The sequence below is a fragment of the Mustela nigripes genome, chromosome 4 (assembly GCF_022355385.1).
Source record: "Mustela nigripes isolate SB6536 chromosome 4, MUSNIG.SB6536, whole genome shotgun sequence".
NCBI lineage: Eukaryota > Metazoa > Chordata > Mammalia > Carnivora > Mustelidae > Mustela > Mustela nigripes.
In genome coordinates, this window is record NC_081560.1 from 120,305,844 (window position 1) to 120,377,932 (window position 72,089).

Consider the following 72,089-nt stretch of genomic DNA (forward strand, 5'->3'; position numbering starts at 1 on the left):
GAGTAGAGATAAATTGCTAAAAAAAAAAAAACCCCAAAAACAAAAAACAAACAAACAAAAACCAGAAATGAGACCTAAAGTGGCTTTGCATTTTCATTGACCAGTTTCGGCATTGGTAAATCTGAGACCAGGGAAGGGGGACGCATGCAGTCCCAACTTCCACTTACTCCCTAATATTTTCAAAGTCTGTATTGGAATCACAAAATACTGGGTTTAAGGCACTCCAAAGGACAAGGACTGATCACCTGTCCACAGGGTTTCCTTCAATAACACAGATGTCCAAGAGCGTTTGTTGTTTTTGTCTTCCAGGAAGTGGTTCAATTTCAAGGGGCTCAGCCAAGGAGACACAAGGTTTGGTTGGTTCTTCCCTGAGAAGGCATCTGGCAGGATGTCGCTTGGATGTCGCTTGTTCTCTTGCCTTTTGTCTGCAAGTTTCAGCCTCCTCACCCTGGAGAAACTCTTTTTCTACATGTGTTTGTTTGCTGACTTGCCAAATCTAAGGCCTGCCATCTCCAATAAAGCACAATAGAGGAAGGGAACAGGAAACGCTTTCTTCAAGAAGAAAGAAGGGTGTCTGTTTTAAGAGGAAAAAGTAACAATCATTTGAAGGACCTTGATGTGGAGAGCCCTTCCTCTCTCGAGGAGCCAACTGCAGTCAGAGACCCTCCGTCTCTGCCCACCTCAGCAATGTTCCTTCCCTGATGCTCCCCATCTTGTGACCTGGGGTGGGAGAAGGAGAAACCAATCAAGCAGGGACACTTCTTCCTATCAAGGGAGGAGTTAGGAAGGGATTTCCATCAAAAAGTAATTCTGCACATTTATAAATGTGCAAAGAGTATCAAGAAAACTGTAGATACTTCATTACCTAGTAAGGCAGATACAATACAAATTCAAAGGAGGATCATTTGAGGAATCTTGTACCTTTTCGATGGTGGTGCTTAGGTGTGTTCATGATTTCACGTTCAAACAATCTGAATGGAAAATACGTGAACTTGGAATGCATTCACAGGCTATTTTATCAAAGGGAAACATACTCTACACGTGTCCCTGCATCTTGCTCTTTTTGTGTCTTCCACACCATTCCACGTGTACATGGAGAGGTGCCTCGTTCCCTTAATGACTGCATTAAGTGTATAGGACTTTGGGATGGCTGTACCATAATTTATTTGGAGTCATCATGGAGACATTTTAATGGTTTCCAGTGTTTTTACTTGAACACATACTGTGCCACAAGCAAGGAATTTTGTGTACTTGTGCTGGTATAGTTGCAAGGATAAATAATGACTAATTTGGGGGGCGCCTGGGTGGCTCAGTTGGTTCAGTGTCTGTCTTCGGCTCAGGTCATGATCTCAGGGTCCTGGAATTGAGTCCTACCTCGGGCTCCCTGCTCAGTGCGGAGCCTGCTTCTCCCTCTCCTCCTGACTTGTTCTCTATCTCTCTCTCAAATGAATAAAATCTTTTAAAAAAGTAATGACTAATTTTTGAAGGGAAATCTGAAATAAAGCATGCTTTTGTAGCTACTCACAAAGAGTGGCTTGGGCAAAATGTCAGGAGGTCTGCTTATCGCTGATCTAGTCATGATTAAACTCTGACTAAGTTGTATCAAAGGAGGAAGAGGGAAATACAGGCTTATCCTAACAATTTCACAGTAATCTCTGGTATTCAGTGAAAGGTAGACTTGCTCTAATTCCTTTGAATTTAAAATAATTATTAAATAAAATCCCAAGCAAGTCTTTTCCCCATCCTTTTTCTTTTCTTGTTTTACTGTAAGAGTTTAATTTTCATATTTTGTTTAACCTGAACTTTATTGGTAGGAGTGAGAATGGGGATGTATTGTTTAATAGAAAAACCACAAATATGCAGCCTCAATAGGATTATTCATAATTCAGGCCAAACTCCTTTATGGATTTTCCCATGGTCAATCAAATCATACTAATTAAATCATGAGATTAGTAATGTAATTATGCAATGACAAATTTTATTAGTTTAAGTACTTTAAGGTTTATTTATGTATTTATTTAAGTAATTTCTGCACCCAACATGGAGCTCAAACTCACGACCCTGAGATCAAAAGTCACGGGTTCCACTGACTGAGCCAGCCAGAAGCCCCAAGTTTCAGGATTTCTAATTGCATCATCCAATTAGCAGTTAGGGCCACTTTTGAAAACTTTGGGTAAAATCATTAACTTTTCCTTCATTTTTAAACTAACTATATTATCTAACTTTATCATGCTACCAACTTTTTTTAAATAGTTTTTTTCAACACTGATTTGAGAGAGAGTGAGCACAGCAGGCAGAGTGGCTGGCAGAGAGAGAAAGAGAATCAGACTCTCTGCTGAGCAGGGAGGCCCATGTGGGGTTTGATCCCAGGACCCCAGGATCATGGCCAGAGCCAAAGACGGATGCTTAATCAACTAAGCCACCCAGGTGCCCCTTAAAATAGTTTTGTAGAGAAATGGACAGTGTTACCATTTGGCTTATAAAATATGTTCCCCTGAGTTCTGGATTACAATTTTCATTACTTTGAAAATACTAATCTGAGTATAGTACCAACACCTAAAATAAATGTATTATCTATCTCTACACTGCAGAAAGTGTATATAATTTAAGCATTTCCTGACTGTGCAAATGTTTGTGCACATGGGCCTTTATGTTTGTCCTAACGACAACTGCTTAGAAGTAGTCAATTATATCAAAACTATGAGATGACATTACAGGTGATGATAGAGAATTTTATCTCAAAAAACATGCATCGAGTCTGCATTGCTTGATGGGCACTATGCTGACAGTTTAAAATATATACACAGCACTCTCTCTAGCCTCCAGGAGCTAACAGTTTAGCAAGGGAGAGAACAAACAATTTGGGCTGAGAAGTGGTTCAGGACAGTGGTTAGAAACACAGTCTCTGGAGTCAAATGAAGCTGGATAGAATCAGGGATTCCTTGGTTTCCAGCTGTATGGTATTGGACAAAGAAGATCTATCGCTTCCGTGATGATATGGAGAGAATTCCAACTTCAGAGTGTAGGTGTGAGGATAATGCATGCATTTTAAGAATATTTAACATTATGTCTAGCTCATAGTAAGCACTCTAATTTTAAGTCTCTACTATGAGACAATAAAACCTATATATTATAGGGGCACCTGGATTAGTATTTAGCATCTGCCTTCAGCTCAGGTCATGATCCCAGGGTCCTGCTATCGAGTCCTGCACTGGGCTCCCTGCTCAGTGGGAAGCCTACTTCTCCCTCTCCCACTCCCCCTGCTTATTTTCCCATACTTTCCCTTCCCTCTCCTACTCCCCCTGCTGTCTCTGTGTCAAATAAATAAATAAAATCTTTTATAAATATATATATTTTATTATAGGATACTGTATTATATATGTTATATATAGTAATAACTGAAATTTATATGCTAGATATATTCATACCTGAAATAGGTTTAAAAATAATTAAGTTAGCCTGTGGGTACTCATAAAAAGCTTCAGGAACACAGTGGTATATCAACCATCTTCTTAAGGTCTTTTTATTTCAAAGAAGAGAAACCATTTAAACCAGAGAAGGTAAAAAAGAGACATGGGTTGGAATGACACAGCTCATTAAAGAAAAAAAAAAAAAAGTTCTGTTTGGAAACCATCCTGCAGACTGGCTTCATTAGCTTGCTGATATTTTCTGCTCTACTGTAATTTTGTCCATGCCTATGGCTGGTCATGGTGATATGACTTCCATCCCTACTGTAAATGACCTTTCAGCTCAGGTCAGCGCAGCAAAAGGCTTTGCCTCTCAGAGACTCTGAGACAGATTCCTGCACTAGGTTCTGACTGGCTTAGCTTTGATCAGGGATCCTCCTCTGGTCCAGTTGGCTAACTCAGCTGCCCTGATTTTTTGTTTGTTTGTTTGTTTTTTAAGATTTTATTTATTTATTTATAGTGTGAATGATGTGGGATTCAATCCAAGGGCCCTGGGGTCATGACCTGAGCCGAAGGCAGACGCTTCCCTGACTGAGCCACCGAGGCACCCCTTGCTATAGTGATGTTAAAACTTAATACTGCCAACTACATGCAGCCCACCTTGGATAGACACACTGGGAGTTCAGCAAGGAGGAGTGTGTAGGATCAGGTGCCACAGGCCACGTCGACCACATGTCAGTCCTAAGGGATGAAAAGGAGTTCACAAAGTAGAAAAAGATAGACACTGGAGACAGAAGAAGCCATATGAGCCAAAATGTGAAGCTATGAAAATAAAAATGTGACCATGTTAAGGGCCAATAATTCACCACAGTTAGAGTGTTGATATTGAATAAAGCTTTTCTGATCCTGTATTTTGTTATCCTGGAAAAAAATAAAATAAAAACTCTCCATTTTCAACAACAGTTGCCAGATTAGGTGGCGATGAGAGTTGCAGACAAGGTGCTCGAGACACAATTTGTCTCAAAAGATTACTAGTTTCTCCACAACAGACAGGGCTTTTTAGTTGTTGTTGTTTTATTTTGTTAAAACAAACAAAATGGGTTTGGAGGGGTTTGGGGTTTGGAGGGGTTGCCAAAAAAAGTTATAAAATAAGGAGAACATGACTTTATTTCTAGCCAGACTTGGTCGTATTTGGTGGAGCTGGAATTCAAGAAAGTCTGCCTCATACAATTCTCTTTGTAACTTAAGTACTTAATACACAGTTTTCATAAATGGATTTTTTTTTTTTTTGCCCACGAATTATAATTAAATAACATGACACAGTCTCTTGATATTAGTGGGTGTCAAATTACATTGGAAGGTCAGTAGCAAGCAACCACCTCAATTGTAAACTATTAAACAAATTCCGTAATAAGAAGTAAAATCAGCTGAAGACATGGCTGGCCACAATCAGGCCGTAATATATTTCACAATATTGTGCACTAACTTTATCCTCATGAGAAGAAGTTACTTTTAGAAAGACTTGTTTAAATATTTCATAAGCCATGACTCTCAGGTTTAAATTAAATGCAGGCAATGATACTTAGTTTTGACTACACCAAATAAAAAGGCTTTTACACAACAAAGGAAACTGATGAAACTAAAAGGCGATATACTGAATGGGAGAAGATGTTTGCAAATGTCATATCCAACAAGAGACTAGTATCCAAAATATACAAAGAAGTTATACAAATCACATTAAAAAAATCCACACAAGTAATCTAATTAAAAATGGACAGAGGACCTGAATAGACATTTTTCCCCAAAGACAACATCCAGATGCCCAACAGACACATGGAAAGCTGCTCAGCATCACTCATCATTGGGGAAACACAAATAAAACCACAATTAAGATGCCACCTCACACCTGTCAGAATAGCTAGTATCAAAAAGACAATAAATAGCTAGTGTTGGTGAAAATGTGGAAAAATGGGAGTCCCCATGCACTGTTGGTGGGAATGCAAGCTGGTGCAGCCACTAGAAAAGTGTGGAGGTTCCTCAAAAAGTTCAAAATAAAATAGCATCCAATCCTGTAATTCAACTGCTGAGTATTTGCCCCAAGAAAATGAGAACACTAATTTAAAGATCACGCACCCCTCTCTGTACTACAGCTTTATTTATGATAGGTAAATATGGAAGCAAGTCAAGTGGCAATCAAGACAGGAATGGACAAAGTAGCGGAGGATATGCACAAAAGAAGATTACTGAGCCATCAAAAAGAATGAAATCTTGCCATTTGCAGCAACAAGGATGGACTTCAAGAGCAGGATACTAAATAAAATGAGTCAGACTGAGAAAGACAAAATACCACATGATTTCACTTACATGTGGAATCTAAAAAACAAAACCAACCAACAAACAAAAACCAGACTCTTAAATACAGAGAACAAATTGATGGTTGCCAGAGGGGAAGTAGGAATGGGGGGGGAGACGGGTGAAATAGGTGATGTGGAGAGGACAAAGGGACAAACTTCTGGCTACAAAATAAGTCAGTCATGGAGATGAAAGTATAGCACAGGGAATATAGTAAAATTGTAATTACGATGTATGGTAACTACATTTATCATGGTGAGCACTGAGGAATAGTCCTAGAATAAACATTGTACACCTAAAACTAATAGACCACTGTGTTAACTATAGTCCCATAATAAATATATATATTTTTAAAAAGTCAGCACTGTTGCAGAAAAGGGGACATTTACAAACAGCTAGCTGGAATTATGTTCCTGAAAGGAAATTTGGCACATGTTTTAAAAATATGAAAACTGATGTATCAACTTATAGAAATTTCCTTTAAGAACAGAATCATGGACACATACAAAAATCTGTCCACAGTGACACTGGCAAAACTTACCAGTGAACTCAATATCATGTAAGAGAATGGTTTGGGTGATTTATAATCGGTCCTTAAAATATTCTACAGTCATTAATGTTACCTGGAGAAATAATCCTAATTCTCCCATGTTAGAACCTTGGAGGGGGGACAAAGCATATTTCGGAACATACACAGTATGATCTGAGTTACTTGTGATACCACCAAAGAGCTAAGTGTAGAGGACCATTTCTGGAAGTCAGGATTATGAGAACTATTTAATCTCTTTTTATTATTTCCCATTCTTGTACACAATCAGGTAAGGATTCCCATTAGTAGTAATACTAAAGGTAGGACAGACACTTGGGTTTTCCTTGTGAACTATTCTACACATTAAGCAGAGAGATTGGCAGAGCTCATTCTGATTAGAAAAGTTACACATAGGGTGAAGCTGCAGTCTCCACTTCCCAAAAACTACAGAAAAGAAAAATATACCCTTCCTTTGCTAACTAAATTCTTTTGCATTCAAGGAATACTGACCAGGAGAACCGAATCTGGTACAGGGAAGATCCACAACAAGTATGTGTTGAAGGAAGGAACAGTGGAAGGAAAAACAGGATTATCTGTGCAAATTTCAGTAAAATTACCACAAAACATACTTAAGAAGTACTTTAAAATATTCAGAAGAAGGAATAGGGAGTAGGCAAAATAAAACATTACTAAACAGTATAGCTGGTCAACTTCCCCCCCTTATTCTGTATCGTGATGAAATGTTAGATGCAGTACATCAATCATGCGCAAATGGCCACGTCAGGACACGGTCTTTGGACATCGTTGTTGCCAAGAATAAGCTCACCTTCCTCCTTGTGACAATACAGTTGACACTCCCAGAAAGTGTGGCCTCTAGTCTCACAGAAAGGGGGACTGAACTGTCTAGCTCATCTAAACAGAAAGCTAGAGACAAGGAAGACAATGGGCATTCTTTACGCAGGGAGCTGGGCACATTTCCCAATTTGATCACCATCTTCCCCTTTTTTTTTAATATTTAATTTTTTAAATTTCCTTTCAGTGCATAAACAATGAATTCTGGTATACTGAAAAGAAACTAAAAAAATAACCATCTTTCCTTCTTGATCGAGGAGCAGCAGGGGCAGGTACCTCCTGACATGCAGGTGGCTCTTGGAGAAAACTTGAAAACAAACAGAAAGCTAGAACTTCTGCTTTTCTAAGACCAAGTTCCCTTTTTGGCAAAATTCAGAAACCGGGCAATTATTTTCTTATATTAAATGCTTCATTTAACAATGTTCTCCTCGTCGCTCATACCACCACTTGCCTTAAGGAGCCCTACGCCTGGTTTCCTGCACCCCTTTTCTTTCCCTTACTCTTTCTATCAGGCTCTTTCTTTTGTTTTGTTTTTAAATTCTAATTATCTAATCTTTTGCAGCTGCATCCTCCTGCACCTGCCCATTTAGACCCCATGGATGAAGCGGTTAGCTATTTGCCAAACCAGCTTCCCCTTCCTTCTAGGCACACTCCCAGACTCTTTTGCAGTGGGTACGGTCACATGATGGGTTTTGGCCAAGGGCGGGGTGTGTGTGTGTGTGTGTGTGTGTGTGTGTGGGTGTGTGGTGGGTGTGTGGTGGGTGTGTGGTGGGTGTGTGGTGGGTGTGTGGTGGGTGTGTGGTGGGTGTGTGGTGGGTGTGTGGTGGGTGTGTGTGTGTGTGTGTGTGTGTGTCTAGAGACCTAGCCCTGGCTTCTCCCCTACCTGCACATCTCCGGGAGAATAAGGACAGACCCACAATTAAGGAACTGACCCTCTCCTGGACTGGGTTTCTAAATAGCGACATCAGATTCCTCCTACCCCACCTGCCACTTCAAGGAGCAAGACGTAAACTTGCCTTGTGATAAGACTTTGTGATTTAGGGTTTTGTTTTACTTAAATGAACACCTCAAGCTTTACTTTTCACCATCCTTCCCTTTGTTCTCTTTCCAGATCCCCCCCCCCCCCTGCGTGTGCTGCATCAGAATCCCACCCTGGGTCGGATACACAGTAAGGGTACAGAATTGTGGGGTGCACATGAATCCACCTTGTTAGCGTTTGTTCGAAAATGTGAAAGCATGCCCCGCTGGGCTTGACAGGCAATAGGAATTCAGGAATGATTCCACTTTCCTTTTAGTGATTGGAATCTTGGCAAATAAAACCACGTGCCTTCTGAGCAATGCACCTGGCAGGAGGGACAAGGGTGACAACAGTTTCAGAGCATACGTCAGGTACCCGGGACTATTTAAATGAGACGGATCTATTTCTTCATTCCATAGCTGCGTTTATTGTTCCCATGTTATGGTTGAGGAAACCAAGGCAAAGCAAGCTTGAGATGTTTGCTGGAGGTCATGGACCAACCAAGTGACAGAGCTGGACCGGAAACTGGGAAGTCTGCCCTGAAGTCCAGGCTCCTAACTACCCCCAGCAGGGCTGGTTAGTCAACCCTTTAAAGCCTCTGCACCCCTGAGTTACTGAATAGTTACATTAAACACAGGATGAAGATTTATCTGGGGACTTGGGAAAATGCAGCACCTCAGGTTTCTGAATTGAGAAATGTCTTTTTGTGAAATTCCATTAAAAAATCTGTAAAGAACTTATCAAACTCAACACCCAAAGAACCAATAATCCAATCAAGAAATGAGCAGAGGTCATGAACAGACATTTCTGCAAAGAAGACATCCAGATAGCCAACAGACACATAAAAAAGTGCTCCACATCACTCAGCATCAGGGAGGAATCCAAATCAAAACCACAGTGAGATACCACCTCACACCAGTCAGAATGGCTAAAATTAACCAATCAGGAAACAACAGATATTGGCGAGGATTCAGAGAAAGGGGAACCCTCCTACAATGTTGTTGGGGATGCAAGCTAGGTCACTCTGGAAAACAGCAAGGAGTTTTCTCAAAAAGTTGAAAATAGAGCTACCCTACAACCCAGCAATCACACTACTGGGTATTTACCCTACAGATACAAATGTAGTGATCGGAAGGGGCACGTGCACCTGAATGTTTATAGCAGCAATGTCCACAATAGCCAAACTATGGAAAGAATCTAGATGTCCATCAACACATGAATGGATAAAGAAGATGTGATATATATATATATATACAATGGAATACTATGCAGCCATCAAAGATATGAAATCTTGCCATTTGCGAAGATATGGATGGAACTAGAGGGTATTATGCTAAGCGAAGTAAGTCAATCACACAAAGACAATTATCATATGATCTCTCTGATATGAGGAATTTGAGAGACAAGGCCATCAGGGGAAGGAAGGGAAAAAAATGAAACAAGATGGGACCAGGGAGGGAGACAAACCATAACAGACTCTTAATCTCAGGAAACAAACTGAGGGTTTCTGAGGGGTTGGGGGTAGGGATAGGGTAACTACGTGAGGGACATTGGGGAAGGTATGTGCTATGGTGAGTGCTGTGAATTGTGTAAGACTGATGATTCACGGACCTGTACCCCTGAAGCAAATAACATACTATATGTTAATAAATTTTAAAAATTTAAAAAAACAAATTAAAAAAAATGTATTTGAGTATAATGCTCTGGTCTTGACCAAAACAGAGATTAGATTAATAAAACTGTGAAAATAAAGCATTTTAAGTGAAAAATAGTTTTTTTTCTTTTTAAAAAAGATTTTATTTATTTATTTGACAGAGAGACACAGATCACAAGTAGGCAGAGAGGCAGGCAGGGTGGGGGGGTGGGGAGCAGGCTTCCCGCTGGGCAGGGAGCCTGAAGCAGGGCTCAATCCCAGGACCCTGAGATCATGACCTGAGCCAAAGGCAGAGGCTTAACCCTCTGAGCCACTCAGGTGTACTGTATCCTCGATTTCTTGAGAAGAGAGTTTAAAGAGCCAATTATCAGGAAAGTTTAAAGTCATGGTGAGATTTGTATGCTATTTCCCTCATATAAGAGGATGCTCTCTGTACTATATACTGTGAACTACAACAAAATCCTTGGATTTAAGGCCAGTTACCAAGTCGCCTGTATACAAGGTATACTGTGAGTCTCAAATGTTTTTGCATTCTGATTACTGTCACCTTGAAGTCCAGCCTTCCAAAGCCTAAACCCTGCCTGTGGGTAGAGACAACTACATTAATGATTACCATTTGCTGTTTTGTTAACAAGTGAGGACTGAATGGTTTCAACTCCCAGAAGAAGAAACTAATTCTATCATGGATTCATCCAAAAGAGCCAAAACAGTAGTCACACACACAAGAAAGATACCGAAATTCACGGTTTAAGAGACAGCCTGGAGGTGGGACCTGGGGTCAGGGTTGAATTTATAACTGGTTTTAGGTCATACGATAGTGCCTGGCTCAACATTAGGGCTCACTAAGTGTCATTCTGCTACAGCTGGGCAGAGACTCCAAGGTGGAGGAGTTCTCCATGTGTCCTTGTGTGGGAACTCTAGCGGTCAGTCTACTTGTGAATTCAGGACGCTGTAGTCACATTGCAATGGTGATGGGTCTCGTGCCATCAGGAAGGGATTTTCAGTGTTGGTATAGATTTGAGAAGTCATGGTATTGAATTTCAGTGCTGTATATACTCCTGACTACATTTCAAAAGGGATACTAATTTTTTTTTAAGTATTTATTTGAGAGAGAGACAGAGAGAGACAGAGAGAGAGAGAATGAGCCAGGGGGAAGGGCAGAGGGAGAAGCAGACTCCCCACTGAGCAGTGAGTTCTATGTGGGACTCGATCTGAGGACCCTGAGATCATGACCCGAGCTGAAGGCAGACACCCAACCGACTGAGCCTCCCAGGCATGCCCGGGAGCTTTCTTATAGCTTTCTTATGTAAATAGTTCCTACAGTCAACTCACCATCTGAAACACCTGGGCTACCTTAATAATTCAGATGACTGGCCTTTTAAGATGTACTGAATCAAAATCTCCCAGTACTGGGTCTATCCACCTGGATTTTCCCAAGCTCTTCAACTGACTGATGCTGCACATCTAATTTTAGAACCTGCTGCTACACGTCCTTTAATCAAAATGCTTCAGTCCCAACAGGATAGCCATACTGCGGTTGTGTAGAAAGAAATCCCACTCCAGTACTTGAGCGTGGGTAAATCTAGAACTCCAGGTGGTTCTTTCAGTGATTCTAGCAATATGCATAACTGCTCAGCATACCAACACAGCAAGGACACAAGGAGAGGCTTGTGTCAACAGCATCCCTACAGTGGACAAGTAGCAGATGGGATGCTTATGGCCCCAAAGCCCACTTTATGTCAGTGGTGATAAAAAGGGTAACTTTAGGGGTGCCTGGGTGGCTCAGTGGGTTGTGCCTCTGCCTTCAGCACAGGTCTTGATCCCAGGGTCCTGGAATGGAGCCCCACATCGGGGTCTTTGCTTGGCAAGGAGCCTGCTTCTCCCGCTCTCTCTGCCTGTCTCTCTGCCTACTTCTGCCTACTTGTAAGTTCTCTCTCGGTCAAAAAAAAAAAAAAGATTATTTATTTAAGAAAAAGTAACTTTAATTTTTTTTCTGGGTGTTAAACTTTATACCTTTGCAGATACTCCTTCGAGAAAACTTATTTTATCAAATTTCATACTCGGATGAGAGAAACGGAAACAGACAAAACACTTCACGGGAGTCACCCACCTTCTCTCCTAAGACCAACTTCTGTCTCAACATCTCAGCTTCTCAAGGGACGTCTTCCCAAAATTATACCACTGAGTCAGGTGGTTCATATGCTCTCTTAAGTTCTTCTTCATAGCTCTTATTCCAGTACTAATAAATTATCTTGGTGTTAATAAAATAGAGATCTTCCCCAGCCAACTATGAGCCTCATCAGTACAAAAATCTTGTTCATCTTCCTACCCATAGCACTCCGTTCTGGGCTTATGGTATACTATTTGCTCACTAAGTACTTGCTGAATGAATCAGTCAAGTTCCCTGCTATTTTCCCTTTAAGGGATATGCCATTATTCATAATATACATGACTATGCCAAAAGGTTCAGTAATTACATGATTTTTTTCTATAACAGGACTGTTTAAATGCATTCAATAAGAATTTTATTAATTACCTAATTACAAAGATTAGGTAACAAAATTAACTGATACATAAAATTTAGACAAAAATTACTTCATGATGGTTATTTAGGTAATTACAGAAATACAAATTCAAATCAAAAACAGGAATAATCACAGCACATTACAACAGATATTAAAAATAATTTTTTTATTTAAAATAGTCTCATTCATTTTGCTATTTGTCCTATATAAGGACTAGATGGCTTTAAGACCTTGATGGATGACTCAACTTTCCAGTTCATAAGGAGAAATTTTACTTTCAGTTGCAGGTCACATTCATTGATAAAGGAACCACAGAGAATTCTCTAGCCTCCTTTGTTGCACAGGTTGACCATAAAACAGGTATTTTCTTTATTAGAGACTATCCCTTTCCAGAAGGGAGGTGGAATATTTTCAACATGTGTACTAAAACTTGGGCTACAGCCCCAACTAGCTCCAGTTCTGTGGATGCCAATAATGAGTGGTTCCCAAATTTTGTCTTCATAGTGGGATCCCCTGAGGAGCTTCAAGAACTACAAATGCCTGTGACCCATCCCCAGGGATTATGACTGGTCAGTCTAGGGTGTGGTATCAGTTTTTAAACCAACTGTCAAAGTTCCAGTGGGAACAAGTTTGGGAGCCACCACTCTTAGCTTGTCTACTTCAGGCAAAGTAGAACTATTAATGTTCACACCTTAATCTTGAAATGGATTTGTGGAATACCTTGTTGACTCTGAAACTGGAATTTACATCTGGACTTTCCTGGGCTTGGTTGCAAAGGATTACAGTGAGGGGGATGCTTAGGGCATTTCTTAAGCTGGGAGTCTTTCATAACCGTGTGTCAAGACCTGCGATGGAGACTAATTCCAATAGAAGTTTTGACAGTAAGAGGACTACCAAACGGGAAACTTGAGAAATGGGAAGAATAATATACAAATATTTTTAATCCATCCCATCTCTCATCCCCCAAAACATAGCTGAATTGAGCAAGACAAATTATAACTCTTAGCTGAAAGGCAGGGTTTAAAATCAATTTAACATGATCATGATTTATTAGCTGAAGAGAACCATTATAGAAAGATCTAGTGAAGTACCAGTTAAAGGACTTTGCAATGGAGAAATTTATGGTCTGAGAGGGAGTGCGTACACTAAGATGGTTATTAATACTGCTGTATGCTGACTTCACAAAATTTTCTTCCCAGAGCATAGAATTAATAAGTTAGTAGTTTCTAAACCACAGAGATTTCAAAAAGACAATAGGGGGAAAAAAAAAAATCAACGACATTAAGAGCTGTTTTTTTTTTTTTTTAAATAAACAAAATTGGCAAACTTTTAGTTTGACTCGCTAAGAAACCAATAAACAGGGGTGCCTGGGTGGCTCCGTGGGTTAAAGCTTCTGACTTTGGCTCAGATCATGATCCTAGGTCCTGGGATTAAGCCCCATATCAGGCTCTCTGCTCAGCGGAGACCCTGCTTCCCCCTCTCTCTCTGCCTGCCTCTCTGCCTACTGGAGATCTCTGTCAAATAAATAAATAAAAATCTTTAAAATTAAAAAAAATTTGAGGCGCCTGGGTGGCTCAGTGGGTTAAGCCGCTGCCTTCGGCTCAGGTCATGATCTCAGGGTCGTGGGATGGAGTCCTGTATCGGGCTCTCTGCTCAGCAGGGAGCCTCCTTCTCTCTCTCTCTCTCTCTCTCTCTGTCTGCCTCTCCATCTGCCTATGATATCTCTCTGTCAAATAAATAAATAAAATCTTTTTAAAAATATTAAAAAAAAAAAGAAACCAAAAAACAAGGGGCACTCAAAATAAAAAATGAAAGAGGCAACATTACAACTGATACCACAGAAATACAAAGATTCACAAGAGACTGCTATGGGAAAATGTGTTCAACATCATTCATCACAGAAATGCAATTCAAAACCATAATGAGATACCATCTCACACCTGTCAGAATGGCTATTATCAGAAGACAAGAAACAACAAGTGTTGAGGATGTGGAAAAAAAGGAACCCTCATGCATAGTTGGTAGGAATGCAAAATGGTGCAGTGACTCTGGGAAACAGTATGGAGGCTCCTCAACAAATTAAAAACAGAATTACCATTTGATCCATCAGTTCCACTAACAGGGATTTATCCAAAGAAGATGAAAACACTGACTCAAAAACATCTATGTACTCCATGGTCATAGCAGATTTATAATAAGCCAAGCTGTGGAAGCAAACTAAGTGTTCGTCTGTGGTTGAAAAGATAAAGAAAATACACATACATACTATGGAGTATTATTCAGTCATAAAAAAGGATGAAGCCTTGTCATTTGTGGAGATTTAAATGAACCTAGAAGGCATAATGCCAAGTGAAATAAGTCAATGAAGGACAACTGCCAGATGATCTCATTTATATCTAGATTCTTAAAAGCAACAAAACAAAACAAAAGCACTCATGGATTCCAGGAACGAATTAATGGTTCTGGGGGAGGGTGTGACTATAATCAAAATTGAGCGGTGTATTTGAAAGTTCCTAAGACAACTGTTCTTCAAAGTTCTCCTCATGAGAATAAAAACGATATAGGGCAACTATACGTGGTGATGGAGGCAAACCAGACCCATGGTGACCATCTCGCAATCTATGCAAATAGACATAATGTTGGGCACCTGAAACTAATGTTATGTCCATTACACCACAATTAGAAAAATAAAATGGGCAAGGAGCAGGTGGGAAGGGAAAACTTGAGTCAGCTTGAGGCTTTAGAATTTGTAATTATGGTGGCCACTGACTGATTCTATTAAATGTTTCTTTGGTGAGAACAGGCTTTTTTTTCAACTAGGTTAATCTGGATTAACCCCCTACCCCTAAGTGTTTCTTAAACCAAACGAAAGCAGCGACAGTCTATAGGTGTCCCCTAATAGCAAAGATACCAAATGTTGTTTTAAAACATTTTTAAAAGCAAGCCACAAAACTAGAACTCAGGGATTTTCATCAGACTTTTAAAACAGGAAGTTCAAACCCACCTTCAGGCCAGAGCCCCAACCCCCAATAAAGAGTCTTTAAAACACACAAGTTGTTCCTAATGCCCAAGTTTTTTGGCTGGCCAAAGTTCAGAGTAAGTTCTGAGTTCAGAGTAAGATTTGTATGTTGACATCTTGTCCTGGTGACAAGGTACCAAGCTCAGGATGAGCCAGTGAGAGTGAGAAACAAGTGGACACTTTCATTCCAGCTCAGTCGGATGCAAAAGGAAAAGAGCTAGGACTTAACCCCAGTCAGAGTCTAATGTTACCACCGATTATTGCAAACAGCTCGTTTGGAAAAACTGCCCACAGCTTGAAGTCACTTCCTAACAGCTAACAGAGTGCTCTAGCTCACTTTCCACTCCTCCAAACCAAACCCCAGCCTTCTGGGGCGGTTCATGGGGCCCGACCCAAGTTCACAGACGGGGAGAACAGCCCACGTGCGGCTAATGACTTACCCGATTTCCTGCAGGAAGGTGGAGAGACATCTAGGAGGCCAGAGGCTGGTTCTGTGGATTCTGGGTCTGAGAGCACCGGGGGGAGAAGAGGGAGAGGCGTCAAAAAGCCTGGGCTGCTAGGCCTGACCTCAACTCTCCCTTCTCAAGTCCTGAGTTTTCCCTGCTAAGATTTCACCCCCACCTCATTTAAACACTTCTTGATCATGCCTCAAGCCAAATCAGGTTGTAGCCAATCAGAGCGGAAAGTGAGAACAGAAGGGTTCTGGGAGTTGCTCTGCTCTCCCAGACTCTGCTGAAGGGAGTGCCCCCGCCCCGCCCCCGCTTCTGGGAAAGGCAGGGGTGCCCTCTGTCTCGACAAAAAGAAGCTCCCTCCCAGAAATTCAGGTGTGAGCACAAATTTCTAGGCTGATGCCCCGTCCCTCAGTCCCCTCTGCAGCAACTCCACAAAAAAACAAAAAACAAACAAACAAAAAAACAGAAACAAAACACCAAAACCAGTGGTATTATGCCTAAAGGGACATTTAATAGCCATTGAACTTTTGAAAACCTTGTGGTCCAACAAAAAATGGCTAAGATCAGTTCTAATGGCACATATTTAAACATCTCCTGTGCCCATAAGGCCTTCTACGTCTATTTCTTTTAAAAAAGGAAGAAGCAGATAGAGATTCCATTACGTGAAAGCCTTGTTCAGCGGCTGCCCTGGGAGGCACAGAGCGCGTGGAGAAAGGAAGAGGAACAGTAAACCACCTGCTTAAGCTGCTCTCCCGCGTCTTCTGAGTCTTTGGACTCTCAATAATTGAACCTTGATCTCCTCTGAGGCAAAGAAAACACACACAGGTGTTCTAACGTCTAATTATTTCATTCCCAGTGAAAGACACAGGTGCCCAAATCTTAAGGAGTGCGGTCCTTCATTTAAAACACTAAATCTTCGGGGGGGGGGGGGGGGGTGGTGGTGTGTGTGTGTGTGTGTGTGTTTTCGCGTGTTTTCCTTTTACACAAAACACCAACTGCCCTGTGAATCCAAAGTGATGTCTGTGCTCCCTTCTCTGACTGTTCTGATTTGAAAGCCTTTCATGTTCTGTAGGACTCTGGTTCTCAGTGGAAGCTAGAGATTGGATCTTGTGGGCTATTTGAAACACCACCAATGTGCTTGTCCCATGCTCAGGGAATGTGATGTAATTGGCTTGGGGTGACTCCTGGGCACGGGAGGTTTTAAATCTCCTCAGGCAATTCCAATATGCTGCATAGTTTATGACTATTCTAGGAAATGGAATTTGATACTGGTTTCTTTTTCCAGGGCTGACCTTTCCTATCCCTGATCTAGCATTCATGAGTATTTGGTTGGTCCTGCTTTTCAGTGAGAGTACACAGTTGGAGGAAATTATCAACTCAGTCTGCCAGTTGAATGTGTTATATTGATTTATTGCATTTACTTTGATTATAGACTGCGCTTGGGGCTTACATAATGGAAATACTGCAGGATATATATTTACCCTAGAGTGCAGAAGATTCCAGAACATTATCTGGCAGCTGCTTATCCAGTTATGCAAACAAATTTTCCAAACTGGAATGTTAAGTGTACCCAGAGAACTATACCTGCTTCTCATGCTGAATCTAAATGTTAAAAAGTGAAAAACCCCAATGAATATACAATGAGCATACAGCGTGCCTCTATCCTGAGAACAAGCAGTGACTTAAAATCAAATCTTTAAGAATAATGATGCAAAGTATAGTGAAACTATATTAATCCAGGTTTTACTGATTACAACTTTGTAGTTTTGAGTGTTCTAGATGTTTCTCATTGTATTTGAAGTGACTGTAGTTTCTGGGATTTCTTCTTTCTTTCTTTTTTAAGATTTTATTTATCTTTTTTTTTTTTTAAGATTTGAAGTAATCTCCCCATGCAATGTGGGGCTCAAAACTACAGCCCCAAGATAGAGCCAGCTGACCAAGCCAACCAGGCACCCCTAGTTTATGGGACTTCTTCAAACAAGAAAAATTTAGACTAAAATCACTGTTTTCAAATAATCTTTTATGGAAATGAAAATTCTGGGGTGAGCTAATTTTTTAGAGTAGTTTTGGGATAAATACCATTTAATAATAAAAACAAAAATAAAAGAAAGAAAATTTAAGAGGCAACAATAATATTCCAACAGAACATAGGATTCCCTTGTTCTCCTCAGATCTATAGGCAAACATTTTACCAACCGTTCCTATAGATAAAAATTCTCTTTCTGACAAGGATACATTTTTATATAGAACTGACCTTCCAGGGATTAAACTTTTTATTGATATGCTTCATTTTATTTCTTAATACTTACATTTTAGTTTAAAAGAGACTGCTCTTGAAAAATAAGGAGGAAAGCAGATTTTTAAAACAATGTTCCCTAGCAAAACCCTCCCAGTTCCTAAAAATAAGTGAGGATTTGTTGGATTTTAAAATCTGCTAATTTTTGGAATTTGTTACTTATTTTCTTCCACCTTTTCTCTTCTTTCAAAGGTGATACAGGACTATATTTCTGTTGTAAAAAAAAAAATTGAAAAACAAATACATTAAAAATCTTGGGTGGCTCTGTTAGTTGAGCAACTAACTGCCTTCAGCTCAGGTCACAATCCTGGAGTGCCTGGATTGAGTCCCTCATCTGGCTCGCTGCTCAGCGAGGGGTCTGCTTCTCCCTCTGACCTTCCCCTCTCATGCTCTCTCTCTCTAAAATAAATAGATAAAATCTTTCTTCATTATTTCCTACCCCTCTCTCAAACTCCTTCTCTTGCTTAGTGGGAATTATTAAGTGTTTCTATCCTTGTACAAATGGGACAGTCTGATATTAATTGGCTTTGAATTCTTTTTTCATCCACTGAATATATCTTGGAGCATATTTGAAATGAAATATATGGATGTTTGTCATGTCCTTCGATGGAAGTTTCATGCTATTCTAAAGCACCTATGTTCCTAGGTTATTAGTCATTTTCCTCTTGGTTGACAATAGGCTTCCAGTATTGCATTCTTCCAAGCAGTGAAATGACACTCATTCTTGTATAGCCCTTTGTTTGTTCACACAAGTTTTGCTTCAATGAGTCTTTGGCATTTGGAAGATATTGCTAATTGCCTTCCCACAGCCTCCGCCATATTATATCCCTACAACAGTGTTTGCATGGGGACTCAAGTCCTTGCATCTTTCCTACGGGTAGAAACTACCACATTCTAATTTTTAACAAACAAATGGGTGAAAATAGCTCACATATTGTTTTAATTTGCTCACTGTTTATTAATGTAGTTAACTTTATTTGGAATATTTATTACTCACTCATATTCCTTTTCTGTCTTGGTTACAGAACTGAGCTCTCTAATCTCTTTTATGGCTGATGGTCACCATACCAACATCTTAATTAAGACCAATTTCCTTGGCAGAAGTTTCAAATTTCTACCAGGAACAAATGTATTGCCATTTTACTAGAGCATCAAATTATCTGATAATATTTATCTTGACCTCACAATCCTATTAACAATGTAAGTATTCCTCCAAGGGGGGTTACCTGCATCTGAATTACCTTGGTCCTTACATATAATGTAAACTCAGAGGAAATAAAATGTCCATTTTTAATAAATCTCATGGAAAATCCTTATGAACAGTGAATTCATAAGGAATTAATTAGATATGCTTTGGATTTTTATTTATTTTTTTAAAAAGCAAAGTGAAGAAAATGTTGGATTAAAGAAAACATAAATTCTTAAATTTCCATGGGAAAAAGAAGGCAGCAATATTAAATTTAATGACATTTATAAGATCTCTCTCCTAGTGGCATACAAGGGGGACACAAATGTTTACTTAAAATGTTATAATAGCTTGCTTCCTGTGAGAGCTGATCAACTCTTTGCTATTTGTTCCCATAATTAATAGAAACATTCTAATCTCACAGACAATCTTTAAAAAAAAAAAAAAAAGTTGTCTGTGCGGCATGGTAATTGCTAGCAGGATTTCCATCTATGGAAAGAGGTCCTGGGAATGAAGGAAGGGACGCCGCGACCTGAATCCAAGCCTGTGATGGTGGGGGTGGGGTGGCTTACGCTGGCCAAGAGGAGAAGAGGGATCTGGGGGACATCTGCCCAGCAGGGATGTCAGTGAGGAACACAAGCTAGAAGGGGAGAGGATGGCGGGGGGAGGTGGATGGTGAAGCAGGAAAGACCAAAACACATCATTCAAAACTAAACAAAGCAAAAGCTGGAAGCGGGGAAAGAAACAGTAAGGAAAACACATCGAACATTTCTTTTCATTGATGGTACATGGATAGTTTCCAGATAAATAACTGCCTAGTTTGAGCCTTTTATTTTGATTGATCTCTGTGACTTTTAATGAACATCTTAGAAACTTCTGACAGCAATTTGCATTCCTGTCCCATTTCTTACCCGACAGTTTTGTACAAACCATTGCCAACTGTTATTAATTATAGATATTTTCACTTGATTGATTATTCTAGAAATGAAACCCAGGAAACCAAAAAAGGAGGAGAAAGCATTTGAAACAAGAATGGCCTCCAATAAGTGATTTATTGTCAGTGCTGTCAGAATCTCGGGGCATCTTCATTTCTTAGCCCTTATTACCTTAATATGGATTTTCCAATGACCCAGATATAAGATGATAAAAGCCCTGATTGTGTTAGAAAATATATGCCAGGGGCGCTCAGTCCATTGAACATCCAACTCTTATATCAGCTCAGGTTGTGATCTCAGGATCCTGAGATGGAGCCCTGGGTCAGGCTCCTTGCTCAGTGGGGAGTCTGCCAGAGATTCTCTCTCTCTCCCTCTCCCTGTGCCCCTCCCTCTGCTCCTCCTCTTTCTTTCTCTTTCTCTCTCAAATAAATAAATAAAATCTAAAAAAAAAAAAAAAAAAAAGAAGTATGCTAACTGATTGCACTGAATGAAAGGTCATTAAACCAACCATAAAGCATTATATGAACTGTAGGAGGCTTTCATTGATATAATCAGGTTTTTTTGTTTTTAAATAACTGACACTGATATTTTAATACAAACGTAGGGATACTTGCATCTATTGTCATCTTTAAGCCTTTCTGATCTCATTCCAAGATAGGAGCAACAACTCCTGGACAGGAGATAGAATGCAAGAAATAGGTGCTACAATGTTGCCAATGAAAACTAAAGGAGAAAGAAACAAAAAAGTTTTATTTATCCAGTTTGCTTGATGGAAATCACAATGTTTTTCCCCAAAGAGGTCTCGTAGGTCAGGCCACGCATTTGCATACAAACTGAAGCCATATCACAGATTCCAACTTCATGCATTGACTGTTTCACAGTTAAAAGAGTATCTCCCAAACCTTTATTGATTCTGTTGCCCTAGTTTGAATCTCAATGATGTAAGTATGTTTAGTGATAACCTTGAACTTCTAATTATAGACTCTAGTCTTGATTGTTATTTGGCCTTCATTATTAGGTTTATAAAATAAAAGCTGCCAAATTGCCTTCAAATGCTTCTAAGTTAAAAGCATTTTAATGGGTGCTGCATATTCTCAGACTTAAAGGCTAAACCAGCACTAGCTCTTCTAAAAATTGTTAATTCCCACTATAATTTTTACTTTATAAAATCTCCTGCTAACTCCTATATTGCTGTGAAAGATAATTCTCTTGATCTAAAACCAAAGAGAGGGTTTATGTAAAACTCTTTGTTCTGTAATAAAGGAGATATGAAGAATAACCATAATGAACTCTTTGGGGTCCATTCAATTTCATTAAAGAAGAATAAAAATCAGAACTTAGAGAAATGTCCTAGAGTGCTCATGTACACTGAAAATCCTCGGTAGTATAGCAGAAAGAGCTCGGGCTTTATTGTTACAGATCTAGGTTCAAATCTGAGCTCTACACATGGTTCCTTTTGCCTCCTCTTAGGAGGAGGGTAGAAACCCACCTTGCAAGTTTGTTTTATGGAATGTGTAAAAATGAGATAACATATATGAAAACAGTGAGCATGATCCTTGCTAATGGCTAATGTTTATCAAGCCTTAATGCAGGTACTATACTAAGGGTTTGCAATGGAATTAGCTCTTCCATAGAAGCTACAATGTATGTATTATAATGATTATGCTAGTTTTGTGTAACTTCCTCAAGATCAGACAACTAACTAGTCAATGGTAGATAGAAGCTGCTGGAGTTGAGACTTTGCTCATCTGAGCAAGTATTTGATGGTAAACTCTTACCTGGTAAAGGCTTACCAGGACTCTAATTCAGGCTCTATCACAGACTAGCCCTGGACCCTAAGCAAGTTATTTTAGCTCCTTATCATTTTCCCCATCCTTACCTCAGGAATAATAGTATCTATCGAACAAGAAAGTCACAAAGTTTAGCTAACCTGGACCCTGACCCTGCTTATGAAACCTCTATTATAGTTCCAGAACACAGTAAGCGCTCAACAAAAGTTAGCTGGATATAATATGTGATTTCTTGAAACACGTCAACCTAAAAAGAAATATCAATCCTTTTGCTTATAGTTCTGTGATATTGTAATTTTTTTTTCTGGAATCAACTTCAAAATGTTGCCAATGCTCCAAGTCAACTAATATACCCTGTTTGAAAATATTCACCTTGACTCTCTGTACTTTCCTTCCAACTATTTCATTTCAGAAAGTTTGAAAGAATAGCACAATGGATATCTTCAACTAGATTCATAATTGTAAATATTTCACCCGTTGATGTCTTGCCTTCCTAGGTATGTTTTGCTGAAACATTTTAAAGTAAATCACAGACATTATGCTACTTCATCCCACAAAGACTTCAGCAGGTATCCCTCAGTGAGAGCAGGTTCCTACGCACCCAGGATAGCGAAACCAACGCATTTCACCTAGGTAAGAAAATACTACCTAATATGCAGTCTATAGTCAGATTTCCTCAGCTGCCCCTCAAATACCCTTTATCGCCTTTACTTTTAAGCCTAGATCTAACAACAACAACAACAACAAAAACAAACAAACAAAACAAAACAAAACAACAACAACAACAAAAAACATTTCACTTGGTTGTCATGTCTCTGTCATCTCTTTGATGAAGAGGCTGCTCTAACTTTATTTTTCCCCTCGAATTAATGTGATCATTACTTGTGATGATTTAGGATTCAATGTTTTCAGCAAGTTTACTACATGGCTTCCAATCATGCCGTATCAGAAAGGTCCCTAAGAGGAGTCTGTCCCCTTGCTGGTGAGACGAGGTTTGAATACCTGCATATTGCAATGTACCACGAGGCCCTTCCATGGTGAAGGCACCTTTTTCCTTTGTGATCAACAGGGCTATCTGAGTGGTGATAATTTGAGACTGTGTGCATATCCTACATCTTCTACATCTTCTCAGGCAGTGGGTTTTAATGTCCACCAATGATCTTTGCCAGAGGTTATCAATAGGAGTTCATGCTTTAAAAAGTTTCTGTACTTTTTAGCTCTCTCTGTTCAAAGAATCTAGGAACTGTGAGACATTAGTAACAAGAAGCATACCTAGTGTACAGCTCTTGATTTGTAAACATCATTGGTAGGTGGAGGATGCTCAAGAAATTTCTGATTCCAGGGCTGGGGCAGGTAAAAGACAAGGGAAGCCCAGAATGTCGTGCTGTGACAAGAACAAGAAGGTGATGAAAGCCTGAGAGGGACATGTCAGAAGGACACAGCAGTCAGCCCGAGGGGCTCTCACTGGCCAAATTTAAGCATCAAAAGAAAAATTACCATATTATTTAATAACAGCACAATGTGTAGAGAAAAAGGGCTAGTGAATTTAATGTTTGAGGAAACTTTGTGGGTCACTGTCTTTTTAATCTGACCCAATGATTTAACAGTGGCTGTAGGTCAGAGATTACCCAAGAGCTTCTTGTTTGTCTTATTTTTACTTTTACTTGGAGAGGAAAAAAATAATAAGTCTGGTTCATGGTTAGCATTTGGTGTTAAACCTTCCAAACTGATTTACTGAGCAGAAGTGGGTTTGAAATTCTAAAGGAAGGTAGCTAAAAATCTCTTTTTTATTTGGGGCCAATATTCTGGGCTGATAGTAGAAATTTTGAGGACACTAGTATTAAAATATGATACAAGTGAGGAGGAAAAGTCAGTCCCATATTCAGAAGAACAGAAAGACAGCAGAGCGAGTCGGCTTCGGGGAAGATGCCAGCTGGAAACAGAATTCCACTCAGTGGGGTTTTATTGAAAAGAATTTAAAGAAGAGGCCAGTCACAGAGGCGTGGGCAGTGTTGAGGGATCACTGAGGAATGTCGACAAGTATCGTCCAGTAGGGAAGAATGGCAGGAAGCCACGGGGACTCCTGGCTCGGAGAAGATGGAGAGCAGGAGCTGGGGGGGGGGGGGGGGGAGCAGATGAACAGAGAGGGGGCGGGTAGAAATATCTGCACAAAATAAAAGTCTGGGAGAAACAAATTTGGGGTGTGGATATGAGTGTGTGTTGGAAAACAACAGTAAAGAAGGAAAAGGCTTTCTTTCAAAGAATTTGCTATTTAGTGGGAGGCAAAGAGCTGATAAACAGGGACAATCCCATGTGATGAATGCTCGAAAAGTAAGGAGAGGATGGTCTAGATGATTTCGTGCTGCCCTAAGGATAAAGGCAAAGGAAGACACAGGATGGCTCTAAGGTCTGCGAGCATCAGCTATGTTATCAGATATCAGAACGCATCATCAGTAAACCCTGTGCTATGTATTCACCTGTTGATTCCAGTAAATTCAACCACAATTGTCTTGGGACAGTATGAGAGATGGCAATGGATACTGTTAATGACATTGTGACAGGTCAGTCCTGTATGACTGATCAGTCATCTAGAATCTAGATGGCCTCCTACAGAGCTGGGATATGGGATATGGAGCTCCCATTACAGCCTTATCTTCTGTATCATGCAGATATTTCCATCTCTTAAAATAAACCCAGGAGATCATAATACGACCTCCCCCAGGCTTCACCCTGCGGGTGTATATGAGTCACAAATTCAGCTTATTCTATCTTCAAAGTCTTCAAAGTAAGTAATTTTTGGCAATTCAACGGTTCCAAAGGAATCGAAGAATGGAGCCCCACCTGGGCTCTGTGGGCCGTTCTCCAGATCCCGCAGCTTCCTTCAGGTCTGGAACCTTTTCCGGCTGTGGTTTTCCCCCCACAGTTCCCTGCTCCTGCTGTGTCCCTGCCACGAAGCCCTTGGGCCTCTTCACCCTGGAGAGCCCTATGGGATAATGGGCAGTCATGTTGTGGTTGGGGTGGGAATCAGTGTACCCTGCATCTCAATGTCTCACAAAGATTAAACTAGCTTCTACTGCCCAGCTCACACTGGTCCACAGCACCTGCGTTGTTCCAGATGGGGCGGGTGGCCGTCTAGCCTCATCGGTGTGACCCCTGTATCTCCTTCCAGGAGCTCTCCTATCATGGAGTTAGCATCACCTAATACCTTTGTTTCATGAAGCAGCTCCCTGGTTTTCATCCTCCCTGGAGAGCAGAACCTCTCCTCCCTGGAATGTTAGACCCCATAGCGAGGAAGTAGTTTTCCCTCAAGGTGTGTGAGGCAAGGAAAGAGAAAGAGTGACTCCAAACCTTGGAAACTAGAGTTCCGTCCTTCAGTCCTTCACAGGGCTTACTGTTTAATTGAAGAAGCTTAATGGAGAGACCGTGCAACATGGGAAATGGCTGGAGAACAATGGTAGGTCACTGGGAATCATGGGAAACAAATCCCTGGGGAGGAAGCCTCAGTGCAGGGAGAAAACAGCGACAGACCAGACAGGGAAAGCGTGGGAGTCCTCAGAGCAGAGGGGAGGACACTCAGCTCCTGGAGGGCTGTCCCCCTAGGTGAGGGTGGCAGAGATCACTGAAACACAGCACGCATCTCTGGGATCTCAAAACCTCCTCCCCCCCAGTTTCTGGTATGTTCTCTTTCTACTTCGCTTTCTGACAGTCAATCCACAGACACAAATTCATGTTACTGCTGTTTGAAGGACTGCGCATGGGGGCGGGGGGGGGGTCTGGTGTTACAAATGTAGCCAGCAGCTTGCCTTCCAGGGGTCCCTTCAGGGTTGGCATGGCTGCCTGTCTGGGGGGACGGCCAGACGTGGGGTCTGTGGGGGTTACCAAGGCATCGCCTAAAGCCTAGGCCCCAGGCCCTTATCATTCACAGGACTGCCTGCAGTTGATCTGCACCCACTCAAACCCCAGTTCCCCCTTCGGCTGCCTGTGTGACCTGCCAGGCCTTGATTTCCTCAACGACAAATAAGAGTAACAGTAGATGGTACCTTTCTTCACAGGCCTTAGGTATAGGCTGAAATGAGACCACACCTGCAGGCAAAGGTATAGCCCAAAGCCTGGCACAGAGTGAAGGATCCCTTATTATTGTAATTCCCAAAGTGCCAAGAACTTGGTGAGAGGCATATTTTGAAATTTGAAATGCCTAACATCACTGCTGGGAAACAAATTGAGGACTGCTTCTGTGATGCTCCATCCACAGCCCCAGTGCCCAGGACTCCTGAGCCCCAGGCCTTCCGCCTCAGAAGCTTGTGGACACTCCCCTCTGGCCTCTGCACTCCCTTCCCCCTGGGCTGTGCCACAGGATCCGGCTCGATCCTGCAGTTCCAGCCAAGGAACGTTCTAGAACTTTCGTGATTATTCCCAAGAGGGCATGATGCCACAAGACCACTGCAATTATTGAAATAAACATTTATATAACTGACCTAGTTTGAACGGCTCCCACGAGATGTCACAGTCGATGGTCACAGTGAAGTGTCACAGAGAATTAGGAATACTTTTTCTTAGAATCGCTACATGTCTGTCAAAATCGTATTTTGCTACAGTGTGTCATTCGTGATCTGTAAGAATGGATGTAGCTTCTAAAGCGGTTCTTTCCTTCCTATTTTGAGGGGTTGGCTAATGTTTCCTGTAAAGGGACAGAGAGTAAGCATTTTGGCTCAGCGACCATCCCGTCTCTTCCCGAACCTCCCGTTCCACTGCAGTAGCTGCCACAGGTAGTCTGTCACTGAGGAGCATGAATGTGTTCCAATAAAACTTTACTTATGGATGCAAAACTCAGAAGTTCATGTCATCTTCCTGTCATGAAATCTTTTTCCACCATTTAAAACGTAAAAGGAGTACTTAGCGTGTAGATGGTATAAAAACAGGCAGGGGGTTGGATTTGGCCAACAGGGCATAAAGTTGTCAGCTACCATTTTAACATTTATTAGTGTTTTTGTTATCTTGTTTTTAATAACAGGAAGGAAACTGCCTGATTGGGGCAGTCTGGCCAGGGTGTAAAATGTGATTATAAGAAATGAGGCGGCTCAAACTCTGTGTCTGTAGCAGTGTTATCTGTAATAGACAAAAGGTAGAAGCAGCCCCAGTGAGCAGATAAACCAAACGGGGTCTGTACACACCATGGAATATTGCTCAGCCTGCAAAAGGAAGGGCGTTCTGACACAGGCTACAACGCGGATGAACCTTGAGGACGCTATGCTAAGTGAATGAAGCCAGTCCCCCAGGGACAAATGCCATCTATTCTCCTCGAATACCTTACCTAGGGTAGTTGGCTCACAGAGACAGTGGTTGTCAGGGGCAGGGGGAGGGGGTGGGAAGCACCTGTTGGATAGGGATAGAGTTTCTGTTTGTCAGATGAGAGGAGTTTGGGAGATAGATTGCAAAATGGGAACATAAATTGAAAAAATGTCAGGATAGCGAATTTTATGTTACTTGTGTTTTGTCACAATTAAAAATAAAATAAAAAACAAAGTAGCTAAAGATTTTACACACAGATCCTAAGACCCAAACTGGATATCAGTTTGCCCAGATCACAGTGAAGATCTCTGGCTTCTCACGATTTCCTGTCGGCACTAAAAGGAAATTACAGCCAAGGTGAAAGCAAAAGTGCTTTCAAAAATTAATTAAAATTTAAAACTTCTACATGCCAAGACACCACTTGGAAAGCATAAATATGAGCAAGGTAAAATACAGTCCTAACAGGGGCTCCTGGGTGGCTCAGTCGGTTGAGTGTCCGACTCTTAATTTCTGCTTAGGTCATGATCTCAGGGTCGTGGGATCGAGCACTGCATTGGCTCAGCACTCAGGGAAGTCGCTTGAGATTCCCTCTTTCTCTGTCCCCTCCCCCCGCACGAACTCACCCTGTCTCTTAAATACATAAATCTTAAGAAAAAAATACAGTCCCAACAGGCAGATTGATTTATGGGCCCCACGTTATCATTCTCCTTAGTGGCATTATAAATTCATACTCTAGCCATGGCGTCTCGGCAGGTAGAACATAGCTCTTTACTCTTTGGGTTTGGGCTTGCCTGTGTGACTTGCTCTGGCTGATAGGATTTTAGTAGGCTTGAGTAGGGCTGATGCTGGGGATGTGCTTGCCTTTCTGCCATTGTCACCAGCATTTCAGAATAACACATGGAGCCCATGGACCAAAGGCCAAAAGCCCAGCCCAGGCCCACTAAGATCTATGAAACCCTAATTCACATACAGAACTTTGAAGATGAAAATAAGGGATATGTTACTTAAAGCCACATGACATAACTGTGATTAGAGCAAATCAATCGCATCTTTGAGGAGCATACAGGTTACTGCCCGTGCTTAGGCATAATTCTCATCATTCTCTTCTCTCTTACACTCCTCTCTAAAAAGCAATGCTTCTCAAACATGAGCATGCGTAACTCGGAATAGCATATTCTCAGAATGACTTGGAGAGCATGTGAGGATTTTGAATTCTCAGAGACCATTCTCAGAGATTCTGATGCGGGAGGCATGGGTTAGAGCCCATGGGTTGCTGCCTTTGCTTTGCCAGCATCTGAAACTATTGTGAAGCAGGTGACCCCAGGCTTACAACAGTGTCACTTTTGGGGTATCAGTGTTGCAGAGGGAGTCTTACCAGCAAAAGCTCAAGGGGATTAGAGAGAGCAGATAGCACAAAACACAACACATGTGCATACGAGAACATGCCTGTACATAATCCCTAGAACCAGGTGAACTGGCGGGGTGTCCAGGAAGACCTGAGGACGAAACACGGAACACAGTAGCCAGCTTCACGCCTCAACCCACCTTAGCCTTCTGCTGGTTCCAGGCTTTCCTCAAATCACACCTGATTTTCCCAAATCCTCCTAAATCTGATTTTCTCCCTCCAGCTCTCACCTTCTTATGCCGGCTGTCTTGCAGACACCGGTTTCCTATCACTCCTCTGCCCTGGGGTCTGTGGTTAGGGTTCACCAACTCTTCAATGTGATACCCAGTATTAGTTGTATTTAATGTAATGACACAACAAATTCAGGGCTCAGTCCCTCACCTGGCTGCTGTCATTCAGGGAGTTGGTGGCCTTCCCTGTCTCATCCCCAGTTTAAGTCCATCAGTGACACCTTTCCTGATACTGTCTCCTTCCCAACCACTCAACACCTGTACCATATTTAGCTTACGTACAATGTGGCTGTTTCCCAAATACCATCTTCAGAATGCTCTTTAATTATTTCTTAAAATACCCATTTGCTTGTCTTTCCAAACTGGAAAAGCACCTTTACGCTGGTTTGATACCCACCACTAGAGCTACGATACTATCGATGAACCCCACCGCATCATGAGCTTCCCTTCTGAAATATGTAATGACAGCAATAATAATCCCCACATAAAACAGAGCCATTAGAAAGTTAACTAAAAATGTGTTCATGCTCTGGCAGGTGCTAAATATTTAAGCATATTTAATGTTTTATTTGATCCTCACAACAGCTGGGGAGGATATACTCCAGTTTCCTGCATTTGACAGATGATAAAACAGCAAAGAATGAGACTTGTCCAAGGAACCAGTGCTCAGCTCTCTCCCCTGCTTCCATGTAAACACGAGTGCTGCAATGAGGACTTTGTCTTTCTTTTTCCTTTTTTCCAAATATTTCTCTTCACAGAATTTTATTTTAATTTTCTTTACATTAAAAATAATATGAGGGGCGCCTGGGTGGCTCAGTGGTTTGGGCTGCTGCCTTCGGCTCAGGTCATGATCTCAGAGTCCTGGGATCGAGCCCCGCATCGGGCTCTCTGCTCCGCAGGAAGCCTGCTTCCCTCTCTCTCTTTCTCTCTCTCTGTCTGTCTCTCTGCCTACCTGTGATCCCTGTCTGTCAAATAAATAAATAAAATCTTAAAAAAAAATAATATGAGAAATGGTTGAGTATATAATTATAATTATGATTGATGGCTCGATTCAAAACACCTCTCTGCCGATTAATAACTAGCTTCTTTTAAAAAACCCAGTTTATTTATGAATTAGAAAGAGAGTTGTAGTATTACCTACCACACAGTGCTGTTCTGACCATTAGAAAGGAAGATCCACACGCGGGGTGTAAGTCAGGAGCTGGAAAACTGCAGGGAAGTAAGGGATATTTGGTAATATGGTGGTGGTGATGGTGGTGATGATGGTGGTGGTGGTGGTGGTGATTCTCCAGAGTTTTCCTTCTGAAAAGACAGAAGCTTCTCCTAAGTCATGGTCTTTACTCTCCAAATAGTAATAAGGCAAGGAATCTTCACTCATATTGGTTCTACCTGTATACTGGGGGGAACTTAGAGTTTTAGACCTGGAAATTCCTAGAATGACTTGCAAACAGCACCTTGAGAGCATCATAGACTCTAACGTTCCAAAAATAAAAAGCTCAGAAAACTTTTAAGTCAACACAGATACAGTGCTCGTGACATTATCCGAAGGAGTCCCATTCAGACATAGAGTCCTCGAACTCTGGCCAGAGTATCTGCATAGTAAATGGAAGGAAATGGTAACCTAAAAAGTATCCTAAACATATCACCCATCTCCATGTTTTCCTTCTGTTCAATACAGCAGCTCTGGTAGGTCTTTATTTTCTCACCGAGGACAGCACTACTCTTAAATAAACATGATTATAGCCTGTAAGAGCTGCAGGCTGCTTCAGATGCTAAAAATAAAATAGTTAAAATGGAGAGACTTCAATTAGATGCAGGCTCCTCGACAATTTAACTTCCAATTGTCTTGTGGTTATTCCACAACTAGGAACTGACCATATTCCGTTTAAAGGAGATTGAAGGTCTTAGGAAAAAATAAGAAATAAAGTGGAATTTTTTTTTTTTCTTCCCAGATCCTGATCTCTAGAAAAAATGCAATCTTAAGTCATATCTTAGAATTTTCTCTTTGCAAAATGGCTTCGTCCTCTGCCAGTGATGGCGATCAAAGCAAACAAGCTGCTTATTAGGAATGGTGTTTCAACCAAAATATTCACTTCTCTCTGAGTATGACAGAAGCAAATAGTTAATAAAATAAAGTTCACTTCAAGTTCTTCTCTCAGTTTCCATTGCATTTGTGAAAAATCTTCAATGCCATATGCATTAACCTGATAATTTTCTAACATCTTTTTATAACTTCAGAAGCATGCTGTTACTTTATAAAGTAAAACAAATTCTGAATGTGTTTCTTTTGGCTTGTGATATCAAATTGAAAAGAAGCAATGAGTCATTTGATAATTTAGTGTGAAGGCAAGTAAATCATTTTTCACATGATGGTGGTGAAAGGCTATTTTAAAGGTATTCATGTGAACAGTATAGAATAAATATACACATGTAAGAAAAATGTAATATATATTTATAGTCCTGCTATCCCAGACCTAAATCCATACTTATGTCAACTTACATAAAATTCAGATATTATTAGCAGCCCAACCCCAAGTACACTGAAATAAAGTCTAGATTATTGGGTGGATGGGGTGAAGTGGGTTTGAAACAAGTAAAGGAACAGTCTACCTCTCAACATGGCTTCCATGACATGTAAAGACTGGATCCTCTCAGTTTATTTATATGGATTTTCCTCTCTCTTATCCCTTAATGACCTTCTTCCTTTGGACAGTTTCACCTTTGCACTTTGTTTTAACCACCCCCAACACACTGATGATTTTAGTATCTGTGTGTGTAAACAGAGAGAGACAACCCTATTGTTACCCTAACCCACCGAATCTTTTCCTCTGGTTGCTGACTGGACGTCTCCTTCCATGTCGAAGACCCATCCAAACCGAACTTGAAATGTAATTGTCCAAAATGCTCCTCCTCCTACTTTAGTTTTCAGTTGGCGGCATCCATTCCATCCCTAGTCGAAGAGTTGGGATTTAATCAATATTCCTTTTTTAATCCCCCCTTCTACATTCACCTAATCTATTCCTTACATGATTCAAGATTTGAAAATATCATCTTTATTTCCCCTGCTGTTTTTCAGGCCTTTGTCTTCTTTCTTTGGATTAGTAAAATAACCTCCTAACCATTTCCTAAAGAAATGTAGACATATGTCTAGTACAAAGAGATTAACAAAGAAGGTTTTTTCTTCGTTGGTCCATCTTTCTAATCTCCAACCCCCACTCACTCCTCTATTCCATCTTATTCTCCAAAATACTGAAAAGTTCTCATGCACCAAGTTTTCTCAAGTTCCTCTGTGTTCTCCCATATTGTCTTGTCAACCTGGAGTGCCTTTTCCACTTTAACCCTGGAAAGCCATACTCAGATTCCACACCATTGAAAGAGTCCTTTCAGAGTGTGACAGAATTAACCAGTTTCTTTCAGAGTGTGACAGAATTAACCAGTTTCTACATAACCAGTTCTAACTGTGTAACAAAAACACACCCAGACTCTGTGCCCTAAAATGACAGCCATTTTATTATATTTCATGATTTTATGGGCATGAATGTGGGCAGTACTCAACTGGCTGGTTCCTTACACAACACGTGGTTACTTGGTGATCTTCAGCTGGTGGCTGGGCAGGTTTGGGGTCTAACATGATTGCACATTGTCAGGGATAGCTCAGAGGCAGGGCTTGGGTGGACCCCTCTTTTTCTGTCTCATCTCCACGTGAAGTCTCTAGGAGGGCAATAGGGTTTCTTTTGTTTTTTGTTTTTTGTTTTAATTTCTTTTCAGCATAACAGAATTCATTGTTTTTGCACCGCACCCAGTGCTCCATGCAATCCGTGCCCTCCTTAATACTCACCACCTGGTTCCCCCAACCTCCCACCTCCCGCCCCTTCAAAACCCTCAGATTGTTTTTCAGAGTCCATAGTCTCTCATGGTTCATCTCCCCTTCCAATTTCCCTCAACTCCCTTCTCCTCTCCATCTTCCCATGTCCTCCATGTTATTTGTTATGCTCCACAAGAGCTTCTTACATGGTAGCACAGAGCTCCCAGAGACCCTGGGCAGAAAAGTTGTCCATCCTCTTCAAACTAGGCTTGGAACAATAGAATGAGACTTGCTTTGTACTCAAAGTGGTCACAGTCCAGCTCAGATTTAAGGGAAGGAGGTCAGTTCAATGGGAGGAATGTCAAAGAATTTATGGCCATTGAAAAATCATGTTCTAAACTTTCCATAGGTACTGTGCACCTGTTTCTGTGACTACTGCCTAGAAATCTCTTGGTTTCCAGGTCAGCCCTTTGAAGGCCAGAGCTCTGCCTCACTCCTCTTTGTGTTCCCAACACAAGAAAGTGTGCACAGTCTTGTTGTGTTGTGCCTCTGCTCTCGGTGGAGCCCTCAGGAGACTACAGGATGATAGTTGGATTGGGCAGGATTTGTAAGACACCTCCCCATCTTCTCCAAATCTGTATATCAAAGAGAATTCTTTCTTCCTTCTCTTGTGGAACGTTTTCCCTCTTCATGTTTCTGTTAGGACCCCAGCCTGTGATATTTTTCCTATTCGCTTCTGATCAGTGAGTCCAGAGTGAGACACTGAAAAAACAAGATCAGAGATTTAGAGGTTTCTTTGCCTTTTTGTCACCGATGAGCAAAATGGTGGCTGGAATCAGCAGAGAGAGGAATTTCTAAAGCACAGTGGTGAGCACGTCACTAGCTTTGAAAGAAAACGAATGTTATAGCTGAAATACTTTTGGAGGACACACTGGCTGATGGATGAATCACCATCCAGGAATTGCTTGATGGTATAAGTATGGCTTCTTTTATGTGTTTACTTCTATCCTCACTCAAATCACTTACGTGTCTCTGTTTCCTCATCCATGAAACAAGGAAGCTAACTATATTCTAGTCCAAGGAGTGACAGTAACTTTTACATTTTGATGGACTGTCATAAAGGAACACTCTCAAGTCTTAGAAAACATTTCTAAGATAGTCAAAGATACTTTTAATTATAGATCAATGACACCCCCATCTCTTTGATTGCAGCATAAAGATCCATTTTTGTTCTGAAAACTGGAGAGTTTTTCCTACCAGGTCTGGTTTCTTGTTTCCTAGATGTGATTGATCATAAACTTTACGTTTTGTTAAAATGTAAATTCACAAGGAAATCTCCAGAGAGCGGGACCTACCAATCACCCTAGGGTGGCTCTTAGAGCCAGACAAATTTGGGAAATACTTCATGTACCTATAACCCCTGAGTTAATCTAAGAAAGAATTTCAAAATTTTTAGATAAAGAATTGTCCTTAGTTGAATTCATCCAGGGCATATTTTTCTGGTGAGGATTCAAAACATATAGACAGGTCTGCATTGGTGGTATAGTGGTGAGCATAGCTGCCTTCCAAAATATATAGACAGGGATTGAAGGAGCCCTCTCTGTCCCTTCTCCCCACATTGCACAGATCAACCAGCGCAGCCCCCATTTTTTGTTTCCATTGGTTTTAGTTGAGACTCCTTAAAAAGACTCATCTCAAAGGAGAATCATCAGAAACCCATCACATGCTTCTATACTCTGCTTAGATGTCTTGTATTTCCTTATACAATTGCTAATCGCTGAGTTTATGTGGGTCTCAATCCCTCTAGAAATCAGAGTTAGCACATGTTAAGACACACTGAGAATCTGGGAGAATAATTGTGCCGATCACAATGAGGAGGAGTCCTAGGATTGGTTTTGTGACTTAGGTTGGACTTTAGAAGATGATTGAACATGCCTAATTCAACTAAGTATATATTTTTAAAGCTGTGTGTGCCTTTCCATGAAATAAAATAATTTGATTTATTACTGAGTGCTTTCAGTGTGTATCTAGTTACAACATCGATACAAATCACCCTTTCAGTGTTCATTTATTTATTTATTTTTAAAGATTTTATTTATTTATTTGACAGACAGAGATCTCAAGTAGGCAGAGAGAGAGAGAGAGAGGGAAGCAGGCTTCCTGCGGAGCAGAGAGCCCGATGCGGGGCTCGATCCCAGGACCCTGAGATCATGACCCGAGCCGAAGGCAGCAGCCCAAACCACTGAGCCACCCAGGCGCCCCAGTGTTCATTTATTTTAATAATGCATCCAAGCGAAGGGTTAACCAGAGTAGTTTTGTTTTGTTTTTAAATATTTTGTATCAGATAAAAAGCATCTTTGTATACTACACAATGTAATCCTTTTGGAAAAATAAAAGGAAGGCTGCTCATTTCTCTTCCCCGCTTACACCAGAAGTCACTAAATGCAAATAATTTTCTCCTAGAAAATAAAATTGGCACTATAGTCAGAAAAATGTGCTTATAGGGTGAGGTGGCCAACAATAAAATGTCAGTAAAGAAACAATCCCAGAGTCCTGAGAGTATTATGTAGCTTACGTGCTATGTGTTATGAAAAAGGTTTTGGGCTCAGAGACACCTGGATGCGAGGCCTGCTCCAATTTGCCTACTGGTGGACCTAGACAAGTGGCTTTGCCTCTGTGCATCTCAGCAGTCATGCCTATGAAAGGGGCCTGATAAAACCTGTGTCCATCTTGTGACTTTACTGAGAGGACTAAATGAGTTCTTGCACACACAGCATTGGAATGATGTCCCGCATATAATAAGTGTCCGAGAGTTGCTAACGGTTATGATTACTGGAAGAACAGGTAAAACCCAAACCAATGCATCCACATAGCAATTTTAGCCTTTTCTACCACAAAGATTCAACCGAACTTTGAGATCCCATTTTTGAAAACACAGTCAATGTATGGAGCATTCCTGAAAATTTCTTCACGATTGGCCATATCTGTGATTCACTAAAGGGTCCTATTGTCTTGCTTTTTATGATGCCCCCATGTCAGTTTAGGGATTAATGTTATATAACCTTTTTAAGATTCTTGTTTAGAGGACGGTGTCAGGGATTGACAGGAAAGCAGAACAGAGTTGAGTACAACTGTGCATGTCAGGAGACCCAACCCTTTATGTGGCTATGGTTAAGCCATTCCTTCATTCTCTGAATTCAAGATGTCCAGAGCCCACCACTTTGAATTCTGGTATGAAGGCTATCATTCCCTCACACTCAGGTCTGTACCTGATAAATGCCAAATAATCCTGTTTTCATTAAAAAAAAAAAAAAATCCCTCCCACACATCTCTACTGTTCATTTTCATGTTGAGTCTCACTGAGGCCCCATTATCTCATTGGGTTCAAAGAGTTTTGGGTCAGACAGTGGTGTCCCATCAGCTCTACCAGGACAGATGCTCTCCAGACCTCAGCCTATGCATCGCTTCCTCTGATTGTAAATTTGTATCCTTTAATATCCTCTGCAATAAGCTGGTAATCTAGTCACTCAACTGTTCTCCCGAGTTCTGTGAGCTGCTCAAGTTGTTTGATCCAACCCGAAGAAGTGGCTACAGAAAACCTCCAATTTACAGCCCATGAGTCAGAGGCCCAGGGAAAAACCTGGATTCTTTTATTGGTGTCTGAAGTAGCATGTCAGGGGGAGTCCTGCAGGTCCTGGTACTAATTCCAGCTAGATGGTATCAGACCTGGATCATTGTAAGATGCTCTGCTGGTGTTGTGGAATTGCTTAGCAGGGGAAAACACACCACCAAAAACCACATTTGGAGTACAGAGTATTCTGTGCATAGTGAGTAAAGGAAAACAAGAGTGTTTTTATTTTGCTCTTTTATGGGGTTTTATGGCAGAAGAGCCTCATTACCATTGAAACTATTTCTAGTTTCTTCCTATCTTGCTGTATCTGACACCTGCTACTGACTCAGTCTCTACGAGGCGGGGCTACCTGGATTCCACCTGACTTACACTCGTATCCCTAATTGCCCCCAGCATATGCTTCACCATCTTAGCCCAACCCGTCTGACCACTCACAGCTCTCCAAAAATACCTGGAGTATTTCTTATCCATGACCCTTGTTCTATCTTGGGTGTTTAATGCATGCCTTGCCTCATTTCCATATTCCTGAGAGATGACAAATGTCCACCTTCTATGAAGCCTGACTTCCCACATCAACAGGATCTCCTCTCTCTTGAGCCGACAGAACACTTTGTTCATGCTCCTGCTCTCCCTTTAGAGTTTCTTTACTGTGAAGAGCATGGGTTTTAGGGCCAGATCAATCTCCACTTACTATGGGACTGCAGGTAAGTACCCTAACATCACAGAATCACAGACTCTCTTGTAAAATGGGGAGTGAGGTAAGATCTAGACCCACCCTGTGGAATGATTGTGAGGATAAAATGCATCAAAGTTCATAAAGAGACCAGTCCAGAGCCGGCACAGGGATGGATGGTAACTATTATTATTACTCCTCTTGAGTGAGATATGAACTAAAATATAGACAATAACTAAAGAAAAGTCATGCCTAACATATGGCAGAAGTTCAGTAACTGTTGACTTGCATTTAAAGACTAGAAAAATCATCATTTGAGAAATGTTCTTCTACCCAAAGCTGGGCCACCTGCTGTGTTAAGAGAGACTCTATATGGTGCTGTCTTAGAGGTTTTTCTGCTTCAATAACCAAGAAGTCTGTCACTGCTGATTTACCACAGTAACAAACATGTTTAAACACAGTAACAAACACAAAACATCAGAGCAGGAAATAAGTACCCTGAGCTTGCCAACTGTCAGAAAAATGCTAACTTGCATGAATATTTTCTTGGTTTCTGTTTTAAAAACATGAGGGCTGATGTACTAAAATTTGTGATCCAAAATTAAACAGAGTATGACACAAATAACAGTGTCTATGTTTTGGTTGTGTAACCCTTCCCACTTCGTTTGATGGAACTTGGGGAAAGGGACCGTGACGTCCATGACTGTTTGATCAGCGACACGTCCTGTAGTATGATTTTGGGACAGCCGAGTACGATGGGCTGCTCTCGTTAGGAAAGTTTGAGTTGTATGCTGGGCATGGCTAAACACCAAAACCCATGCTAACACGACGAATAGCACACAGCTCAGGAGAGGTCATTTTCCTTAACTCGAGCACATTAACAGCAAAACTCATTCTAAAAATCCTATTTCCCTGGGGCTTACCATTAACAGTTCAAACCCTAGACAGCCAATAAATAGAAAAGAGAATTTGGGGATGAAATAGGAGCAAATGGGAAGCTCAAAGGCCCTCACAATGGTGTTGAATCTAAAAAGATCTAGAAACATCCCAGTAGGTATTCACCTAGTAATTCCTGCTTCCCGTGTGGTCCTAAATACTTTCCTCTTTAACTTCTGAACTGAACTCTTACCTCTCTAATCCTCTAGACTCCCAACTCTCTCTCTCCCCAGACTCCAAGTTCAGGATGAAGACTACGCTCTTCCCATGTCAAGCACTTGGCCCTGGTCATTCTCAACAGCTGAAGCGGGTTTGGACTGTTATATGTCTCAGGAAATTACTCATCACAATATATTCGATATATTCTCATTAGCAATCTCTCATGGAAAATATACCCAGGCACCACAGAATGAAATTCTACCCTTCCGCCTTCCTCCTTGTTTTTTTAAATTTTCTCATTTATAAAATCGGCATAACAACGGCAAACTCCTTGGAAAATTTTTGAGAGGATTAAATAGGAATATTCGTGCACAGTTCCTGGTACCTCATAAATCCTCTACAGAGTGCACAAAACATTTAAGTATTGTCTCCTTCATTATGCCATTCAGCAACTATTGATTGAACCTCTATTTTGCACAAGGCCTGGAGGTGAAAAAGACCATCATCACTGCCCTCAAGCTGCTTTCATGCTGGAAAGGGAAATGTGCTTTCCTACAAAACAAGACCAAAAGCAGTAGATGCGGTGAGAGCTTTGAAGGGATGATGTCATTCAGTCTGGGACAGAGGAAGAGGGTGTCAGGAAGGCTGTGCAGGGAAGGAAACTAGTCTTGAAGGATTTGGCGATTAGCAAAGAAGGTAGGAGGAGAACACTGAAGAGACCCAGAGATCAAAGACTTGTGTGTCTGAGAAATTAAAGGGGGCCACAAAGCGATTTAGAATGCGTGGACACGAGGAGACACGAGGCTGCAAGCGAGGAAGAAGGCTGGTTGAGAGCCTGTCCAAGAGCTCCCATGCTAGGGTCACAAAGTTGAATTCCACCCTGAAGGAAATGGGTAGGCGCAGAAAATATTAAGGGAGAGCTGGGGAATGACAGGATTAAGTCCACATTTTTAAGAGATTACTGGCAGAAGCCAGAATGGATTAGAGGAGATTATATAAAAGAAAGGGGACCCGTGAGGGTGTCCCCGCAGTGGTCACAGCGAGCTAGGTAACCCAGATGGGAGAGGGAAAAGAAAGCTTAAGAACCAGGTTTTTAATGCTAACCCTTTGTTTTTCATTCCATCAAAATGATCTTACTCAGGGTTGCTTTTTCCGTATTTAGAGTTTTTAAAAATGTTGTTCAGTGAGATTCCACGTTGCTAAAATAATGTGTTTTATGTAGGGCTTTACACTTCGTCTTCAGGGTGAGAACTTGTAAAATCCTGTGACTGGCCTGGTGAGCGCTTCCAGTCTCAGGGCAAACGGCTACCGTATGTGTTTTGCATGTTTCCTACCTTTTATCCTGCCCAGCATTGTAAATGCCTCACAGGCAGCAAAACAAAACACATGAGCGAACCGCATCAGACTGTAAAGCTTCTGCACAGCAAACAATCAACAAAGTGAAAAGGCAGCCCATGGAATGGGAGAGAATCTTCACAAGTCAAAATTCTGAAAGAGGTTACTATTCAAAATACATGAAGAACTCACACAATTTAATAGCAGAGAGAGAGAGAGAATTTAAAAAGGGCAAAGGACCTAAAGAGACATTTTTCCAAAGAAGACATACAAACGATCTACACACGAAAAGGTGCTCCAAATCTGGGCTCCTCAGAAAAATGCAAATGAATGAAATGAGATGTCGCCTGATACCTCTTGGGCTGGCCATCATCAAAAAGACAAGAAATAACATGTGCCAGTGAGGGTGTGGAGAAAAGGGAGCCCTTGCGCACTGTTGGCAGGATTGCAAATGGGTGCAGCCTCTGTGGAAAACAGCTAGAGATTCCTCATGAAATTAAAAAAAAAAAAATTAGAATTACCGTATGATCCAGCAATTCCACGGCTGGGTATATATCTGAAGGGGGACACTCTCGCTGCAGCAAAAAGAGCCATGCGAATGGAAACAACCCAGGTGTCTGTCCACGGCTGAGTAGATGAAGAAGATGGGGTGGATGTTCCATGGGATGTAATTCAGTCATTTAAGACAACAGCACACCAACCTCCAGGACAACCTCCATAGTAAGCCCATGGAAGATATATCCTGCATCATCTCACTCGTCTGTGGAAACTAAAAAAGACAAACTCAGAGACACAGAGATTCAAATGGTGGTTGCCAGAGGCTGAGGGGTGAGAAAAAATGGGGAGATGTTTCCCCAAGGGTGCAGACATTCCATTATAAGATGAAGAAGTTCTAGGGATGTACCGAAGTACAGCACCATGACTGTAGTTAACAACACCGTATTGTATACTTGAAATGTGCCAAGACAGTAGGTCTGAAGTGTTCTCATCCTGCCCACACACAAATGGCCACCATGTGAGGTGGCAGGTGTGGTAACTAATTTGATTGTGGTTATCATTTCACAATATACATGTGTATCAAATCATTACATTATACATCTTAAATGGATACAATTTTATGGGTAGGTTGTGTTTCCATAGAGCTGGGAGAAAAAAAGCAGATCCACAAATGACTCAGGACAAGTACTAAAAAGACAGGTAGTAAGTTTCATTCTTGCTTAGCAGATTACACCCCTGAGGAAGGTCTAGAATTTGCCCGAGGCCACCCACCCGATTAGAGGCAGAGCTGGGCTACCCCACATACAGTATCTTAAGAGTTTTTCCGAGATAAAGAAGATCACACTAGTAGGAATTTCGGGCACTTGTGGGGAGGAGCAGCTTGATTTCTTCAGGAAAAGGTGGGAGTGGTAATTAACTTCCTGCTCTAGGGTCATTATGCAGAATATCTCTGAACCCTAGAAACTTGTCTCACACACACACACACACACACACACACACACACACACACACCCCCGTCCTGTTGGTGAGGCTGAAAAATCTTAGATAAAGCAGATAAGGGAGGTGGAGTTTATTCCCCACCGCAAGTAGGGTACAAACTTTCCCAGACTTTCAGGAACTCTTTCCCTAAATCACTATGGGCAGTGTCTTCAAGGTCTTCTATCCCTGAATTCCCCTTCTGAGAAAAATGAATGGAATTGCCCGCAGAATACAGGGAATGGGGCCCATGAATCCTTTGATACTGGGTTTTAACCTCAAGAGAAAGCAGCAGACCACACCAAGAAAAAAATGGGTCAATAAAGATAAGGAAGAGAGTTTGATCAAAACATAAAAAGAAGAGCAATAAAGTCCCTATAAGACCAGGATTTATCTTGGGCTTCTACAAGCAAAGGCCGTTAACACTGTTTCTTGCTTCTTTCTATTCAATACATTTTCCAAGCACACTGAACTCCGCCTGATGAAGGAGTTAAACTTTTCTGCTTTGAATCTTTGGTATGCTCTCGATAACCTTTCCCAGCAGGTTAGATAATGTATTTGGTGCCCGACATTTCTGGTTTGTGACCCTTGTCTTGCTGAGGAGGTCTGTCTTCTTTTTCTCTTCCTTAACAAAGGACCCCAGCAATATATGGGGCATTTATTTACCTATAATTAGTTGTTAGTGGATTAAGATAATATTTTCAACCCACTGAGACCAGGGACAATGACGTCACCCTGAGCTTGCAAGCAATTCTTCTAAGTTTACACATTTTATCTGATGCTTTTTCTTTTTTCTAATCAGAGCCGTAGAGAGGGAAGGACAGGTCTAATCAAGATGAGAAAACACAAATAAAGATAAGTCAGATAACTTGCCAATCAACAGGTACAGGACTGTATTCTTTTGAATTGCTTACCAAAACTCCAAAGGCCAGCCACAAAATACGGAACAATTAAATATTAAATGTATGCAGAGGCTGGGGCAAATAATACGTTATATGTCAATAAAAATAATTTTAACAAGTGTGTGCGGCAGGAGCGGGGGTAGCAAAATCAAACACTCGCAACTGTATGACCGAAACAGCTGACCGAATATTTTAATGTTTACAGGGTGGTAAATAATGAGATTTCATTGTTTTTTATATTGCCTTTCATAAAGATTGGAGACTTTGCACAAACATGGAATCCACCCCAGGACTGGGTCCTTAGGCAAGTCTCCTGTCAGACACACAGTGCATTTCCCTTTGGGGTGCTCTGCTAGATAAGGATGAGAGAGAATTCAGTAAGCAGATAGGCTATCTTAACCATCTGTCAAATCACTATGATTTTACAGAAATGAATCAAAAAAGTTCTAGGGTTTTCTTGGCTAGTTAGAGCAAATAAATGGATACTGAGTCTATTTTCTCTTGTTCTCCTTCACTGTTGTAAATTGACTTACCCCTCTGCTGAAGGGAGGTGATATAGGATTTTAAAACATAAAACAACGCAGATTGAGGGTCAAATGCAGAACTCTGGAAGAGAGTCTCTGCCTTTCTTTGTCACCAATCCCTCCCACAATCCTGGCTTCTCCAAGACAAGACTGCCAAAGTATTCTCTGGCAATAAATAAATAAATAAAAGTTACATTTAGCACAGTATGCTCTGCTAGCAATTAATCTGTTATTTAAATCAAACGTACAGAACTACTCTTAATAGGGCTAAATCGGAATACTTTGCTGTAATTTTTTCCCTTGGGTGACATGCAAATCATAAATTTTTCTCCTGTGCCCAACATCCCTCAAAATGTGTGCTCTCCTGAGGGAGCTGTCCTGAGATGCATTGACCAGCGCAGGTAGCTAGCAGGGACTGATACTTACTTTCATTCTAAAGAAGGCATTACTCTTGGCTTCTCCCTCGCAACGGGGGACTCTGTTATCATCCTTATCTTTTAAACACACAACATCCCTTTTTTCCTCCTTATCCCGGCTGTCACCAAACCCTTTTACTTCTTGCCCCTACAGTCTCTTAAACACTATCTCTCCTTTGGTCTCTTTAGCCAGAGCCCACACCCTGATTAGGTCTCCTCTTAGTGCTTTCTTTCGATTGTTTTAACTGTCTTCATCCCCCTTTCCCTGTGTGCTCGTCCCTGCTAGAATCATCTCTGGTTTCTGGGATTTCCATTAAGTATTACAACTTTTTTCCCTTCCAAATGAAGTTAAAAATATCTGTCTGACAAGCACCCTGCTGCTCCCAGGAGGTAGAAATAGAAATAATACGTTTGTCTATCAGTGTGTTTATCTTCTTATTAACTTCCCAGGAAGGCTGCCATGTACTTTTAAAAATGAATGTTACTATCTAAAACTACATGGCATTCATATTACTTATATTTATTGATTTCCTACTATATACCAGTCACTTTACATAAGCAATGATGTGTAACTCTAACAACTGGTCAGATATTAAGCACTTTCCCCCTTTTTCCAAAGAAGGGACTGAAAACAGTTCTGTTGGGTCACGTGAACTTTGCTCCACATCACACTGCCTCAAATTAACAGCCACTCATCTTTTATCTCAACATTGCTTACTTCTTTCTCCTCTTCGTAGTGTAATGAACTTCTTTGTAGCTGCTCCAATCTCTCCCCAAGATGTCCTAGGGAACTGAGGGGACCTGCAATAGGGTTCTGACACTGTGATCTCTTAGACCCCCTGGGGCAAAGCTCTGGGCTTGAACTCTGGGGAAACGAGCATTGTCTTACTGCTCAGCCAGACATAAAAGGTGGCATTTTGTCTATTTGCCATTAGTACAGATTAATCGTTTGCTTAAATTTAGAGGCAGGGGGCGGGACTTAAGATAAGGAAGTCTTTGAAAGAAAGCAGAGAAGAATCTGGACACATCTGAAAACACAGGTTAAGAGAGCATCCAAGACAAGAAGGGAATTGACTGACGCTCCCATACGTGGCAAGAGTTCAACCCCAGTAAAGTTGTCACAGCTAATGGCTTAGAAAGAGTACAAGGTCTCACTTCTCAAGATCTCTTGTCTAAAATGTATCTCTTTTCATTCCCATTTATTAATTGGATCGTTTATTGTGCCTAGTAACAGATATTCACTTGCCATTTAATCTTTACAATAAGTGTGTGAATTTGATGCAATTTCCATTTTTTAATAGGTGTCATAATTAAGTCATACAGAGGTTAAGTGATTTGCCTAAAATTACTTGTTAGTACCTGGTAAAAGAGGGAGAATTTGAATCCAGATCACCCTGACCTCAAAAGTTAGGGTACTTGGGGCACCTGGCTGGCTTAGTCAGTAGAGTTGTGACTCCTGATTTTGGGATTGTGGGTTTGAGCCCCACCGTTGGCTGAGAGAGAATTTAAAAAATAAAATCTTAAAAAACAAAAGTTAAGCTTCCTAACCATTACCCTATGCTGCCTTTCCCAAAGGTTTCTCTAAGTCTACTTTGTGCCATTGAGGCTAAGACATGAATTAGAGGTTATCCTTGACCTCAAAAAAACCTATAGCCCAAGAAAGGAGGTTGACAAGAGAAACAAAATTATGTTATGTGGTGGAGAATTACTGTAGAGAAATGAGACCACTCTATCTGACAATGTGAAACTTTTTATTTTCCTGAACCCTGTCCCCAAGCCCATTCATTCCCCAAAGCTTTCTTCTCAAGAAGAATATCTAGAAATGAGTCACATGAAAACCTAAGCAGGGTGTGAGTGTGAGAGCAGAGAGAGATGCTAGGAGGGAAATAGAGAGAGGGAATTGTTACGCAGTCCTGTATCTTAAAAAATATGTCAAATGAGAATTGGAAACAAATCATGGTATAGTAAGTTTAAAAGAGCAGGATATAGAACAACATGTTCTGAACTATTCTCTTGCCAGGAAAAAACAAGCCAGTAAAGCCCTTCCCTTGGGCCACGCGGCTGGCCTGGTAGGGGACAGTACAACTGTCATTCTTAAGGTTGTGTGTTCAAGCCCCACTTTGGGTGTAGAGATTACTTAAAAATAAAATCTTAAAAATGAAAACGCTCTCCGTAAGCCATGCCTGTGGGTTTCTGTGTCTGTGAGGATGGAGAGAGGCTGCACCCTGGGCTAACCCAGGGGCTGGAAATGGAAGCAATGGGGTACTGAAGGTTAGTGCTGTGTCTGCATCTCTCCATCGTGTCAGCCCACTCTCTGCATTAAGCAGATGGGTTCTCTTACATCTAAAAGAGATCAAAATGGGAATTATTTTCAAAAGTCAAGTAAACTCTATTACATCAGGTTGTAAACATGGTTTAGGAATCAAAGATAAAGCTGTAGGAAATGACACATAAGAGGCACAATTTTTTTTTTTTTTTGGATTTGTTTATTTATTTGAGAGAGAGAGCACACAAGCAGAGGGAGGGGCAGAGGGAGAAGGAGAAGCAGACTCCCCACTGAATAGGGAGCCTGATCTGGAACTTGATCCCAGGACCCCAGGATAATGACCTGAGGCGAAGGCAGCCACTTAACTGAACCACCTAGGCACCTTGAGGCAGGATTTGACATATATTTAAATTTTGGGGGAAAATTCAGGAAATGTTTACCATCCTATATCCCCTTCTCTCTCTCTCTCTTTCTTCTCCTCCTTGTTTAATTCCCCAAGAAGGAGAAGAATAACAAGGAAGAGAGAAGAAATCATGTAGGAATTCCTATTTCCATCTTACAGGTAAGAAAATAGAGATGCACAGATTCCAGGATCTTGCCCAGGGTCATGCAATTAGTGTCAGTCAGGAGTCAGTTGTAGGCCTTAGGAACATCAGTGTTCATGTTTTTTCTTCGCCCCCAAATAGCTGGAGCTTTACCATAGTCACTTGTTAAATTGCACCATTGAAGTTAGAAAGTTTTGGGGGGAAAATGTAGATGTATTTTTCCTGAAGGAGGTATGTACCTACAATCCCTATTCCTTCCCCTCAGAGTGGGAACCACACTGGCTGAAACTGGTGTTCATGCTGCCACTTGAACTGGGACCTTCATTTTTATGCCTGAAAAATGGTGTACAGAGTACAGAAAAAGAAAAGAAAAGAAAACAAAACAAAAAAAAACAGATGAGAGAGGGAGACATAGCTCTAATTGGATTCCTGATCTGTGTCAGGAATTTGGGTTTTGGTTTTATCTTAGCAAATCACATGACCTCAATACTATTAATTAAAGAATATACCTCAGGTCTGATTTAATTAAGGTTTTTTTTAATTAAATAAGCTCTATGCCCAATGTGGGGCTTGAACTCATGACCCCAGAATAAAGAGTCATATGCTCTACGACTGAGCCAGGCAGGTACTCCTGATTCAGTTCTTTGGTCCAGAAGAGAACTGTAGGAACAGCTGGTCTTTATTAAGCATTTCCTCTAAGCCCGGCATTTTGATCATCTGTGATATTTATAACAATTCAACAGGATGGGTGTTCTCACCTCCCTATTTACCAAAAAGCACAACAGAAGCTCTAAGAATGAATAAGTCTTCCAAAAGGGATAGATCCAAGACTTCAACATAGCATGCGTGAGTTCAGAACCTGGCTTCCAGGATGGCGGAGGGGAAATAAAGAGTCAGAGCATTTGAGGTCTTCAGAAGTGACCAGAACAACACATTGGATTCTCACTTGGAGAGGAAGGTCTGTACCTTTCCAGGAAGGATGACAAAACCTTCCTTCCAATTAGTTCTATGAACAGAACTCTCCCATAGAAGGAAATACTTCTGCCCTGATGATGAGAAAAAGGTAAAATTACTCAATAAAGATTGCAAAGGCACTTAAGGTTTTGTTAGCATCCTTTTCTTGCTACATAATAGTAGGTCAATATAAAATAATTACAAATCATTTTTAGCTACAAAATTAATCCATGTTTGTTGAAAATGAATTAGATGAGAACATGATAGAGGAAGCCCATCCCCATCCTCCTACTATAATGTGTTCTATCTTCCAGAGAGAAATAATTTGGTGTATATCATACTCAAGACAATTTTATTTGAAAGGAAGAGTTGGTATTGTAAGGAAAATAGGAAGTAGGCTAGATACAAATGCTGGGGATTTTTTAAGCCAGCGGTTTTTTTCATGGAGCAAGGGGTGCTTATAAAACTTAGTAATATTGACCACATAGAGATTTTTCCACATCTTCTGGGTCAAAGCAATGGATTACCCCAAATTATCTACTCTTAAAGTCGTAGAGACATCTTTGGTCACTCTCCTTCTCGTCCAATTGTTTGTGCTGCCTTCCCAGTTCTACCTCCTTGGGCAATCTCCTCTCCCATCTCTTCCCTTTGTTTTCACTGCCCCTCTCCTGGTTCAGATCTCTTGGACAGTGTGAGCTTCCCTACTAATCTCGGAGCCTCAGCTTTGCCCCATGACCCCAGCGCTGCATACTCACTGACAGAATATTTCCGAGAACACAGCTCTATATCTGTTACCTATTTCTCTCAGAAACCTTTTAGAGCAGATTTACTGAAGTATAATTTACAGACCACAAAATTAAGTTATAAGTGTACAATTTGATGATTTTTAGTCATTTATGAAGTTGTGCAAAACTCATCAAATTCCATTTTAGAATACCCTCACACTCTTAAAAGATCACTTGTGTGATCACTTGTATACAACCCTTACTCACTCTGCCAGGCCTTTGGCAAATGCTGATCAACATTTTGTCTCCATAGTTTTGCCTTTTCTGGACATTTCATATACATGGATTCATACAATAGGTGGTCATTTCAGTCTGCTGTCTTTCACATAGCATAATATTTTCAAGATTTAGTCATGTGGTAGAATTTATTAATAGTTAGAAGTATTCCATTGCATGGGTATATTACATTTTCTTTATCTGTCCAGAAGTAGATAGACATTTGCACTGTTTTCAGTTTGGGGCTCTTATGAACAATGCTGCTGTGAAAACACATTTACAAGTTTTTGTGTAGGCGTATGTTTTCATTTCTCTGGATACATAGTTAGAAGCAGAACTGCTGGCTCACATGGTAACTCTTATGTTTAACCATTCAAGGAACTGCCAGACTGTCTCCCAGACAGGCTGTACCAATTTGCATCCCTTCAACAATGCATAGGCATTCTAGTTCCTCATCATTAGCAATGCTTGTGAACATCTTTTGATGATAGCCATTCTGGGGGATGTGAAGTCGTGTTTCACCGCAGTTTTAATTTCCTTTTCTAATGGTTAATGAGGTTAAGCATGTTTTCTTGCAATTGTCAGCCATTTACATATCTTCTACAGTGACCTAACTACTCAAAACCCCTGCCATTTAAAAAAAAATTTTTTTTCTTATTATTGAGTTGTAAAATCACATGATTTATTCTGGGTAGAACTCCTTTATTGTGTGGATGATTCGCAAATCTCTTCTCCCAATCTGTGTCTTGTCTTTACATTTCCCTACTGGGGTTTTTAGTTTCAATGACAAAGTTTTGATTCTGATTAAGTTCCACTTGTTGACATTTTTCATTTAGGTACCGTACATCCTGCATCCTACCTGACAACACTTTGCCGGACCTAAGGTTATGAAAATTTTCTCTCATTTTCTTCTAGAAGCTTTATAGTTTTAGCCCCTAAATAAAGGTCTGTGATCAATTTTGTGCCCACTTTTGCAAGGTCAAGATTTGAATACATTTTTTTGCACGTGCATATCTAATTGTCCCAAGTTTTGTTTGATGAAAAGACTGTCTTTTCCTCATGTGTTGAAAATTATTGTACTTTCGTAGAAGCTTTTGATGGTTCTGTCTGCCTACTCTACAACACCAGCCCACACTCTCCAGCCTGCCATTACAGCTCTCCCATCCTCACCTCGAGGTCCCTCACGTCTTACCCACACCTATTGTCATCTGCCGCTATCTTCTCTCCATTACTCTACGTGTCCATTAGCCTGAATTACTTCATTTTTAGCATGTGTTGTGCGATTCCATTCAAGCTGGTTACTTTGTCTACAGTATTATTCTTCTGAGGTATTCCTATATCCCGTTCACTCACTCAAAATCCAGCTTTAGGGGTTCCTGGATGTTTCAGTCCAAAGAGCCTCTGACTCTTGACCTCGGAGTCACAAGCCCATGTTGGGTGTAGATACTCCTTAAAAATAAATAAGTAAATAAACTTCAATATCCACCTTCAGTGTACCTCCTCCTAGAAATCTTCTCTAGGACTTCTTTGTATGCCCACGGGCTCTCATTCTGTCCCTCTGGGGTGGGATAAGTGCTCCTTTCTACTTTGCATTATAATGGTTTTGGAATTTGCTGTCTACCCCTTAATGATGGGGTTAAAAGTCCTTTGATGAGAGGGTTTGCTCTACTTCTAATTGATCCTCCATCACTATTTTTTTTTTGAATGAATGAGTGATTGAATAATATCACATAGAAATGCCCTTAATAGGCTTATTGGTGAGCAGTTTGCTGATTGCCAGACTGCACTATCTGCATCCAAATCCCAGGGACTTTGCTAATTCTTCAGGAGGACAGTTCAACCACCTTTTATCAAGAGGGAGAGTTAGTGAGTCTGATTAAAATGTGTTTCCTTTTATCAGAAGGGTAAGACTCTTATCTGCTGTTTTCCAAGGGTTTGGTGACTGGTTTTGAACATAAAGATCAAAGAGACTTGCCCCCCTCCGACTGTAAGATATTTCAGAAAGGTAGATGTGAGGAATATTGTATTCTAATGTGAATTATTTGAATGTGAACCCTGAACAGTATTCACAGTTACTCCTTTGACATTTTGAAACAGGGCCAAGACAAATGTCTTAGATTTACAGATAGTTGTGAATGTTTCCACCCGCTGGTCAATATATTTTTCTCTTCATAGCAACATTTGGAAGGTAGGCACTCTGACTCACACCTTTTCATTAGAATCTTGTTGAAAGAGCTAATTTCTTTTTTTCTAGAAACCCTCCGTCGAACTTTCTGAAGATCTGACTCTTGGAAACACTGGATGCATAAACAATGCGTGACAAGGAAACCCATTACTTTCTTACTTAAGGAATGTGTCAGCTCAGGAGGGTCTTTTCAAAAACTGAGGTGGAAATTCAGGATAAAACCAGGAGATTTAAAGGAGGGTGATCTGGAGAATGACAAAAAGATCAGAGTGGGGTGGGGAGGATTATGGAAGAAAGAAGAAAAGATGAGATGAGGTGAAGAAGAGGGTAAAGTCTTTCCACAGATTTAAATAAGCTTTAGGCAATTATCTGAACTTTCAAGGGAATTATCTGAACGGCACATCTAAATGTGTGGAGGTTCCTTCATTGTAGCTAGGATCTGGTTAAGGTTTGCACGGTAAACTTGCTTTCTTGTACCACGAGTGGCTTACAAGTCAAAAAGATCCAGTGAAATCTTCAAAGTAAATCTGTGTTCGCCAAAGCAATTTGCAGGCCTGTTTACAACTTTCCCATCTGTCTCCTAGACTGGCTCCACGGAGGCAAACATAGGACATCACAGCTGCTGTTTGAACATGGAGCTCATCTGGTCAAAAGGCCCGAGGGTGCACTCTGGCCCACAGTTTTAGTCAGGACCTTAGCAAGGATTTCGGAGACTTCCCTGCAAGATAAAAAGCTCACTAAGCAACGCATAGACACATCAGACTCTACAGTGGAATAGTGAAAGGTATCTGGGAAGATGATAACTGGTGGCCAAAAACATCACGATAGGCATCCTTTAGTTTTACGTGTTTTAAAGCGTCTTGAAATCTTCTACACACCCAGACAGAGATAAAACTGAAGCCCTCCCATAATCAGATTGTACATTGAAGCAGGTCATGAGAAAGGGGAATTTGCTAAAGAGCATGGACAAAGAAGAGGCAGATTCGTATGAGGAAAGCCAATTCCTCAGTGTTCTCCCAAACGCTCGCTTTATGAATGTTTGCGTGGGGGTGATATTTGATGTAGTAAAATGGAGCATAAGGAGATTTAGATATCATTTATTTTTCTCAAATAGGCCTTTCTCATCCCATGCCACAGTCAGATATTTCTAGAATCCACAGGTGGAATGGGGGGAAAAAATCACTGCGAGGAAACTACTTTGTAGTTACCTGTTGAAACAATGAGAATCACACAACTTTCATTGAGCTGCTGGGGGTAAAGTGGCTTGCTGGCCTTTTATCTTTTATCTCTGAAATTGGTCCCCCAGCAGTGACTTTGTTAAATCTGACACATTTTGAATTTGCCTTTTTAAATTGCAAATTTAGCAGCTAGTGGTTTTATCTTTTCAGGCACCAACATTTCCCCATTTCGAAGGGACTATTTTAAATGAACGTATTGTTTAATACTTTTTTTTTAAAAAGCTGGTTCAGTTTTGTTTTGTTTTTAAAAGGTTCAATTGGACGTCTTCCCCTAAACTGCAGACCATGTCCTTATGAAACTGACAGAAATATAATATGAGAGTAATACATGGGTCATTTGTGATATATGGAGATGTATTTTGAAAAGAGCGTTGAGAACAAGGAAGGGAAGTTTATTCAAAACATTTAAAATAAGCAATAACCTGGGCCCAAGTGCCATTACTTTTCTGTTCTCCTTATTAATTTTATTAAGTGTTTCGACCAAAATAAAGTACACACAACAGTCACGTTTGTCATCTAAAGGGCCCCTCAGAGCCTCTGGATGCCGACTGTTTGCTAAGACGTTGACTGGACAATTGTTCAAATTGTCATTTTTACATGTTTAATTATTTTATTTCAAACATAAATTGTCAGATTCCATCATCTTTAGCAATCGGTTGTTTTTCCAGAGGCTAATTTAACTTTCATGTATCAGTTGCATTTCCTTCCTCAATTACTAATTGCTGAAGATTAATGTTTTCAAACAAGGCCTTTCTCCATGTAATCCATCTCCCCTTCCTGCTTCGATCGAGCAGGAAGCCTGCTGAAAGAGGTCATAATCCTTTTGTTTGCAACATTATTGTCTATGACACCGGGAATGTTTAGCGTGCAATGACGGCAGTAAGAATCGTCGTGAGCAGGTAGGAAGTGGAGATCACGAAAGAAAAAAAATCAAAGTAGGTTTTCTTCCATGGGTGAATGAACTGGTTACTTTCTCAGCACACGAAGTACCTGCCTTTCCAGTGGAACGGAGAGCCTTGCTGCTCACTGAAAAGCAAGGTGCAACGCTGCATGATATCCTGCAAACTGTTCCGAAGCAGGAGTTTCTCTAGTACCCGCTTCCTGTCTCTAAATCACACCACCTGTATTAATCACAACCTAGAGCTGTGCCCAGGAGCTGAATCATGGTGGAAATGTTACCTGTCTCGAGACACGCAGGTATCATTCAATTATTCCTTACTTATTTATGTCCATGCTGATATCACTTTTGGCCTTATGCACTTTTATTGCTTTTATAACTTTTTTGTTAACTTTTATAATTTTATGACAATTAGCAAGCTGCATTTAAAATTCACTGTAGTGATTCACTTCCAGTTGTCTGTAAATTGTTATTTACTATTTTTTTTTCTCTAGGGGAAACTTCCAATGAGAAATGCTTTTTCTTTTCTTTTGTGTAGTAGCTGCCTGGCAATGCCTGGCTTACAGCTTGATTCAAGGTGTCCTAACTATTTATCATCAGGCTTCAGGCTTGGGTGTTATTCCAGCAAGTAAGTTTTCAGAAAGTCGCTCACAAGTTATTTATCTAAAGCCTGGAATCAACACTTTGATGGTATTGGTAACATTTAAATCATATTAGAGAAGACTAGTTAAATGGAAGATATTTTATGTTTTTTCCCCAAATATTCTAAAATGCTTTTCAAAACAAAGAAGGCCCAGAGTTTGTTAATCATTATGTAATTGGAATGATGAACTGCACAAAGTATTTAAGGTAAACAATATAGCTTGCTCTATTCCTTCGACCTCCTCTGTTGATTCCTATGAAGAAATAAGGAAAACTTGTACTATATTCATGTTTATATACTAAAAGCTCATATATTTCTATTTTGTGAGATACGACTGACATCAAACTGCCTTCAGAAGTACAACATAGCGATTTTATACATGTATGTTTTATGAAATATTCACCATAATGTCTAGCTAACATCCACTACCACCACACAGTTATGATTTTTTTCTTGTGAAGAGATCTTCTAAGATTTACGCTAAGCAATTTTCAAATGTATTATTTATTTATTTATTTATTTATTTATAGATTTTATTTATTTATTTGACAGAGAGAGATCACAAGTAGACAGAGAGGCAGGCAGAGAGAGAGGCAGAGGGAAGCAGGCTCCCTGCTGAGCAAAGAGCCCAATGCGGGACTCGATCCCAGGACCCTGAGATCATGACCTGAGCCGAAGGCAGCGGCTTAACCCACTGAGCCACCCAGGCACCCTCAAATGTATAATTTAGTATCACGTATTTTTTCATTCAAATAATTAAAATGTTGGAACGATAAAATAGAAAGATAATTTTGGACTCAGAACACATGTAAACATTTATTTGTATTTACAACCATGAAGAGCTTTATAAAAATTGTTAAAGCAAATAAAAATGCCCATCTTCAGAGAAAGAGGCTTTTGAATGCCCCTGCACTCTTATGAGCCTAAAAGGCATTTGCTTGCTTCTCTGTCTTGTGACCAGTCAAAAAGAAATTAATCCCCATTCTCAAGAAATTTGTTCCTACTTTAGAACTTAAAAATTTTTTGTTCTGAGCCATTTAATACGCATTTAATCCTTTGTTCCACTGGATTTTACATCGGTTTAGAGGTCAAATTAGCTAGTTCTATGGAGGGCGCCTGAGCAGCTCAGTCAGTTAAGTGTTTGACCCTTGGTTTTGGATCAGGTCATGATCTCAGGGTCATGAGTTCAAACTCCACCTTGGGCTCTGCACTGGGTATGGATTCTCTCTTTCTCCCTCTGCTCCTCCCACCTCTGCTCACATTCTCTCTCTAAACAAACAAACACACAAACAAAAACTGTTATATAGAAATGTTGTGGATGTATGGAAAGATCCACAAATGTATGATGTGATTACTATAATTTATTTAAGGTTGAAGAAAACATAAGGAACACTTGCCATTAAAGTAAACAAAGACAGGGTGCACCTTGCTGACTCTGTTGGCAGAGCAAGCAACTCTTGATCTCAGGGTTGTGAGTTCAAGCCCCAGGTTGAGTGTTGAGATTATTAAGACAAGAAATTGTAATTCACTAGAAAATAATGGAAATTTCTGAATGTATACCGATAATAAATAGGTAGCTAGCTAGATAAATAGAAAAATGAGGAGAAAAGCTTTTCTTTTTTTTGCAAAACATTAACCAGTTTATTGAAGGTGTAGTGGTGAAAAATTGCCATTTTCCTAATCTTTACAGTGAAGATTCTCTTAGGTATGACTCATCCATGGGTATTAAATCTACAGAGAAAAGATTGATGAGAAGCAGGACATAACCATGGTCGTAACATATCTTCCCACAGATTACTCATTAGTTGCAAAGGGGAAATTAATAACTATACAGTAGAGAAACAGAGCAACACTGTGACCAGGTGGCCAAGATAAACACCATCATCCAAGGGCCGATGGCCCTAGTAGGTCTCCAACTCAACTCTGGAATGTGGGAAATCGTCCCCTGTGTATTCCTGCAGGGATACAAAAACTGAATCTTATCATGAGAAATCACCAGACAGACCCAAGGGAAAGAGCTATAAAATGACTAGTCTGTGTTCTCCAAAAATACCAAAGGTCATGAAAGTTAAAAAAAAAAAAAAAAAAGAAGAAGAAGAAAAAGAAGGAGAAAGAAAGGAAAAAGAAAGAAAGCTGAGGAATGCTTCCTGATTAAAGGAAATGAAAGGACAGGGCAAGTAAATGTCAAACATAAACCTTAATTGGAGGACAGGGAGAGGCTCCTAATAGTAATAGCCCCCTTGGTCTGCGGTTTGACTTTCAGCCTGTTGGGTGCTCTGGTCAACCGTGGTCCAGAAGCACACGAGCCTCCTCTGACGACTGGTCTGAAGGTTGTTAGCAGGCTCTGCTAGTCAGCACACCTGAGCCGTTCCCCTCGCCTCGGCTCAGAGGGCAGGCATTTTATTACCTCCTGCCGTCATCTCAAGGAGGGTGGCTGCAGAGCAATAAGGTATTTTGACTGAGAGAGATCACATTCACATACTTTCCTTATGGCTTGTGGTTATGATTGTTCTAATTTATTATAAGTTATTATTGTTAATTTATTACTGTACCTGATTCATAAATCAAACTTTATCCTAGCAGTGTATGTATAGGAGAAAAAGGTACAGACGGGATTTGATACCATCGGCAGTTTCAGGCAACCCCTGGGGTCTCGGAACCTATCCCTCGTCGGGTAACAGAGGGCTCGTGTACATTATTGGAACAACTGAAAATATTGGAAAATGTATGAAAGATTCTATTTAAAAAATTATTTTAAGAATACTGTTTTGAAGTTAATAACTGCTCTGATTATATAGAGAGGACCATATTCTTAAGAATACAAGACAATATTTGAAGTTTTACAAAGTGAAAAACACGATATATACAAAGTATTATTATATGAATCAGAAACAAATCACATTATATACATGCATTATATATCACTATAGAGTATTTAGCAATATAGCTATTTCTGTATTTTTAAATAGATATATAAATATATAATAGGTAACATATATCATGTATATGATATATATTAGAATATATGATATAGAATATATGTATTATACATTATATGCCATGTACACATAATACGTATGTCTGGAGAGAAAGAATACACACAACAAAAATGTTAACAATGTTAAAAATTTGGGGGTGTTGCGTGGTTTAGTTAGTCAAAGCCTCCAACTCTTGGTTTCCGCTCAGGTAATGATCTTGAGGTCACCGTGTCAGGATTGCAATGTTGAGCCCCTAGTCCAGTTTCTCTGTGCTCAGTGGGGAGTCTGCTTGGGATTTTCTCTCTCTGCCCCTCCTCCCACTCACTCACTCACTCACTTTCTCTCTTTCTCTCTCTCAAATGAGTAAAAAAAAAAAAATACTTTAAAAAAATGCTAAAGACTCGTGAATCTGAATAAAGCATATTTGAGAATTCTCTCTATTCTTGAAACTTTTCTGTGAGTCTAAAATTATTTCAAAATAATGGTTTTTAAAATGGATACAGTTTTGACAGTTATTTTAATATGTAATATATATAAAAAATACATATGTGTGCCTGTATATATACGTATGTTTTTGCATGGAATATTTCTGTCTGGATCATGGTATGGAGAAATAAGTCTCCTTTCATTGGTAAGATATTTGTGATACATCTTTCTGGCTTACAGTAGATACCCACTAAATATTTATTTGAGTGCATAAATGAATTAGTATGGGGCTGGGTCTCCCTTATCTGTTTCTTGTTTAAGAAGAAACATTATCTGTTTAGCTTTTTCCCTCATTATTACAGAGATTACTATCCCCCTGACAACTTTTATTTTGCACACATTTTGCAGTGTTTCAGCCTGAGAGAGCATTTTGAACTAATTTCTCATTCCGTCCCTAATACCTGTGTCACCCATCTGTCGAAAGGGTTTTATTTCTCATCTTCAACTAAGTTTAGCAGGAAGGGGTAGGTTCAATGTTAAAGCCCCACTGGAAAGCTGCTCTAAATTTTCCCACAGGGTGAGAGTCACCCACATTCTCTAGGTGCATCTCTTCTCAAGATCGAGAGAGTCACATTGTTTCTTTGGTTTATCCCTGAGAAGGATGGGGAGGGATTGGCCGGCAGTCAGAAAGAGGAGGATGTGGGGGAACCAGCCAGTAACAAATCAGCAGTGAAGGGAGTCAGGCCTCGCCTTAGAAGAGCAAACTAGAATTTCTGGTGAAACAGATTTCAGATACAACAGGAGGGAACCTCTTCCACTCAGGCTGGACATATTCCATGGCAGTAAAGAGCTGGGAACAGAGGAAGAGAACATCTTGTCCTCGAGGTAGGATGCTGGTGGAGCCACATATCGAGACATTCCAGACTCTGCCGAAAGACATCCACACGTGGATCTGCAGGTGCGCCCACAGGTGGGTCCACAGGTGGGACTGCAGGTGGCCCGCAGCTCTGATGTCTAATCATGTAGGGTTTTCCATATGTAATCTGTGATAAGAATTGTCCCCGAGCTTTGGTTTAAAAACATTTTTTTTGACCCTACTTTCACACCTACTGAATTGCAGACTCCCTTAAGCCTTGAATTCTGCGATTTTAATAAGTAACCCAGATGACTTATCAGGCAAGTAATAAAACTCAGCTGAAGGTAGAGGGGCCAGAAGGCTTTAAAAAGGTTTAAGAGAGCTACGGGCAAATGGAAAGAGAAGAGAGTAGATAACTTCTTTTAAATCATGTTTCGATTTTGAGTAAAATTTCAAATAGAGAGCAATGTACTTTCACTATCTCTTCTTTACAGTTCCAAAGTTCACAAAGCTCATCAGAAATATACTAAATTCGTAAAAACATCTGGCCCGAAGGTTTTTGGATAAAAGATCCAAGTAACTATGCTCCCATAACTATGCTAAGAGGAACAGCTAGTATTTATTGAATTTAACTATGGTGCAGGTCATGGAAAAAGTTCTGCCTATTTATTATCACAGTTCGTCTTCACAACACCCCCAGGGGCCAGTTTTGCAGTATAAACATTCCTCATTTTACAGATAAAGGAAAGTGAAGTTTCGGGAATTTAACCAAAATGTTAAAGTTCACGCTTCTTGTGAAATGACCGAGGAAGGATTCAATCCTAGGCTGTCTGACCCCATAGAACCCATGTGAACCATGCCATTATTCAAGAAAAAAAAAAAAAAAAGTCCAAGATAAAAATAGAAAACTGTTTGCTCTCCTGTGTACCCAGTGATTTAGAGAGCAATAATAAATAGGGCTTGCTTTTTGTCCTGCCCTGAAGAGAGTGGCATGAAGCAGAGGGCTCTTTGCCTTGCAGTGCTTGTAAGTGAGCCAGAAGAAGGTGGAGGAGACCCACAGCCTTTGTCACCCGCAGGGCACGGCTCAAGCACCCGCAAGAAGCACAGAAAACTGGCTCAGAATTAGTCAGGCTTGGGTTATGTGGCCCTCAGAGTAGGAAATCATCTCTGAGACTGACGACGGGACTAGCTCACCGCCTGGGATAGGTTGTCAACTTCATCCAGGGGGAAGGGCATGGTTTTGAGAGCAGGTCATCTTCGAAACATCGAGCATGAGTAACTGGACAGTCATCCCTATAGTTTACCAATACGACTTCCCATCTGGGAAGTACCTATATGTTTAAAGAAAAACATCTATGACAGCTCCTGAATGCTCACCTCACCCCCGCACGCTCACCTGAGTGCACACGTGCACGCACACACACATACACACGTGGCTGGGGTCAGAGTAAGAAAGAACCCTTTTTCTGACAAGGAACAGGGATTACCCTCATCCTGTGCTTAGGATCTAAATCAGTGGTCTTCAAAGTAGAGTGTGGGAAGAAAATACTAGAACTTCTGTTTCTATTTCTTTTCTCATCGTTTTTAATTTTAATGTTGCATACGGTGCATAATATATCAACATAGTCGTACATTCCTATTCATAAATAATGAGTCAGAAATGAATATTGGAGTCCACTGAGCTCAGGAAATGAATGTAGGTTGAAGGACTGGGATAGAGAGACGACATCTGGCATTCAGCCTCCAGGGTTTTCAGACCCAAGGTTCATGCAATGGCTACTGCTTTTGGGTATGGACAATGGACTCTACACAACTCTAGGGGGCACCCTTTCTGTCATGGTCCATATGGAGTGACACAGTTACTGTTTCTGTCAGGTGCCAGTGAAACTCCCCAAGGAATGGGACGCTCTTCTCTGGGTTCGTGGGCAGCCTTGGCTCCCATCCATGGTGCACTGAGGTTCCCCCTCCAGCATCTAAGCATTCCCCCAGAGATTATGAGTATGGGGCCATGAAACCATATACTCTGGTTTCTCGGTCATGCTCGATTTTCAGCCTTCCAGAGAAACGATGTTAGACTTTGATAACTATATTCTTGAAACAAGGTTCACTTGATTAACACCATTTCCTTAATTTATTGATCTAGTGATAGTAATTAATACTACTAATAAAAAACCATGGCCTTGCATGACATGTTTTTAGTAAATGCATGCTTGCTCCTAGTGAGCCCCTGCAAAGCATCAACTTAATTAGCACTTTCAGATTTTGTTTTTTTCTGAGAATTGTGTAAATCCATTATTGTGCAGTTTCAGGAACATACCACTTCTTAAAAATGTGACATCACCCACCCCTGGTCTTCTACACTTCTTCAATTTAATTTATTTCTAAAATCTCCAGTATCTTCAGTTGATCCCTCTGGGTCCATACAGTTAAACTCACTTTACGGGGCTTTATGATTTCTTTGCCTCTCAGATTTCAATTCCCTCCTCATTTCCACTTTGATGAGTCATCTTCCGAATGGAGACAAAAGAAGAAAATCAAAAGAAAGAAATTGTGTCTTTTCAGTCGTTAGATAACATACATGAATGCAATCTCTACAAGCAAAGGGGAGCATTTCTTGGCTGGTGTTTTACTTAGACCCTGGGTAAGCTGTTTACTTAGATGCTTCCCTGGCATTATCTTTGAGATTCAGAGCCTGACATTCTCAGCTGGTCTGGCATATCTCTCAGATCATGGACATCTCGACTATGCTTTCTTCAAATGAATAATAATTGACATACAATTTTGTATTAGTCTCAGGTGTATAACACAGTGGTTCCGTATTTATATATGTTGCAAAATGGTCACCATAAGAAGTCGTTGCCATCTGTCACCATACAAAGTTGTTAATATGATTGACTATGTTCCCTGTCCTGTACATTACATCCCCGGTGAGATTCTACCTTTCAATCGCCTTCACCTCTTTTGTTCATCTCCCCACCTCCTCCCCTCTGGCAACCATTCCGTTTGTCCTTTGTATGTATGAGTCTGGTTTTGTTTTGTACTGTTTGTTCATTTGTTTTGTTTTTTAGGTTCTGCATAGAAGTGAAATTATATGGTATTTGTCTTTCTCTGTCCAATGTATTTTATGCAGCATAATACCTCCTTGGTCTGTCCATGTTGTCACAGATAATAAGATCTCATTCTTTTTTATGGCCTAGTAATATTATATTTACTTATAATACATATTATAATATTATATATTATATATATAGTATTTATAAATATACTTACAATCATATTTATATGTCTAAATTATATATATGTATATGTTATATAATATATACCTATATATTATATATACTATAAATTATGTATGTTCATATATAATTTATATTTATATATTTATAGTTAAATTATAAATATATTTATATTTTTATATACACATCACATCTTCTTTATCCATTCGTCTACTGATGAATGCTTAGGTTCCTTCTATATCTGGGCTATTGTAAACAATGCTGCAGTGAACAAAGGAGTGCATATGTCTCCTTTTTTTTTTTTTAGTGTTTTTGTTGTCTTTGGAAAAATACCTGCAAGTAGAATGGCTGGATCATATTGCAGGTCTATTTTTAATTATCTGTGGAACCTCTCTGTTTTCCATGATGGCTATACCAATGTACATTCCTACCAACAGTGCATGAGAACTCCCTTTTTTTTTTTTTTCTGAACTGTGGGCCTCTCTAGAGAGTAAATACCATATCATCTCTCCACTCTTTAATTTCTCTTAAGATGGCCATCATGATGAAATTCAAAATAGTATACATCTGGTCAATGTAAACCTCAATTAATGCTTTATAATCCTATGGAATTTTACTTTGAAGAGAGAAATGTAAACATTTAAATTCCTGACAATGGAGTTTCCACAAAATCGGCAAATATGCTTAGTCACAGTCTCACATTCAGGAAGAAATAGTTCCTATGTAGCCAGAGATTTATTTAGAAAGGCAAGGACGTGAGATTTCATTTGGAACGTGCCCAGAGGAAAAGTCTTCAGTTAGCACCTTCTCTGGTCTGGTTTTTACTTTATGTTCTCTTCCAGCAGCATTCTGTGCAGAGAGAGTTGCTGTAATCAAAGCCTCCTTTGGTCACGTAGCAGCCATGTGAACTTGAGCCTCGGTTTTCCCATGTATAATTTGGGAAACATAGTATCTCCTTCAAAAGCAGATGTGAGGTTTGAATCAGGAGCTTACAGAGGGCTCACCTGTGTCTCCCGATGCCCACTGCGTGAAGGTTTGCATGTTCCCAGGAGTGTGTCGGCCCCTTTCTCTGTGCCAGCTCAGTGGGGGAACTTCTGTTCTGTCCGCTGAATTGCGGACAGAGCCTTTCTCAGGCTCGAAGAAATTTCAAGGAGATCCTCTTTTCCTCTGCTTTCTCCTGAGACCAAGGGACAGCTTTTGAAGTTAATTTCAGTTTTGTTTTAGAAAAAGCAGGTATCGCAAGGAAGGATGGAGCCCAATCCCTGGATTTCATTTTTCCTGAATTATGAAAATATTCTACAACTGAGCTTACTGCTTTCTCAGGCATTGTACCTTGCTTCATTTAAGGGGAAAAAGAAAGAATTAATCCAAGCTAAACAGGAACTCCTTAATAAGCCCCCATTAGGGGTGCCATGCGGCTCGCAGGACTATTATTAAGCATTTACATGGCACTTTGTATTTACAAAGTAGTTTATAATTATTTTTATAAGTAATTTATAACTCACAAAGACTCTCTGAGCTAAATTGATGTTGTTAGCTGCATCTCAAAATGGGGAAACAAAGGTAGTTAACTAAGTCCTAGAATTTGCCTAAGCCTTCAAAAACGAATAAGCTCGGAGCCCTTGCTCTTCCAGAAGCAAACACAATCTCCATCACTTTCTCCCGAGGATAAAGCAGAGGTAAAAATAGAAGAGCAGCACCATACTTATTAGAGTCACGTTACAAGGTCACTTCTATTGGTGCATATGGGTTTCGGGGGATGAGCAAATGCTTGACTTCTGCTTGTTGTACTAGATGCTCCAAGCCTTTGTCTGACTCATTGGCCTGCATCAGAAATGTCTTTCCCAAGAACCTAAGAGAAATAAGGAAGTTTCTTTCCAAAAACAAACCTTTTCATCATGCATCCCATCCCTTACCACTCTGCAATTACTAGAGCATTCCCTGTAAGCAGTAGTTTAAGGGGTGCGGTAAGAAGCGAGGTACTTCCTGGGGAAGGGCTGGAAGTCCCCAAATTGGTCTAGAAGCAGCATGCTTATAGACCCTCCCCCGCCTCTCACAAATTCGTATTTCTTTCCTGCACCAAAAAGTCTAATGAGCAAGGGCATTTTCTCTCCTTGAAATTCAACTCAGTTATCCATGAGGAGATTCTTTCCTGTGAACTAGCCCCATTCCCTTCCTCATGCTCCAAACTGGTTCCTAATACCTACAAGTGCCACACGCCTGGAGCCGGCCAGAATCCAGCACGCAACCTACTTTCAAATGGAATAGGAAAAAATAAGGAAATACATTTCAGAAAATAAACATTTACTTCATCTGCAAGGCAATGTTCTCTGTGTGTTTGCATTATGTATTGACTGATATATTGACACAAACATATATGGTTTCTTTAAAAACTCTGTATTTAGATATTATATTCATAATCTGTTCTATATAATATATACTTCTCTATCTATAGCTAAATATAAGGATGTGTATTATACACAAGTATATATTTATATACTATATATACTATATGTATCATATATACTGATTCGCATATGATAAATATGTACACATATTTTATATGGATATTGATATAGAAGCATATATACTTATAGATAATATATAAACATATGTACTTATAATATCCATAAGACATGTTTAATATTATCTATAAATATATAGTAAACATTTTTCCTGAACCATATATGGTTTATGTAAATATAATAGTTTTAGATTATAAAGATAAATTTATTATTGTTGTCGAAACTCCTTGAGAGCAATTTTCAGGCACCCTCACACTTGAGAACCTCACCTTTAAACATGACAGACAGCTCTTAAGATTAAGGGCATTTTTCTACATAACTGTATTACAGTGGTCACACCCGAGAAGCATAAGGATAATTCCTAATGTGATCTAACACCCAGTTCATACTAAATATCTCCCCAAATGTGGCAAGAATGTCTCCGACAGCTGTTTATGTCTGTTTTGTTCTGAGTCTCCAGTCAGACTGGGTTCAGCCAGTACCTTTGTTTTCAAACATATCTGATCGCCAAAACCTATCCTTCTCCCAAAACCACTTCTTGGGGGGAGGAGAGTGCTTGGGGATATACCTGGGGAGTCATGGATATGGAGCCCAGTCATGTTCCTGACAAAGACAGATCCAGCACAAGAGTGGAGCAAAGTGTAGCTCAAATGACAGGTGATGGAGGGAGCAGGGAAGTGGGAGGGGTGGACCCAGACCAGCCAAGGAGGCTCCAGGACAAGGCATTGCCTATCAGGCAGACGCAGCATCAGGAACTAAAAATAAGAGCTACAAGATGAAATGGTGATTACCAGCACCCGTGTCTCCTTCTTTATAAATTACCTCTCTGGATTTGTGCATGTGCTAACCACAAACACACATCTAGACAGATCCATAAACCCAAGCAGAAGTCCACAGGTGCACACACGTGCACGTATGTGCTCAACCACACACAGGGGGAGCGGGGAGAGAGAGGGAGAAGAGAAGAAAGGGTGGAATGAAGGGAGGAAGAGAAACAGCACGATAACTGTATTGGTCGTTTTAGAGAAAACGTGCAAAATATAGGAAGGGAGAAAGAAGACAAAGCAATGAGTTGATGAACTGTTCCGTCCTATTGCAAATAGCACTTCGGATAAAAGTCGTTCTTGCAGAGGTTGGAATTCAGGGCAGGGAGAGCCAGAAAAAGGGAAGAGGGAGAGAATGTTACAGAAATTCAGGGAGATAAATGGCATGCCAAGGAAGGAGAACATTGGCACTGTGTGTTGTTCTTTACTTGAAATACTCTTGCTATTCAAGATCTGGGCCTTGCTTAGACATAATCTGTCATCCTTGCCAAATGTGTGTGGTATTTCGGGGATGTGGGCAAATCTCCACAGGAACTTGGCTGAGACCCGCAGATATATTTTTACCTCCAAAGGCAAACAACCAGGGCATTAACTTGCTCTGTCATTCAGCACTTAACGTGTGAACCACAGTGGACCAGTCTAGTATTGGTCCTTTAGGAAATGAAGTCAGCATGCTGCCATTTGCTTTTTAGGCTTTGGTTTTTCCAAGGTTTACAAAGAAGGAGATCATGGGATGTAAGGTTGGATAAACCATCAGCGATGTAACTCCTTTGTTTAGTAAATGTGAAAGACTTGATTCAGAGGAAAGAGCACAGAATGGAAAGCCTGGGAATTGAGTAACTATGGCGTTCTGGGCAAATCATGTCACCTCATCTATAAATTGATGTAATTGGCTATGATAAGTTCCAAGTGTCATTTTGACTTTATGTTCCAAGATCCAATAACATAGGGTTCTGTGATTATCTGAAACTGGACAATCTTAGTAATTTTTGCTATAATTCTTCATAAGGAATTGAGGAATTTGGAGAGTTTTCTTTCTTTTTTTCCTTTGATAAAGGGACTTAGTCTACCTTGGAAGTGGGTATGCTGAGTCTAGGGGAAGAGTCCAATAATCAGCCTCTGTCATGTCTGATTTGATGAGCTATTGGTCCAGGGTAAAATGGAAAATAGGGTACCCATGAGTAATTCAGTACTGTTGTTATCTCATTTTCTCTAAAAATTGGAGGGTGGGGGGTAACGATAAACAGAACAGATATTCCCTCTTCAAGCAAGGGTTGCTTCTCTGCATCTTTGCAAAGAGTAGGAGTGCTCTAAAAATTCCTGCATGTATTGGAGATATTTCTTTGACAATTGTTTGGGCCATTGTTACTGAAATCATCAAGTTCATACAAACAAGGAAAAGAGAGAGAGAAAGAGAGAGAGGGACACTGTGGGTACATCCCTCTCCATTGTCATCTGAGATGACAGGGACTTGTGTTCTAGTCTGCACAGGTATGGTACGGGCTAACAGTGGCTGTCTGTGTCTTCAATTCTGCCATCTTCTCATACTCCCCAGAAAGTGACCCACATTTTTAAAGACCAAGAGAGGAGCACCATTATCTGCAATCTTGGTGAACACTGAGCTTGCTGAGAAGTTGGTGGAAAATTGGAAGGCCTTTTTCTTCCTCCTGTCTTTTGAAGACACAAACACCAAATGGGAGAAGACCCAGGTCATACATATTCACCTATTCTAGTCAATGATTTAAATATAAACAGCAGACAAAGAAGTAAAAATGAGGGAAAGCATTGATTAGTCAACCTTGTACATCCTGTTCAGAGATCAAAGGGGCCAATGAGCAGGGATCAAAGTGGGGGGAAATACAGAAGGTAGCACCCTTGTGAAGCGACGTTTCTCACGATATGGTATGACTTAATCAGAAGCACCCTGTTCAACAGCTGCAAAGAGGAAAAAAAAACAACCCTGAAGATTATTAAATAGGTAAGCCAATGCTCAGTGTGCTTCCCAAGACAGAGTCATTTTAGCAGCCGTGCCACTCTCAGTGGAGAGGTATTTCTGGAGAAGGCCAAGCTGGGCTGCAGATAGGTTCCTTTCAGAAATGGGCATAAAAGTACATTGTTGTAGCAACCATGCAACCACACCTAGCTGACCCAGGTCTGCAAAAACAGTGGGAAGTATGGGGGAGGGGTTTATTCACACTCCAGGAGCATGTGTCTTAGCTACTTCTGTGAAAGGTTAAAAAGAAAAAACAATAAAAACCCTTAACACAATAGATACGCAACTCAAAAAAGTCACAGAGATTTAAATAAAAATGCTTGGCATCTGGATAGCACTTTATAGTTTCAAAAGATTTTCATATGTGTCCTTTCATTTGCTCATGACGACCTCACTTAGCCAAGCTGAAGGACTGCTGCCATCAGCCCACGGAGCTGGTAATTATGCAGAGTCAGGACTTCCGCCCTGGTCCACTGAATGCAATGATACGTCTACATATGTTAGATCATAACACAGAACATTCCAGAAAGGAATCTGCAGTGTTTTTGAACACAAACAATAAGGAACTTGGAAAAGAACAATACCTGAGTGGTGGAGATGGCATGTTTGGATCCGACCAAGGTAGAGCGATAGGGGTGTGTTGAAACCCCTTGGTATCTGAGGTCATAGACCTTAGGTCTTAGGCTTTTTGCTGACCAACCATCACTTTCTAATAAAGTACTCAACACTCAGTTCCCCAGATGCACACAGTTGGTGAGGTTTAAGCTCCCCCTGCTTATAATAGCATTCCACACTTACCTTTCCTGAAGACACTCAGGTCAGCAAGTTCATTCATAGATTATCCCTTAGAATGAGCTCTTCCTGAAAATGGCCTATCTCATTCAGTATTCTACCTTTCTCTTAATCTTATTATTATTATTTTTTTAAATATTTATTTAAAGAGAGAGTGTGCATGGGAGCAAGAGAGAGGCAGAAGAAGAGGGGGAGAATTCTCCAGCAGACTCCCAGATAAGCACGGAGCCTGACTTGGGGCTCAATCCCATGACCCTGAGATCATGACCTGAGCCAACCCAGATGACCCTGCTTCTTTCTTTCTTTTTTTTTTTTTTTGGTCAATGATCTCCAGTATGTATCCATTTCCCTGGTCATGAATTTCTACATAGAGCATCTTAATTTTCTTAGGGATCCAAGAGACTGGAGAAGTTTTTTGAGGACATGCTATTTCAGCCACAGTGATAGTGGTCCTGGTGTGCCTCGGTATAAGCACCCCTGTGGTTACAGGATTAAGATTACCTTTGGCTCCTCTCCAGAGTGGGCCACGACAGAGTAATGATCACCAGAAATACAGTGGATGAGATGGGAGACTCTATGCTCAAATATCAAGGTGAAGAGCATAAGGAGAACACATGGATATTCCCCTCTTTGTTCCGAACCCCGGAAGAATGCACACAAGCCGCCCCAGCTGGAAACTATTAATCCAGGAAGTTTGACTGTCCCTAGAAATTCCCTGTGGACCCCTATGGCTTTTTCTGTGGCTCTGTTTTCCCCTTTCCTTTTTAAAATTCTTCATTCCAATTATCCTATTATTTATACACTTATTTTCATTTGGATGGTTTAGTACATCTTAATATCCTCTCTTATTGTCACTGTTTTCTTTTCAGTCTCCAATGACACTGACTTTCAATACTTTGTCACTTTTTTGTCAATGTTTTTCTCATTGATGTTTTTTAAAGATTTATTTATTTATGTCAGGGGGAGGGGCAAAGGGAGAGGGAGACAAGCAGACTCCCTGTGGAGTGGGGAGCCTGACGCGGGACCCTGAGATGGTAAGCTGAGCTGAAACATTAACAAACTGAGCTTAACCAACTGAGCTACCCAATCACCCCTCTCATTTATTCTTGAGCTTTTCAAATTAACATTTTGAAATTTTCATTCATCTTAGCTTATGTTTCTCTAGCTGGCTTTTTATACTTGTCTTAAAATCTCATTTGTCTTACTGATTATTTTTTCTTTTTTCTCATTTATCTATTTAGAAAATACATATCAATCACCTATAATGTGTCAGATTATTTGTCCCTATACATCTTACCAGGAATCAGATAATATTTTAGACATATAGCACCCGTCTATCTCTTTCTCTTTCCTTTCCCCCCTAAAATATCTGTTCTTATTCAATAATGCACACATTATTATCTTATATAAATTTTAAGTTTTACCCTAAAGACTTAGGAGTCAGGGTTTCTTACCCTGTATTGTAAACCTAAATACACTTTATTTTTTTCCATGCTCTGTGCACTGATACATGAAGGTCTGAGATCACAAGTATCTCTATTCTTTTTGAACCACTTCTGAATTCATTATTTCTTGGGCCTATTACTGGATACTTTCAAATCTCCCTTAGATGTTCTCCCCGGCCTCTTCTGGTGGTATGGTTGATTCTCAGGGCAATCAGAGGGAGTAGGCCATGGTGTCTGTGAGCTGCTGTGTGCCTCAGTCCGTGACAGTACTGGTCCACTAGTCTGTGACACTGCCACTCCCCCTTCACATAGTTATTCTTTCCAGACCACATCAGATCTCCCAGGATTTAGGAGTGGTTCCTCCTTACTAACCTGACATGTATTCTTTCAACAAATGGGACCTTAGTATTGCAGAGTCTGTCAGAGATAGCCCTTCTCTTCAACACCAGATTTATGTCTGACGGATGTGCTCTGTGCTCTGGTGACTCGTCAGGGGGACCATTTCCTTACTCTCTCTTCCTCTTCTCTGCACACTTAGGTGCTCGGGCAAACTGGGTTTTTATTTCTCTTCGTACTTTATATTCTGTTCTTTTACTGAGTGTTCTTTGTAATGGATCTGCGTCTCGACTGTGTGATCAGAGTCCTGGTTTCCAGATTTCCTCTCTGAATGCTTATTATCTCCACTCTACTTAGGAGCCAGATAAACCAGAATGTCAAGACGCTGGTCTAATCAAGCAATGTGGTTACATAGCTGGTACTTGCCACAGAAGGAAGACAAATGTAACACATTCCCTTAAACTGTTTGGAAATAGGCCCCTTGGTTTCTATATTTTTTTCCTTGGTTAGTGTTGAATCTCAAATGGAATTAGCAAGCTTTGTAACTCCCCTTGATAGCTCTCCCTTAGATGACCCTCTAAGTGAACAATTCTCACCTATCTGGTTCAGGCTTTGATCTTCTGGAGTTATAAGAGTTTGCTTTCTATATAAACCCCTCCCTTCTCCTGCTACCTTGAACTGTTTTCCTCCACAAGGCAATGCACAATTGGTTGGCAACTGCCAGCAAATGACACCAATTGCCACCAAACTTCTAGCTCCTCCGAGCAGACACCAGGTTGCAAGAAAACTGCTCACATTTTCCAACCTTGTAGCTTCTGCTGTGGGTCCAGTCCACACTGGTTCATGACTAGGTTCACTCCTTTAAAATGGCAGCCCATATAGAAGGAAGGGAATTCACTGGAGGCTCTGGAATGGTTGACATCAGGTGATCTCAGAAATAGAGGTAGATTTCCATAGATGCTTCATAGAGTTTCAGGAAAATAAGGAAACTGGTTAACATCTTACTAGTTTGTCATCAACTTCTTAAAATTTTGTCTGGGGAATCTTCTCCCCCCTCCCAAACATATGGAATATGACTTGCTTTACAGAAACATTTTGCATTTAGTAAGGATTGAATAACAACTTGTTGAAGTCCTCTTTAGACGAACACTCAACATGTAATATTTTTGAGATTTTTGTCAAAATATACTATATTTAAACATATTTTTAGAAATCCAAATATAACACAATCACCAAGAGGCACTGATAATTAATAAAAGATATCTCTGCCCAATCACTGATTATTATTGACAATAACTGAAATAATAAGATCTAATTATGGTACTAATTATTCTTTCTTGTTTACTACTTTATTAACATTGATCTAGATGCTAATATTAAAGACACGTTTCATATGAGTTCATAATGTCAAAGCTTATGGGTTGTCTCAAAGTTAAAACAAAGGAATTCCGCCTACCATGATATTTCCTTAATAATTATTTTATTTTAGTAATGAACTTGTTTTTACTTTTGGGGAGTGAGAGAGTGGTTCTAGATTATTTTACACGATCGATCCAAGAGACTCGTGATGACTGGTTATCCATCTATGCTAGTCCTGTTTGGTACTTTGAAAAATGTTTTTTTCAAAACATGTTATATGGACTCATAAGTTTGGAAGAATATGCATCTTTATTGTAGAGATAAGTGTGGTTGAATTTAGCATATCATTCTCGGAATTAGGTTTGAAAAATATACATCTGATAGTTTCCTTGAATTATTCTCTCTGGTTTTTTAAAAAAATATTTATCCTTCCCACCCCCAGGCACTCCATATTTTATGCACATTTTAAAGTTAGAAACTCATCTCACTCATTGTTTCATTCCAAGTAGTTCCTAGTAAAAGGACCTAGTAAAAATTCCTGTGCTTAAGTATTGGTTTAGAAATTAATATTTATTCGGTATCTTATGAATATAATCCATCTGTTACAATTTTCTGTCAAGTATAAATTTACTCCAATGAATCCTGAATCATTTAGATGTTAACTCACTAAAAATGATTTGAAATATCGAATGATAAAATTAAGAACAAATATTATTAGAAAGCCTGGGAAGTATCTGACCAGGAGTGAGCATCTGGGTCTTAGCCCCTGGGTTACTAACTGGGGGTTAGTGTCTTAACTTCCTAAAACAGCAGTTTCTTCATTCCTGCCTCTTAGAGATGCATCAGGTTTGAATTTTAATATACAATATGGGTCTAAGGAATGTCACATTCTTTTGTTTCACTAAATAAAATTTAATGTATTCCAAGACCCCTTCCCACAAAACAGGCAGGAGATTCAACCACCCCCATTACGAGGGCATCCCCCACTTCCCCATCCTCCAAGGTTGTACCAAAGCCTGGAGTTCTTATGTAATCCCTAAGATACCAGGGAGCAGCCCCTGTCTGTGTCCATAGTGGTCAGTGACATGATATTCACTGTCTAAGCTGGCTGATCTGTTGAAGGCTTGTTTGTTGTTGAAGTGGCACAGGAGTTTTCTCCCTGGCTGGAGGTCCTAGAAATTCAGGTCTAGCTTCCATGGCCCTGCCTGGCCCTCTGGTAAGTTGCCATCTCCCCGGAAACATGGTAATCAGAGAGTTTACTGGATGTAATTGCCCTGAGTTGTTTGTATCAAATAGACCACACGGGGACATTATGATGAGTTCTAGGGGTCAGTGTCAGGAAAGATGTGGATGGCTCCCCATCACCCGCTTTCCTCTCTGCACACAACCAGAGGGAGGGAGAGGAAACAGAAGCATTATTGGGTTGACCACTGGGTAGCTTCCAGGGGCCTCCTGATATCCTTCTTTATTCTCTGGTGCCTTGGAGCGTAAGGTGAAGGAGTAGATTTTAACCGAGGCTCAAGGCTGGGCTTTAATGTGATGCTCTGTTGGCTTTCCCTAACTCTAACAGGACATTTTGTTGTTTTGTTGTACTCTAAAGTAATCCAGACTCAGTCAGGCCTCAGGCCAAAAAAAACTGCAAGTAAACAAACTCACACCTGGTATTTGTGAAAGCAACTAGAGTCTTTTGAAAAGACAGTTGGGCATGTTTTGAATATTCAATTCAATATTTACTCACAAAGGTCCTGAAATACCCTCAGAAGTCTTCATGGGCCCTTCTTCCTTTGGCCATACCTTCTAGAAGTTACACGCAGGCTCTGACTCGGGAGACATTGCTCCTTCTTGCCAAAAGCTGGAGTCCTCCTGAGCTTTTTGGTCTGAAAGTTATGCATTTTATAGTCACCATTTTGTTCAAGATTATTGTAATTTCCTATCAGTTTGCATTTCCTTACCCTTTACCTGGTGTCTGAATTGTATTCCTTGTCTTTATTTTTAATATTTTATTTATTTCTTTGACAGAGCAAGAGAGCACAAGCTGTGGTGAGGGGCAGAGGGAGAAGCAGACCCCCCACTGAGCAGGGAGCCCAATGCAGGACTTGATCCCAGGACCCTGAGATCATGCCTGACCTGAAGGCAGATGCTTAACCAACTGAGCCACCCAGGAGCCCCTATATTCCTTGTCTTTAATGTTTATTTATTTAAATACCCTTTAGAAGGCACAGTTGAGTGACGGAACATATAGTTTAATTTTGTATCCCACAGTTGAAAAAAAAATCAACTATGTTACCATATACACACATTTTATTTGAATGTAGCATTTTTACTGTTATAGTTTGTGATTTGAGACACTTTTCTTGAATGTAAAGGACTTTAATAATAAGAATTTATATGATTATATATATTCATATGTATAAATTCATATATACAGATGTTTTAATACTTCTCTAGTTCTTTCCTTAAAAATAAAAAAAATCTATAATTATATAAATATAAATTATAATATATATGTTGTATAAATTATATATAATATATAAACTTTTTCAACTATAGAGAGACCTATGTAGTATGACAGCTCCCAAGAGGTGAGTTTGTTTTTGAATAATCTTTTCCAAATGAGCATGGACTCAACTCAGTGACTTGCCCCTAATGAAAAGAATATGGCAAAAGTGAGATGTTCCTTCCATTCCTTTGATCATAAACCACAGTGGCTTCTGTTTCACTGGTAGACTCTTTCTTGCTTGCCTGAAGGAAGCCCACTGGTGTATTTAAGATGCCTGTCAGAGAACGTCTTCTGTC